We start from the raw sequence: 68,392 nt of genomic DNA on the forward strand, positions 1-68,392 counted from the left end.
ATGCCTGACTCTTGTTCTAAGCCGCTCTCTCCTTTTTGGTCTGACTCTCCTCCCAAGAGTGTCTCTCCTGTTCTGCCTGACTCTCATCAACAAGCCTCTTTCTCCTCTCCACGCTTATTTTCGTCCCAAGCCTCTCTCTACTGTGTCGCCTTATTCTCCTCCCAATTTTCCCTCTCTCTTCCTGCCTGACTCTCGTCACAAGCCTCTCTCTCTTGGCCTGAATGACTCTCATCCCAAGCCTCTCTCTCCTATCCAGCCTGACTCTCGTCCCAAGCCTCTCTCTCCTGTCCAGCCCGACTCTCTTCACAAGCCTGTCTTTACTCTCTAGCCTTATTCTCGTCACAATCCTCCCTCTCCTGTCCTTCCTGACTCTCGTTCCAAGCCTCTCTCTCCTGTCCTGCCTGATTCTCATGCCAAGCCTCTCCCTCCTATCAAGCCTGCCTCTTCTCCCAAGCATCTCTCTCCTTTCTTGCCTGAATCTCGTCCCAAGCCTCTCTCTCCTCTCCAGTCTTACTCTCGTCCCAAGCCTCTCTCTCCTCTCCTACCTGAATCTCTTCCCAAGCCTCTCTCTCCTCTTCTACCTGAGTCTCGTCACAAGCCTCTCTCTCCTGTCATGCCTGACTATCATCCCAACCCCTCTCTCCTTTTCGGCCTGACTCTCGTCCCGAGCTTCTCTCTCCTGTCCAGCCTAACTATCGTCCCAAGCCTCTATTTCCTCTCCTACCTGACTCTCGTCCTAAGCCTCTTTCTCCTGTCCAGCCTGACTCTCGTCCGAAGCCCCTCTTTCCTTCCCAGCCTGACTCTCGTCAAAGGGGTCTGCTGTCGAGCCTTATTCTCTTCCCAAACATCTCTCTCTTGTTCAGTCTGACTTTCATCCCAAGGCTCTATCTCCTCTCCTACCTGACTCTCGTCCCAAGCCTCTCTCTCCCGTCCAGCATGATACTGGTCCCAAGCCTATCTCTCATGTCCAGCCTGACTCTTGTCTCAAGCTTCTCTCTAATGTCTAGCCTGACTCTCTTCCCAATCCTCCCTCTCCTGTCCTGCCTGACTCTCGTCACAAGCCTCTCTCTCCTGTCCTGACTGACTCTCGTTCGAAGCCTCTCTCTTCTGTCCTGCATGACTCTCGTCCCAAGCCCCTCTCTCCTCTCCTAGCTGACTCTCTTCCCAAGCATCTGTCTCCTGTCCAGACTCACTTTCGTCCCAAGCTTCTCTCTCCTCTCATACCTGACTCTCGTCCCAATCCTCTCTCTCCTCTCCTACCTGACTCTCGTCCCAAGCCTCTCTCTCCTGTCCAGCCGAAACTCGTCCCAAGCCTCTCTCTACTGTCCAGCCTCACTTTCGTCGCAAGCTTCTCTCTCTTGTCCAGCGTGACTCTCATCCCAAGCCTCTCTCTCCTATCAAGCCTGACTCTCGTCCCAAGCCTCTCTCTCTTGTCCTGCCTGACTCTCACCCCAAGTCTCTAACTCTTGTCTTCCATGACTCTCATCCTGAGCCTCTCTCTTCTATCGAGCCTGACTCTCGGCTGAAGCCTCTCTCTCCACTCCTACCTGACACACCTCCAAAGCCTCTCTCTTCCTGTCCAGCCTCACTTTCGTCCCAAGCTTCTCTCTCCTGTCATTCCTGATTCTCCTCCTAAGCCTCTCCCTCCTGTCCTGCCTGACTCGCATCCCAAGCTTCTCTTTGCTATCGAGCCTGACTCGCATCCCAAGCTTCTCTCTGCTATCGAGCCTGACGTTCGTCACAAGCTTCTCTCTCCTCTCCTACCTGACTCTCGTCCCAAGCCTCTCTCTCCTGTGCAGCCTGACTCTGGTGCCAAGCCTCTCTTTAATGTCTAGCCTAACTCTCGTCCCAATCCTCCCTCTCCTGTCCTGCCTGACTATCGACCCAAGTCTCTCTCTCCCGTTCTGACTGATTTTCATTCCAAGCCTCTCCCTCCTATCCAGCCCGACTCTTCTCCCAAGCATCTCTCTCCTTTCTTACCTGACTCGTTATAAGTCCTAAGTCTGACTCTCGTTCCAAGCCTCTCTCTCCTCTCTAGCCCGAATTTCGTCCCAAGCCTCTCTCTCCTGTCCTGCCTGAGTCTCATACCAAGCCTCTCTCTCCTCTCCTATCTGACTATTGTCCCAAGCCTCTTTCTCCTGTCCAGCCTTACTCTCGTCTCAAGCCTCTCTCTCCTGTCCAGAGTCACTCTCGTCCCAAGCCTCTCTCTCCTGTCCAGCCTGACCCTCGTCCCAAGACTCTCTCCCCTCTTACTTGCTTATGGTCCAAGCCTCTTTCTCCTTTCCAGCCTGACTCTTGTCCCAAGCCTCTCTATCCTATCCAGTCTGACCCTTGTCCCAAGCCTCTCTCTTCTCTCTTACCTGACTATCGTTACAAGCCTCTTTTTTTTCTTCTAGCCTGACTCTCGTTCCAAGCCTCTCTCTCCTGTCCAGAGTCACTCTCGTCCCAAGCCTCTCTCTCCTGTCCAGCCTGAGCCTCGTCCCAAGCCTCTCTCTCCTCTCTTACCTGACTATCGTCCCAAGACTCTTTCTCCTTTCCAGACTGACTCTCGTCCCAAGCCTCTCTCTCCTATCCAGCCTGACTCTCGTCCCAAGCTTCTATTTCTAGTTTTGCCTGAATCTAGTTGCAAGCCTCTCTCTCCTGTCATGCCTGACCCACGTCCAGAGCCACTTATTCCTGTCGTGCCTGACTCTCGTCCCAAGCCTCTCTATCCTGTCCTGCCTGACTCTCGTCCAAAGCGTCTCTCTTCTGTCCAACCTCACCTTCGTCAGAAGCACATCTCTCCTATTCGGTCTGACTTTCGTCCCAAGCCTCTTTCTCCTGTCCAGCCTGACTCTATTCCCAAGCCTCTCTCTCCTCTCCTAACTGACTCTCTTGCCAAGCCTCTCTCTCCTCTCCTACCTGAGTTTCGTCACAAGCCTCTCTCTCCTGTCATGCCTGCCTATCGTCCCAACCCCTCTCTCCTTTTCGCCCTGACTCTCGTCCCGAACCTCTCTCTCCTGTCCAGCCTAACTATCGTCACAAGCTTCTTTCTCCTGTCCAGCCTGACTCTCGTCCGAAGCCCCTCTTTCCTCTCCAGCCTCATTCTCGTCAAAGGCCTCTGTCTTCTGTCCAGCCTGACTCTCTTCCAAAACATCTCTCTCTTGTTCAGTCTGACTTTCATCCCAAGCCTCTATCTCCTCTCCTGCCTGACTCTCGTCCCAAGCCTCTCTCTCTCGTCCAGCCTGATTCTGGTCCCAAGCCTATCTCTCATGTCCAGCCTGACTCTTGTCTTAAGCTTCTCTCTAATGTCTATCCTTACTCTCGTCCCAATCCTCCCTCTCCTGTCCTGCCTGACTCTCGTCACAAGCCTCTCTCTCCTGTCCTGACTGACTCTCGTTCGAAGCCTCTCTCTTCTGTCCTGCAAGACTCTCGTCCCAAGCCTATCTCCCCTCTCCTACCTGACTCTCGTCCCAAGCCTCTCTCTCCTGTTCAACCATAATCTCGTCCCAAGCTTCTCTCTCCTGTCATGCCTGACTCTTCTCCTAAGCCTCTCCCTCCTGTCTTGCCTGACTCGCATCCCAAGCTTCTCTCCGCTATCCAGCCTGACTCTCGTCCTAAGCCTCTCTCTCCTCTCCTACCTGACTCTCGTCCCAAGCCTATCTCTCCTGTCCAGCCTGATTCTCGTCCCAAGGGTCTCTCTCCTGCCCAGCCTGACTCTCGTCCCAAGCGTCTCTTTACTGTCTAGCCTTACTCTCGTCCCAATCCTCCGTCTCCTATCCTGCCTGACTCTCGTCCTAAGCCTCTCTCTCCAGTCCTGCCTGAATCTCGTCCCAAGCCTCACTCCTTTGTCTTGGTTCACTCTTGTCCCAAGCCTCTCTATCCTCTCCTACCTGACTCTCGTCCCAAGCCTCTCTCTCCCTTCCAGCAGGACACTCCTCCAAAGCCTATCTCTCCTGTCCAGCCTCATATTCGTCCCAAGCCTCTCTCTCCTGTCATACCTGAATCTCGTTCCAAGCCTCTCTATCCTGTCCTGCTTGACTCTCATCACAAGTCACTCTCTCCTGTCCTGCGTGATTCTCATCCCAAGCCTCTCTCTTCTATCTAGCCTGACTCTCGTCCGAAGCCTCTCTCTCCTCTCCTACCTGACTCTCGTCCAAGCTCTTTCTCCGTGTCGTGCCTGACTCTCGTCACAAGCCTCTCTGTTGTGTCTTGCCTGACTCGTCCCAAGCCTCTCTCTCCTTCCTACCTAACTCTCGTCTGAAGCCTTTCTCTTCTGTCCGCTGGACTCTCTCCCAAGCCTCTCTCTCCTGTCCAGCCTCACTTCGTCCCAAGCTCTCTCTCCTGTCATGCCTGACTCTTCGTCCTAATCCTCTCTCTCCTCTCTACCTGACTCCGTCCCAAGCCTCTTCTCCTGTCCTACCTACTCTCGTTCCAAGCATCTCTCTCCTGTTCCAGGCTGACTCTCATCCAAGCCTCTCTCTCCTTCCACCTGACTCTCGTCCAAGCGTCTCTATCTCTCCTGTTGCCAAGCCTCTTTGTCAGCTGTTCGTCCCAAGCCTCTCTCTCCTGTCCTACTGACTCTCGTCCAAGCCTCTTGTCCTCTGTCTGCCTGACTCTCGTCCAAGCCTTCTTTACTGTCTAGCCTTACTCTCATCCCAATCTCCCTCTCCTTCTGCCTGACTCTCGTCCCAAGCTCTCTTCCTGTCTGCCTGACTCTCGTCCCAAGCCTCTCTCTCCTGTCTGGCCTGACTCTGGACCAAGCCTCTATCTCCTGTCCTGCCTAACTCTCGTCCCAACCCACTCTCTACTGTCCTACTGATTCTCGTCCCATGCCTCTCTCTCCTCTCCTGCCTGACTCTCGTCCCAGCCTCTCTCCTGTCTGCTAAACTCGTCCAAGCCTCTTCTCCTATCCTGCCTGACTCGGTCCAAGCCTCTTCTCCTCTCTGCTCTCTCACCTCTCTCTGTCCGCCTGACTCTCGTCCCAAGCCTCTCTCTCTCTGTCCTCCTGACTCTCGTCCCAAGCCTCTCTCTCCCTTCAGCTGACTCTCGTCCCAAGCCTCTCTCTCCTGTCCTGCCTGACTCTTGTCCCAAGCCTCTCTCCTGTCTGCCTGACTCTCGTCCCAAGCTCCTCTCCGGTCCGCCTGACTCTCGTCCAAGCTCTCTTTCCTGTCCGCTCACTCTCGTCCAACCTTCTCTCTCCAGTCATGCCTGACTCTCCGTCCCAAGCCTCTCTCTCCTGTCCTGCCTGACTCTGTCCAAGCCTCTCTCTCCTGTCCTGCCTGACTCTCGTCCCAAGCCCCCTTCTTCCTGTCCTGCCTGACTCTCTTCCAAGCCTCTCTCATCCTTCCTGCCTACTCGTCCCAAGCCTCTCTCTCCTTTCCTGCCTGACTTCGTCCAAAGCCTCTCTCTCCTGTCTGCCTGACTCTCGTCCCATGCCTCTCTCTCTCGTCCTGCCTGACTCTCGTCCCAAGCCTCTCTGCTCTGTCCTGCCTGACTCTCGTCCCAAGCCTCTCTCTCCTCCCTGCTTTCTTCGTCCAGACCTCTCTCTTCCAAGCTCTCTCTCCGTATTCTGACTCTATCCAAACCTCTCTCTCTCTCCTGCCTGACTCTCGTCCCAACTCCCTCTCTCCTACCTTACCTGACTCTCGTCCGAAGCCTCTCTCCCTGTCGAGCTTGACTCTCTGTCCCAAGCCTCTCTCTTCTGTCCTGCCTGACTCTTGTCCCAAACCTCTCTCTCCTCTCCTGCCTGACTCTCGTCCCCAGCCTCTCTCTCCTGTCCTGCCTGACTCTCGTCCCCAAGCCTCTCTCTCCTGTCCTGCTTGAATCTCGTCACAAGCCTCTCTCTCCTATCCTGCGTGACTCGGTTCCAAGCCTCTCTCTCCTCTCCTGCCAGACTCTCGTAGCAAGCCTCTCTCTCTTGTCCTGCCTGACTCTCATCCTAAGCCTCTCTCGCTTCTCCTGCCTGACTCTCGTCCCAATCCTCTCTCTCCCGTCGAGCTTGACTCTCGTCCCAAGCCTCTCTCTCCTCTCCTGCCTGACTCTCGTCCCAAGCCTCTCTCTCCTGTCCTGCCTGACTCTCGTCACAAGCCTCTCTCTTCCTGTCCCTGCCTGACTCTCGTCACTAAGCCTCTCTCTCAGTCATGCCTGACTCTCGTATAACCTCTCTCTCCAGTCATGCCTGACTCTCTCGTGAAGCCTCTCTCTCCTGTCCTGCCTGACTCTCGTCTCAAGCATCTCTCTCCTGTCCTGCCTGACTCTCGTCCCAAGCCTCTCTACCTTGTCCTTCCTGACTCTCGTCCCAAGCCTCTCTACCTTGTCCTTCCTGACTCTCGTCACAAGCCTCTCTCTCCTGTCCTGCCTGACTCACATCCCATGCCTCTCTCTTCTGTCTTGCCTGACTCTCATCCCAAGCCTCTCTTGTCCTGCCTGACTCTCGTCCCAATCCTCTCTCTCCTGTCCTGCCTGACTCTCGTCCTAAGCCTCTTTCTCGTGTCGTGCCTGACTCTCGTCACAAGCCTCTCTGTTGTGTCTTGCCTGACTCGTCCCAAGCCTCTCTCTCCTCTCCTACCTAACTCTCGTCTGAAGCCTTTCTCTTCTGTCCAGCTGGACTCTCCCAAGCCTCTCTTTACTGTCTAGCCTTACTCTCGTCCCAATCCTCCCTCTCCTGTCCTGCCTGACTCTCGTCCTAAGCCTCTTTCTCGTGTCGTGCCTGACTCTCGTCACAAGCCTCTCTGTTGTGTCTTGCCTGACTCGTCCCAAGCCTCTCTCTCCTCTCCTACCTAACTCTCGTCTGAAGCCTTTCTCTTCTGTCCAGCTGGACTCTCCTCCCAAGCCTCTCTCTCCTGTCCAGCCTCACTATCGTCCCAAGCCTCTCTCTCCTGTCATGCCTGACTTTCGTCCTAATCCTCTCTCTCCTCTCCTACCTGACTCTCGTCCCAAGCCTCTTGCTCCTGTCCAACCTCACTCTCGTTCCAAGCATCTCTCTCCTGTTCAGGCTGACTCTCATCCCAAGCCTCTCTCTCCTATCCAACCTGACTGTCGTCCCAAGCGTCTCTATCCTCTCCTATGTGACTCTCGTCCCAAGCCTCTCTCTCCTGTCCAGCCTGATTCTCGTCCCAAGCCTCTCTCTCCTGTCCAGCATGACTCTCGTCCCAAGCCTCTCTCTCCTGTCTAGCCTTACTCTCGTCCAAAGCCTCCCTCTCCTGTCTTGCCTGACTCTCGTTCCAAGCCTTTTTTTACTGTCTAGCCTTACTCTCATCCCAATCCTCCCTCTCCTGTCCTGCCTGACTCTCGTCCCAAGCCTCTCTCTCCTGTCCTGCCTGACTCTCGTCCCAAGCCTCTCTCTCCTGTCTGGCCTGACTCTGGACCCAAGCCTCTATCTCCTGTCCTGCCTAACTCTCGTCCCAACCCACTCTCTACTGTCCTACCTGATTCTCGTCCCATGCTTGTCCCTCCTATCCTACCTGACTCTCGTCCCAAGCCTCTCTATCCTCTCCTGCCAGACTCTCGTCCCAAGCCTCTCTCTCCTGTCCTGCCTGACTCTGCTCCCAAGCCTCTCTCTCTCTTCCTGCCTGACTCTCCTCCCAAGTCTCTCTCTCCTATCGAGCTTGACTCTCGTCCCGTCTCTCTCTCCTGTCCTGCTTGACTCTTGTCCCAAGCGTCTCTCTCCTGTCCTGCCTGACCCTTCTCCCAAGACTCTCTCTCCGGTCCTGCCTGACTCTCGTCACAAGCCTCTCTTTCCTGTCCTGCCTGATTCTCGTCCTAACCCTCTCTCTCCTGTCCTGCCTGACTCTCTCTTTAAGCATCTCTCTCCTGTCCTGCCTGACTCTCGTACCACGACTCTCTACCTTGTCCTGCCTGACTCTCGTCCCAAGCCTCTCTCTCCTGTCCTGCCTGACTCATCCCATGCCTCTCTCTTCTGTCTTGCCTGACTCTCATCCAAAGCGCGTCTCTCCTGTCCTTCCTGACTGCCGTCACAAGCCTCTCTCTCCTGTCCTGCCTGACTCTCGTCCTAACCCTCTCTCTCCTGTCCTGTCTGATTCTCTTCCCAAGACTCTCTCTCCTACCCTGCCTGACCGTCGTCCCAAGCCTCTCTTCCCTTTCCTGCCTGACTCTCTCGTCAAGCCTCTCTCTTCTGTCCTGAGTGACTCTCGTCCCAAGCCTCTTTCCGCTGTCCTGCTTGACACTCGTCCCTAGCCTCTCTCTCCTGTCCTGCTTGACTGTCGTCCCAACTCCCTCTCTCCTACCTTACCTGACTCTCGTCCGAAGCCTCTCTCCTGTCGAGCTTGACTCTCGTCCCAAGCCTCTCTCTTCTGTCCTGCCTGACTCTTGTCCCAAGCCTCTCTCTCCTCTCCTGCCTGACTCTCGTCCCCAGCCTCTCTCTCCTCTCCTGCCTGACTCTCGTCCCCAGCCTCTCTCTCCTGTCCTGCTTGAATCTCGTCACAAGCCTCTCTCTCTTATCCTGCCTGACTCGGTTCCAAGCCTCTCTCTCCTCTCCTGCCAGACTCTCGTAGCAAGCCTCTCTCGCTTCTCCTGCCTGACTCTCGTTCCAAGCCTCTCTCTCCTGTCGAGCTTGACTCTCGTCCCAAGCCTCTTTCTCCTGTCCTGCCTGACTCTTGTCCAAAGACTCTCTCTCTTGTCCTGCCTGACTCTGTCCCAAGCCTCTCTCTCCTCTCCTGCCTGAGTCTCTCTTCAAGAATCTCTCTCCTGTCCTGCCTGACTCTCGTCCCAATCCTCTCTAACTTGTCCTCCCTGACTCTCGTCACAAGCCTCTCTCTCCTGTCCTGCCTGACTCACATCCCATGCCTCTCTCATCTGTCTTGCCTGACTCTCATCCCAAGCCTCTCTTGTTCTGCCTGACTCTCGTACGAAGCCCTTCTCTCTACCCAACCTGACTCTCGTCTCAAGCCTCTCTCTCCTAGCATGCCTGACTCTCATCCCAAGACACTATATCCTGTCCTGCCTGACTCTAGCTCCCAAGGCCTCTCTCTCTCCTTCCTGCTGACTCTCGTCCCAAGTCCTCTCTCTCCTGTCTAGCTGACTCTCGTCCAAGCTTCTCTCTCCTGTCCTGCCTTGACTCTTGTCCCAAGCGTCTCTCTCCTGTCCTGCCTGACCCTTCTCCCAAGACTCTCTCTCCGGTCCTGCCTGACTCTCGTCACAAGCCTCTCTTTCCTGTCCTGCCTGATTCTCGTCGTAACCCTCTCTCTCCTGTCCTGCCTGACTCTCTCTTTAAGCATCTCTCTCCTGTCCTGCCTGACTCTCGTACCACGACTCTCTACCTTGTCCTGCCTGACTCTCGTCCCAAGCCTCTCTCTCCTGTCCTGCCTGACTCTCATCCCATGCCTCTCTCTTCTGTCTTGCCTGACTCTCATCCAAAGCGCGTCTCTCCTGTCCTTCCTGACTGCCGTCACAAGCCTCTCTCTCCTGTCCTGCCTGACTCTCGTCCTAACCCTCTCTCTCCTGTCCTGTCTGATTCTCTTCCCAAGACTCTCTCTCCTACCCTGCCTGACCGTCGTCCCAAGCCTCTCTTCCCTTTCCTGCCTGACTCTCTCGTCAAGCCTCTCTCTTCTGTCCTGACTGACTCTCGTCCCAAGCCTCTTTCCGCTGTCCTGCTTGACACTCGTCCCTAGCCTCTCTCTCCTGTCCTGCTTGACTGTCGTCCCAACTCCCTCTCTCCTACCTTACCTGACTCTCGTCCGAAGCCTCTCTCCTGTCGAGCTTGACTCTCGTCCCAAGCCTCTCTCTTCTGTCCTGCCTGACTCTTGTCCCAAGCCTCTCTCTCCTCTCCTGCCTGACTCTCGTCCCCAGCCTCTCTCTCCTCTCCTGCCTGACTCTCGTCCCCAGCCTCTCTCTCCTGTCCTGCTTGAATCTCGTCACAAGCCTCTCTCTCCTATCCTGCGTGACTCGGTTCCAAGCCTCTCTCTCCTCTCCTGCCAGACTCTCGTAGCAAGCCTCTCTCTCTTGTCCTGCCTGACTCTCATCCTAAGCCTCTCTCGCTTCTCCTGCCTGACTCTCGTCCCAATCCTCTCTCTCCCGTCGAGCTTGACTCTCGTCCCAAGCCTCTCTCTCCTCTCCTGCCTGACCCTCGTCCCAAGACTCCCTCTCCGGTCCTGCCTGACTCTCGTCACAAGCCTCTCTTTCCTGTCCCGCCTGACTCTCGTCATAACCTTCTCTCTCCAGTCATGCCTGACTCTCTCGTGAAGCCTCTCTCTCCTGTGTTGCCTGACTCTCTCTTCAAGCATCTCTCTCCTGTCCTGGCTGACTCTCGTCCCAAGCCTCTCTACCTTGTCCTTCCTGACTCTCGTCCCAAGCCTCTCTACCTTGTCCTTCCTGACTCTCGTCACAAGCCTCTCTCTCCTGTCCTGCCTAACTCACATCCCATGCCTCTCTCTTCTGTCTTGCCTGACTCTCTTCCCAAGCCTCTCTTGTCCTGCCTGACTCTCGTCCCAAGCACCTCTCTCCTACCTAGCCTTACTCTCGTCCTAAACTCTCTCTCCAGTCCTGTCTGACTCTCATCCCAAGTTCTCTCTCTAACACTGCCTGACTCTAGTCCCAAACTCCTTCTCCTGTCCTGCCAGACTGTCCCAAGCCTTTCTCTCCTGTCTTGCCTGACTCTCGCCCCATGCCTCTCTCTCCTGTCCTGCCTGACTCTCATCCCAAGACTCTATATCCTGTCCTGCCTGACTCTAGTCCCAGGGTCTCTCTTTCTCTTCTGCATGACTCTCTTTTCAAGCCTCCCTCTCCTGTCCTACCTGACTCTCCTCCAAAGCTTCTCTCTCCTGTCCTGCCTTCTCTCGTCCCCAGCCTCTCTTCTCAAGGCTCTGGCCCTGTCCTGCGTGACTCTCGTCAAAACCTCTCTCTCCTTCCTGCTGACTCTCGTCCAACTCCTCTCCTGTCCTGCCTGACTCTCGTCCAATCTCTCTCCTGTCCTGCCTGACTTCGTCCAAACCTCTCTCTCTGTCTGACTGACTCTCTTCAGCCTCTCTCTGTTCTCCAAGTCTTTCTCTCTCCTGTCCTGCCTGACTCTCGTCCCAATCTCTCTCTCCTTGCTACTGACTCTCGTCCAGATCTCTCCTGTCTGCCTGACTCTCTCCCAAGCCTCTCTCTTCTGTCCTGCTGACTCTCTCCAACCTCTCTCTCTTGTCCTGCTGACTTCGTCCAAGCTCTCTCTCCTGTCCTGCCTGATCTCGCTCGAATCTCCTCTCTCCTCCTTCTGATCTCGTCCAAGTCTCTCTCCTGTCCTGCCTGATCTCGTCCCAAGCCTTCTCTCTTTCTGCCTGACTCTCTCCAAGCCTCTCTCTCCTGTCCTGCTCAGACTCTCGTCCCAAGCTCTCTCTCCTGCCATGACTGACTCTCCCAACCTTCTCCTCTCCTGTCCTCCTGTCTTCCTGTCCAGCCTACTCTCCAGCCTCTTCCTGTCCGTGACTCTCGTCCCAATCCTCTCTCTCCTGTCCTGCCTGACTCTCGTGCCAAGTCTCTTTCTCCTGTCCTGACTGACTCTCGTCCGAAGCCTCTCTCTCCTGTCTTTCCTGACTCTCGTCCCAAACCTTAATCTCTTGTCCTGGCTGACTCTCGTCCGCAGCCTCTTTCTCCTGTCCTGTCTGACTCTCGTCCCACGCCTCTACTGTCTTGCCTGACTCTCGTCCCAAGCCTCTCTCTCCTATCCTGCCTGACTCGGTCCCAAGCCTCTCTCTCCTCTCCTGCCAGACTCTCGTCCCAAGCCTCTCTGTCCTGTCCTGCCAGACTCTCGTTCCAAGCACCTCTCTCCTACCTAGCCTTACTCTCGTCCTAAACTCTCTCTCCAGTCCTGTCTGACTCTCATCCCAAGTCTCTCTCTCTAACACTGCCTGACTCTAGTCCCAAACCTCTCTCTCCTGTCCTGCCAGACTGTCCCAAGCCTTTCTCTCCTGTCTTGCCTGACTCTCGTCCCATGCCTCTCTCTCCTGTCCTGCCTGACTCTCATCCCAAGACTCTATATCCTGTCCTGCCTGACTCTAGTCCCAGGGCTCTCTTTCTCTTCTGCATGACTCTCTTTTCAAGCCTCCCTCTCCTGTCCTACCTGACTCTCCTCCAAAGCTTCTCTCTCCTGTCCTGCCTTACTCTCGTCCCCAGCCTCTCTTTCCTGTATTGCCTGACACTCGTCCCAAGCCTCTCTCTCCTGTCCTGCATGACTCTCGTCCCAAGCTTCTCTCTCCTATCCTGCCTGACTCTGTCCCAAGCCTCTCTCTCCTGTCCTGCCTGACTCTCTCTTCAAGCATCTCTCTCCTGTCCTGCCTGACTCTCGTCCCAAGCCTCTATACCTTGTCCTCCCTGACTCTCGTCACAAGCCTCTCTCTCCTGTCTCTCTTCTGTCTTGCCTGACTCTCATCCCAAGCCTCTCTTGTCCTGCCTGACTCTCGTCCCAATCCTCTCTCTCCTGTCCTGCCTGACTCTCGTCCCAAGTCTGTCTCTCCCATCCTGACTGACTCGTCCAAGCCTCTCTCTCCTGTCTTGCCTGACTCAAGTCCCAAACCTTAATCTCTTGTCCTGGCTGACTCTCGTCCCCAGCCTCTCTCTCCTATCCTGTCTGACTCTCGTCCCAAGCCTCTCTTTCCTGTCCTACCTGACTCTCCTTTCAAACCTCTCTCTCCTGTCCTTCGTGACTCTCGTTCCAAGTCTCTCTCTACTGTACTGACTGATTCTCGTCCCAAGCCTCTCTCTCCTGTCCTGCTTGACTCTCGTCCCAAGCCTCTCTCTCCTCTCCTGCCTGACTCTCGTCCCAAGCCTCTTTCTCCTATTTGCCTGACTCTCGTCCCAAGCCCTTCTTTCCTATCCTGCCTGACTCTCATCTCCAGCCTTTCTCTCCAGTCCTTCCTGACTCTCGTCCCTAGCCTCTCTCTCCTGTCCTGCATGACTCTCATCCCAACCTCCTCTCTCATATCCAGTCTGACTCTCGTCCGAACCCTCTCTCTCCGGTCCAGCCTGATTTTAGCTCCAAGCCCCTCTCTCCTGTCCTGCCTGACTCTCGTCCCAAGTCTCTCTCTCCTGTTCTGCCTGACTCTAGTAACAGGCCTCTCTCCCCTGTCCTGTATGACTCTCGTCCCAAGCCTCTCTCTCCTGTCCTGAATGACTCTCGTCCCAAGCCTTTCTCTCCTTTTCTGTCTGACTCTCGTCCAGAGCCTCTCTATTGTCCTGCCTGACTCTCGACATAAGGCTCTGGCCCTGTCCTGCGTGACTCTCGTCAAATACCTCTCTCTCCTCTCCTGCCTGACTCTCGTCCCAAGCCTCTCTCTCCTGTCCTGCCTGACTCTCGTCATATTTGTCTCTCCCATGTCCTGCCTGACTCTCGTCCAAAGCCTCTCTCTTCTGTCCTGAATGACTCTCATTCGAAGGCTCTCTCTCTTGTTCTGCCTGATTGTCGTCCCAGGCCTCTCTCTCCTGTCCTGCCTGAATCTCGCCCGAATCCCCTCTCTCTTACCCTGTATGATTCTTGTCCCAAGTCTTTCTCACCTGTCCTGCCTGACTCTCCTCCCAAGCCTCTATCTCTTGTACTGCCTGACTCTCGTCTCAATCCTCTCTCTCTTGTCCTGCATGCAGGACTCTCGTCCGAAGTCTCCCTCTCCTGTCCTGCTTGACTCTCGTCCGAAGTCTCTCTCTCCTGTCCTTCCTGAGTCTCGTCCCAAGCCTCTCTCTCCTGCCCTCCTTGAATCTCGTCGCAAGCCTCTCTCTCCTACCCTGCCTGGCTCTCGTCTCAAGCCTCTCTCTCCAGTCCTGCCTGACTCTCTCCTCAAGCCTCTATCTCCTGAATTGTCTGACTCTCGTCCCAAGCCTCTCTCTCCTCTCCTGTCTGACTCTCATCCCATGTCTGTCTCTTCTGTCTTGCCTGACTCTCATCCCAAGCCTCTCTTGTCCAGCCTGACTTTAGTCCCAATACTCTCTCTCCTGTCCTGCCTGACTCTCGTGCCAAGTCTCTCTCTCCTGTCCTGAATGACTCTCGTCCGAAGTCTCTCTCTCCTGTCTTTCCTGACTCTCGTCCCAAACCTTAATCTCTTGTCCTGGCTGACTCTCGTCTCCAGCCTCTTTCTCCTGTCCTGTCTGACTCTCGTCCCACGCCTCTCTTTACTGTCTTGCCTGACTCTCGTCCCAAGCCTCTCTCTCCTATCCTGCCTGACTCAGTCCCAAGCCTCTCTCTCCTCTCCTGCCAGACTCTCGTCCCAAGCCTCTCTGTCCTGTCCTGCCAGACTCTCGTTCCAAGCACCTCTCTCCTACCCAGCCTTACTCTCGTCCTAAGCTCTCTCTCCAGTCCTGTCTGACTCTCATCCCAAGCCTCTCTAACACTGCCTGACTCTAGTCCCAAACCTCTCTCTGCTGTCTTGCCAGACTCTCGTCCCAAGCCTTTCTCTCCTGTCTTGCCTGACTCTCATCCCATGCCTCTCTCTCCTGTCCTGCCTGACTCTCATCCCAAGACTCTATATCCTGTCCTGCCTTACTCTCGTCCCCAGCCTCTCTTTCCTGGATTGCCTAACACTCGTCCCAAGCCCCTCTTTCCTGTCCTGCATGACTCTCGTCCCAAGCTTCTCTCTCCTGTCCTGCCTTACTCTCGTCCCCAGCCTCTCTTTCCTGTATTGTCTAACACTCGTCCCAAGCCCCTCTTTCCTGTCCTGCCTGACTCTCTCTTCAAGCATCTCTCTCCTGTCCTGCCTGACTCTCGTCCTAAGCCTCTCTACCTTGTCCTCCCTGGCTCTCGTCATAAGCCTCTCTCTCCTGTCCTGCCTGACTCACATCCCATGCCTCTCTCTTCTGTCTTGCCTGACTCTCATCCCAAGCCTCTCTTGTCCTGCCTGACTCTCGTCTCAATCCTCTCTCTCCTGTCCTGCCTGACTCTCGTCCCAAGTCTCTCTCTCCTATCTTGACTGACTCTCGTCCCAAGCCTCTCTCTCCTGTCTAGCCTGACTCTCGTCCCAAACCTTAATCTCTTGTCCTGGCTGACTCTCGTCCCCAGCCTCTCTCTCCTATCCTGTCTGACTCTCGTCCCAAGCCTCTCTTTCCTGTCCTGCCTGACTCTCCTTCCAAGCCTCTCTCTCTTGTACTGCCTGACTCTCGTCCCAATCCTCTCTCTCCTGTCCTTCCTGGCTCTCATTCCAAGTCTCTCTCTCCTGTCCTGACTGATTCTCGTCCCAAGTCTCTCTCTCCTGTCCTGCTTGACTCTCGTCCCAAGCCTCTCTCTCCTGTCCTGAATGACTCTCGTCCCAAGCCTTTCTCTCCTTTTCTGTCTGACTCTCGTCCCAAGCCTCTTTCTCCTATTTGCCTGACTCTCGTCCCAAGCCCTTCTCTCCTATCATGCCTGACTCTCATCCCCAGCCTTTCTCTCCAGTCCTTCCTGACTCTCGTCCCAAGCTTCTCTCTCCTGTCCTGCATGACACTCAACCCAACCTCCTCTCTTATATCCAGTCTGACTGTCGTCCCAACCCTCTCTCTCCGGTCCAGCCTGATTCTAGCTCCAAGCCCCTCTCTCCTGTCCTGCCTGACTCGTCCTAAGCCTCTCTCTCCTGTCCTGCATGACTCTCGTCCCAAGCTTCTCTCTCCTATCCTGCCTGACTCTGTCCCAAGTTTCTCTCTCCTGTCCTGAATGACTCTCGTCCCAAGCCTTTCTCTCCTTTTCTGTCTGACTTTCGTCCAGAGCCTCTCTTGTCCTGCCTGACTCTCGTCCTAAGTCTCTGGCCCTGTCTTGCGTGACTCTCGTCTAATACCTCTCTCTCCTCTCCTGCCTGACTCTCGTCCCAAGCCTCTCTCTCCTGTCCTGCCTGACTCTCGTCCAAAGCCTCTCTCCTGTCCTGCCTGACTTTCGTCCAAAGCCTCTCTCTTCTACCTTCCTTGAATCTCGTCCCAAGTCTTTCTCTCCGGTCCTGCCTGACTCTCGTCCCAAGCCTCTCTCTCCTGTCCTGCCTCATTGTCGTCCCAAGTCTCTCTCTCCTGTGCTACCTGACCTTCGTCCGAAGAATATCTCTCCTGTCCTGCCTGACTCTCGTCCCATGCCTCTCTCTTCTATCCTGAATGACTCTCACCCGAAGCCTCTCTCTCTTGTCATGCCTGATTGTCGTCCCAAGCCTCTCTCTCCTGTCCTGCCTGAATCTCGCTCGAATCCCCTCTCTCCTACCCTGTATGATTCTTGTCCCAAGTCTTTCTTACCTGTCCTGCCTGACTCTCCTCCAAACCCTTTCTCTCTTGTACTGCCTGACTCTCGTCCCAATCCTCTCTCTCTTGTGCTGCCTGACTCTCGTTCCAATCCTCTCTCTCCTGTCCTGCATGTAGGACTCTCGTCCCAAGAGTCTCTCTCCTGCCATGACGGACTCTAGCCCCAAACCTCCCTCTCCTGTCCTGCTTGACTCTCGTCCGAAGCCTCTCTCTCCTGCCCTTCCTGAGTCTCGTCCCAAGCCTCTTTCTCCTGCCCTCCTTGAATCTCGTCGCAAGCCTCTCTCTCCTACGCTGCCTGACTCTCGTCTCAAGCCTCTCTCTCCAGTCCTGTCTGACTCTCGCCTCAAGCCTCTATCTCCTGAATTGTCTGACTCTCGTCACAAGCCTCTCTCTCCTGTCCTGCCTGACTCTCATCCCATGTCTGTCTCTTCTGTCTTGCCCGACTCTCATCCCAAGCCTCTCTTCTCCAGCCTGACCCTCGTCCCAATCCTCTCTCTCCTGTCCTGCCTGACTCTCGTCCCCAGCCTCTTTCTCCTGTCCTGTCTGACTCTTGTCCCACGCCTCTCTTTACTGACTTGCCTGACTCTCGTCCCAAGCCTCTCTCTCCTATCCTGCCTGACTCGGTCCCAAGCCTCCCTCGCCTCTCCTGCCAGACTCTCGTCCCAAGCCTCTCTCTTCTGTTCTGCCAGACTCTCGTTCCAAGCCCCTCTCTCTTACCCAGCCTTACTCTCGTCCTAAGCTCTCTCTCCTGCCATGACTGACCCTCTCCCCAAGCCTCCCTCTCCTGTCCTGCTTGACTCTCGTCCGAAGCCTCTCTCTCCTGTCCTTCCTGAGTCTCGTCCCAAGCCTCTCTCTCCTGCCCTCTTTGAATCTCGTCGCAAGCCTCTCTCTTCTACCCTGCCTGACTCTCGTCTCAAGCCTCTCTCTACAGTCCTGCCTGACTCTCTCCTCAAGCCTCTATCTCCTGAATTGTCTGACTCTCGTCCCAAGCCTCTCTCTCCTGTCCTGCCTGTGTCTCCTCCAAAGCCTCTCTCTCTTGTCCTGCCTGACTCTCGTCCCCAGACTCTCTGTTCTGTCCTGCCTAACTCTCGTCCCAATCCTCTCTCTCCTGCCCTGCTTGTCTTTCGTTCCAGGCCCCTCTCTCCTACCCAACCTTACTCTCGTCCTAAGCTCTCTCTCCAATCTTGTCTGACTCTCATCCTAAACCTAAACGTTTCTTTCCTGTCCTGCCTGACTTTCGTCCCATGCCTCTCTCTCCTGTCCTACCTGACTCTCATCACAAGCCTCTCTCTCCTGTCCTGCCTTTCTTCCGTCCCTCTCTCCTACCCAATCTTACTCTCGTCTCAAGCTCTCTCTCCAGTCTTGTCTGACTCTCATCCCAAGCCTCTCTCTCTCACACTGCCTGACTCTCGTACCAAGCCCCTCTCTCCTGTCCTGCCTGACTCTCGTCCCAAGACTCTCCTGTCCTGCCTGACTCTCGTCCCATGCCTCTCTCTCCCGTCCTGCCTGACTCTCACTACAAGCCTCTCTCTCCTGTCCGTCCAGACCGTCGTCCCAAGCCTCTCTCTCCTGTCCTGCCTGACTCTCGTCCTAAGCCCCTCTCTCCTACCCAACTTGACTCTCGTCCCAAGCCTCTCTCTCCTACCCTGCCTGACTCTCATCCCAAGACTCTATATCCTGTCCTGCCTGACTCTAGTCCCAGGGCTCTCTCTCCTTTCCTGTATGACTCTCGTTCCAGGCCTCTCTCTCCTGTCCTACCTCACCCTCGTCCAAAGCTTCTCTCTCCTGTCCTGCCTGACTCTCGTCACCAGCCTCTCTCTCCTGTATTGCCTGACACTCGCCCCAAGCCTCTCTCTCCTCTCCTGCCTGACTGTCATCCCATGTCTGTCTCTTCTGTCTTGCCTGACTCTCATGCCAAGCCTCTCTTGTCCTGCCTGACTCTCGTCCTAATCCTCTCTCTCCTGTCCTGCCTGACTTTCGTCCCAAGTCTCTCTCTCCTGTCCCGACTGATTCTCGTCCAAGCCTCTCTCTCCTGTTTTTCTTGACTCTCGTCCCAAACCTTAATCTCTTGTCTTGCCTGACTCTCGTCCCAAGCCTCTCTCTCCTACCCTGTCTGACTCGGTCCCAAGCCTCTCTCTCTCCTCTCCTGCCAGACTCTCGTCCCAAGCCTCTCTCTCCTGTCCTGCCAGACTCACGTCCCAAGCCCCTCTCTCCTACCCAGCCATACTCTCGTCCTAAGCTCTCTCTCCAGTCCTGTCTGACTCTCATCCGATGCCTCTCTCTCCTGTCATGCCAGACTCTGGTCCCAAGCCTTTCTCTCCTGTCTTGCCTGACTCTCGTCCCATGCCTCTCTCTCTTGTCCTGCCTGACTCTCATCACAAGCCTCTATCTCCTGTCCTGCCTGACTGACGTAACAAGCCTCTCTCTCCTGTCCTGCCTGACTCTCGTCCTAACCCTCTCTCTCCTGTCCTGCCTGACTCTCTTCCCAACACTCTCTCTCCTACCCTGCCTGACCGTCGTCCCAAGCCACTCTCTCATGTCCTTGCTGACTCTCTCGTCAAGCCTCTCTTTTCTGTCATGCCTGACTCTCGTCCCAAGCCTCTCTCCGCTGTCCTGCTTGACACTCGTCCCAAGCCTCTCTCTCCTGTCCTGCCTGACTGTCGTCCCAACTCCCTCTCTCCTACCCTACCTGACTCAAGTCCGAAGCCTCTATCCTGTCCAGTTTGACTCTCGTCCCAAGCCTCTCTCTCCTGTCCTGCATGACTCTCGTCCTAAGCCTCTCTCTCCTGTTCTGCCTGACTCTCGTCCCAAGCCTCTCTCTCCTATACTGCCTGACTCGGTTCTAAGCCTCTCTCTCCTTTCCTGCCAGACTCTCGTCCCAAGCCTGTCTCTCCTATTCCTGCCTGACTCTCGTCCCAAGCCTCTCTCTCCTGTCGAGCTTGACTTTCGTCCTAAGCCTCTCTCTCCTGACCTGCCTGTCTCTTTTCCTAAGCCTCTCTCTTCTGTCCTGACTGACCCTCGTCCGAAGACTCTCTCGCCGGTCCTGCCTGACTCTCGTCACAAGACTCTCTTTCCTGTCTTGCCTGACTCTCGTCCTAACCCTCTCTCTCCTGTCATGCCTGACTCTCTCGTCAAGCCTCTCCCCCCTGTCCTGCCTGACTCTCGTCCCAAGCCTCTCTCCCCTGTCCTTCCTGACTCTCGTCCCACCCCTCTCTCTTCTGCCATGCCTGACTCACATCCAAAGCCTTTCTCTCCTTTCCTGCATGACTATCGTCCCAAGACTCTCTCTCCTGTCCTCCCTGACTCTCGTCCCAAGCCTATCTCTCCCGTCCTTCCTGACTCTCGTGCAAAGCCTCTCTGTTCTGCCCTGCCTGACTCTCGTCCCAAGCCTCTCTCTCCTGCCCTTCCTTTCTTCCGTCCCAAGCCCCTGTCTGCTACCCACCCTTACTCTCGTCTTAAGCTCTCTCTCCACTCTTGTCTGACTCTCATCCCACGCCTCTCTCTCTCACACTGCCTGACTCTCGTACCAAGCCTCTCTCTCCTGTCCTGCCTGACTCTCGTCCCAAGACTCTCTCTCCTGTCCTGCTTGACTCTCGTCCCATGCCTCTCTCTCCCGTCCTGCCTGACTCTCACCACAAGCCTCTCTCTCCTGTCCTGCCTGACTGTCGTCCCAAGCCCCTCTCTCCTCTCCTGCCTGACTCTCGTCCCAAACCTCTCTCTCGTGTCCTGGCTGACTCTCACTTCAAACCTCTCTCTCCTCTCATACCTGACTCTCGTACCAACCCTCTCTCTCCTGACCTACCTGACTCTCGTCCCAGACCTCTTTCTCCTGTCCTGCCTGACTCTCGTCCCAAGCCTCTCTCTCCTGTCCTGCCTGACTCTCGTCCCAAGCCTCTCTCTCCTGTCCTGCCTGACTGTCGTCCCATGCCTCTCTCTCCTGGCCTGCCTGACTCTCGTCCCAACCTTTCTCCTCCTGTTGACTCTCGTTCCAAGCCTCTCTCCATTTCTCTCGTCCCAAGCCCTCTCTCCTGTCCTGCTGACTCTCGTCAAACTCTCTCTCCTGTTCTGCCTGACTCTCGTCCAAGCCTCTCTCTCCTATACTGCCTGACTCGGTCTCAGCCTCTCTCTCCTTTCCTGCCAACTCTCTCCAAGCCTGTCTCTCCTTCTGCCTGACTCTCGTCCAAGCCTCTCTCTCCTGTCACTGACTTTCGTCCTAAGCCTCTCTCTCCTGACCTGCTGCTCTTTTCTAAGCCTCTCTCTCGTCCTGCTGACCCTCGTCCGAAGACTCTCTCCCCTTTGCCTGACTCTCGTCACAAGACTCTCTTTCCTGTCTGCCTGACTCTCGTCCTAACCTCTCTCACCTGTCTGCTGACTCTCGTCAAGCCTTCCCCCTGTCCTGCCTGACTCTCGTCCAAGCCTCTCTCCCTGTCCTCTGACTCTCGTCCACCCTCTCTCTCTGTCATGCCTGACTCACATCCAAGCCTTCTCTCTTTCTGCATGACATCCGTCCAAGCTCTCTCTCCTGTCCTCCTGACTCTCGTCCCAGCCTATCTCTCCGTCCTTCCTGACTCTCGTGCAAAGTCTCTCGTTCTGCCCTGCCTGACTCTCGTCCAAGCTCTCTCCTGCTCTTCTCGTCCACCCTGTCTCTACACCTACTCTCGTCTTAAGTCTCTTCTCTTTCCTGCTGACTTGTCCCACCCTCTTCTCTATCACTGCCTGACTCTCGTACCAAGCCTCTGTCTCCTGTCCTGCCTGACTCTCGTCCCAAGACTCTCTACTCCTGTCCTGCTTGACTCTCGTCCCAGCCTCTCTCTCCCTCTGCCTGATTTCTCGTCCACAGCTCTCTCTCTCCTGTCCGCCCCTGACTGTCGTCCCAAGCCTCTCTTTCCTCTCCTGCCTGACTCTCGTCCCAAACCTCTCCTCATGTCCTGACTGACTCTCACCTTCAAACCTCTCTCTCCTCTCATACCTGACTCTCGTACCAACCCCCTGACTCCGTCCAAGCCTTCTCTCCTGTCCTGCTGACTATCGTCCCAAGCTCTCTCTCCCTGTCCTCCAACTCTCTCGTCCACTGCCTATCATCTTCCCTCCTTCATGACTCTCGTCCAAAGCCTCTCTTCTGCCCTGCCTGACTCTCGTCCAGCCTCTCTCTCCTGCCCTTCCATTCTTCCGTCCCAAGCCCTGTCTGCTACCCAACCTACTCTCGTCTTAGCTCTCTCTCCACTCTTGTCGGGACTCTCATCCCACGCCTCTCTCTCTCCCTGCTGACTCTCGTCCCAAGCCTCTCTCTCCTGTCCTGCCTGCTTTCGTCCAAGCTCTCTCTCCTGTCCTGCTGACTCTCGTCCATGCCTCTCCTCCCTCTGCCTGATCTCTCCAAGCTCTCTCTCCTGTCCTGCCTGACTGTCGTCCAAGCCCTCTCTCCTCTCCTGCCTGACTCTCGTCCCAAACCTCTTCTCGTGTCCTGACTGACTCTCACTCAAACCTCTCTTCCTCTCATACCTGACTCTCGTCCCAAGCCTCTCTCTCCTGTCCTGCCTGACTTCGTCCCAAGCCCTCTCTCCTTCTGCTGACTCTCGTCCCAAGGCCTCTCTCTCCTGTCCTGCCTGACTCTCGTCCAAGCTCTTCTTCTCCTGTCCTGCCTGTCTCGTCCAAGCCTCTCTCCCTCTCCTGCCTGACTCTCGTCCCAGGCTCTCCCTCCTGTCTGCCTGACTGTCGTCCCAAGCTCTCTCTCTGTCCGCCTGACTTCGTCCAAGCCTCCTCTCCTGTCCTCTGTACTCTGTCCCAAAACCTTCTCCTGACCTGCCTACTCTCGTCGTCCCAACCTCTCTCTCTCCTCCTGCCTGACTCTCGTCCCAAGACCTCCCGTCCTTCTGACTCCGTCCCACATTTCCCCTCCTGGTTGACTCTCGTCAAATCCTCTCTCTCCTGTCCTGCCTGACCTCGTCCTAAGCTCCTTCCTCCCTCCTGACTCTCGTCCTAGCCTTCTCCTGTCCTGCCTGACCTCGTCCCAAGCCTCTTTCTCCTTCCTCTGATCTCGTCCAAACTCTCTCTCCTGTCCTTCCTGACTCTCGTCCCCAACCTTTCCCCCCTCCTGTGACTCCGTCCACCTCTCTCTCCTTCCTGCCTGACCTCGTCCAAGCCTCTCTCTCCTGTCCACCTGACTCTCGTCCCAAGCCCTCTCTCCTCTCCTCCTGATCTCGTCCAACTCTCTCCTGCCATGCTCTCTCCTCAACCTCTCTTCCTCCCTGACTTCGTCCAACCTCTCTCTCCTGCCTCCTGACTCTCCCAGCCTTCTTTCTCCTGCTACTCTCGTCCCACCTCTCTCTCCTCTCCTGCCTGACTCTCTCCCAAGCCTCTCTCTCCTGTCTGCCTAACTGTCGTCCAAGCTCTCTCTCCTGTCCTGCTGACTCTCATCCTCACCTCTTTCTCCTCTCCTGGTTGACTCTCGTCCAAGCCTCTATCTCCTGTCCTGCCTGTTCTCGTTCAAGCCTCTCTCTCCTCTCCTGCCTGACTCTCGTCGCAGGGCTCTCCCTCCTGTTATCCTGTGTCCTGCCTGATTTCGTCCCACACCTCTTTCTCCTCTCTGTTGACTCTCGTCCAAGCTCTCTCTCCTGTCCTGCCTGTGTCTCGTCCTAAGCCTCTCTCTCCTCTCTTGCTGACTCTCGTCCAGGCTCTTCCTGCTTCATTCCTGACTGTTCCCAAGCCTCTCTCTCCTGTCCAGCCTGACTATCGTCCCAGGCCCCTCTCTCTTCTCCTGCCTGACTCTCGTCCGAAACCTCTCTCTCATGTCCTGACTGACTCACCTCAAACCTCTCTCTCCCCTCATACCTGACTCTCGTACCAACCCTCTCTCTCCTGACATACCTGATTCTCGTCCAAGACCTCTTTCTCCTGTGTTGCCTGAGTCTCGTCCCAAGCCCCTTTCTCCTGTCCTGCCTGACTCTCGTCCTAAGTCTCTCTCTCCTGTCCTGCCTGACAGTCGTTCCAAGCCTCTCTCTCATGTCCTGCCTGACTCTCGTCCACAACCTCTTTCTCCTGTCCTTGTTGACTCTCGTCCCAATCCTCTCTCTCCTCTCCTGCCTGACTCTCGTCCCAAGCATCTCTCACATCCAACGCCTCTCTCCCTCACACTGCCTGACTCTCGTACGAAGCTCTCTCTCCTGTCCTGCCTGACTCTCGTCCCAAGACTCTCTCTCCTGTCCTGCCTGTCTTTCGTCCCAAGCCCCTCTTTCCTGTCGTGCCTGACTCTCGTCCCAAGTCTCTCTCTCCTGTCCTGCTGACTCTCGTCCCAAGCATCTCTCTCCTGTCCTGCCTGAATCTCGTCCTCACCTCTTTCTCCTCTCCTGGTTGACTCTCGTCCAAAGCCTCTCTCTCCTGTCCTGCCTGTTTGTCGTCCTAAGCCTTTGTCTCTCCTCTCCTGCCTGACTCTCGTCCAAGGGCTCTCCCTCCTGTCCTGCCTGACTGTTGTCCCAAGCCTCTCTCTCCTGTCCATCCTGACTCTCGTACCAAGCCCCTCTCTCCTCTCCTGCCTGACTCTCGTACCAAACCTGTCTCTCATGTCCTGACTAACTCTCACGTCAAACCTCTCTCTGATCTCATACCTGACTCTCGTACCAACCCTCTCTCTCCTGACCTACCTGACTCTCGTCCCAGACCTCTATCTCCTGTCCTGCCTGACTCTCGTACCAAGCCTCTCTCCTCCTGTCCTGCCTGACTCTCGTCCCAAGCCTCTCTCTCCTGTCCTGCCTAACTGTCGTCCCAAGCCTCTCTCTTCTGTCCTGCCTGACTCTCGTCCCTCACCTCTTTCTCCTCTCCTGGTTGACTTTCGTCCAAAGACTCTCTCTCCTGTCCTGCCTGTGTCTCGTCCTAAGCCTCTCTCTCCTCTCCTGCCTGACGCTCGTCCCAGGGCTCTCCCTCCTGTCCTGCCTGACTGTCGTTCCAAGCCTCTCTCTCCCGTCCTTCCTGACTCTCGTACCAAACCTCTCTCCTTTAATGCCTGACTCTCGTCCCAAACCCTCTTCTCCTGTCCTGCTGACTCTCGTCCCAAGCTTCTCTCTCCTCCTGCCTGACTCTCGTCCAACCTCTCTCTCTCTGTCCTGCCTGACTCTCGTCCAAGCCTCTCTCTCCTGTCTGCTGACTCTCGTCCCACCTCTCTCTTGTCCTGCCTGACTCTCGTCCCAAGCCTCTCTCTCTCTCCTGCCTGACTCTCGTCCCCAAGCCTCTCTCTCCTGTCCTGCTTGATCTCGTCCAAGCCTCTCTCCCTCGTCCTGCCTGACTCTCGTCCATGCTCTCTCTCCGTGTCTTCCTGACTCTCGTCCCAAGCCTCTCTCTCTCTGTCCTGCCTGACTCTCTCCCAAGCCTCTCTTTCCTTCCCTAATTGACTCTCCTCCGAAGCTTCTCTCTCCTACCATGCCTGACTCTCGTCCCAAACCTCTCTCTCCTGTCCTGCCTGACTCTCGTCCCAAGCCTCTCTATCCTGTCCTGCCTAACTGTCGTCCCAAGCCTCTCTCTACTGTCCTGCCTGACTCTCGTTCTCACCTCTTTCTCCTCTCCTGGTTGACTCTCGTCCCAAGCCTCTCTCTCCTGTCCTGCCTGTGTCTCGTCCTAAGCCTCTCTCTCCTCTCTTGCCTGACTCTCGTCCCAGGGCTCTCCCTCCTGTCATTCCTGACTGTCGTCCCAAGCCTCTCTCTCCTGTCCAGCCTGACTTTCGTCCCAAGCCCCTCTCTCTTCTCCTGCCTGACTCTCGTCCGAAACCTCTCTCTCATGTCCTGACTGACTCTCACCTCAAACCTCTCTCTCCTCTCATACCTGACTCTCGTACCAACCCTCTCTCTACTGACCTACCTGACTCTCGTCCCAAGCCTCTTTCTCCTGTCCTGCCTGACTCTCGTCCAAAGCCTCTCTCTCCTGTCCTGCCTGACTCTCGTCCCAAGCTCTCTGTCTCCTGTCCTGCCTGACTCTCGTCCCAAGCCTTCTCTCTCCTGTCCTGCCTGACTCTCGTCCCAAGCCTCTCTCTCCTGTCCTGTTGACTCTCGTCCAATCCTCTCTCTCCTGTCCTGCCTGACATCTTAGTCTAAGCATCGTCTCTCTTCTCCAGTCTGACTCTCGGCCCATGGGCTCTCTCTCCTTGTCCTACCTGACTCGCGTCCCAAGCCTCTCTCTACTGTCCTTGCTGAGCTCTCGTCCCATGCCTCTCTCTTCGGCGTGCCTTGACTTCTCATCCGAAGCTCTTCTCTCTCCTATCCTGCTGATTCTCGTCCTAAGTCTCTCCTCTTCCTGTCCTACCTGACTGTCGGCCCAAGCCTCTCTCTCTTGTCCGCCTGACTCTCGTCCACAAGCCTCGTCTCTCTTGTCATGGGCCTGACCTCGTCCCAAGAGCCTCTCTCTCCTCTCTGCTGACTCTCGTCCCAAGCCATCTCTATCCGTCATGCATGAAATATCGTCCCACCTCTCTCTGCCTGTCGCCCTGACTCTCGTCCCACTGCCTATTCTCTCTCCTGGTTGACTCTCGTCCAAGCCTCTCTCTGTCTGTCCTGCCTGTCTCTCGTCCCAAGCCTCTCTCTCCTTCCTGCCTGACTCTCGTCCAAGCCTCTCTCTCCTGTCTGCCTGACTCTCGTCCCCAAGCCTCTCTCTCCTGTCTCTGCCTGACTCTCGTCCCAAGCATCTCTCTCCTGACCTGCCTGACTCTCGTCCAAGCCTCTCTCTCCTGTCCTGCCTAACTCTCTCCCAAGCCTCTCTCTCTGTCCTGCCTGACTCTCGTCCCAACCTCTTTCTCCTTCTCCTGTGACTCTCGTCCCAAGCCTCTCTCTCCTGTCCTGCCTGTGTCGTCCTAAGCCTCTCTCTCCTCTCTGCCTGACTCTCGTCCCAGGCCTCTCCTCCTGTCTGTCCTGACTGTCGTCCCAAGCCTCTCTCTCCTGTCCTGCCTGACTCTCGTCCCAAGCCCTCTCCCTCTCCTGCCTGACTCTCGTCCCAAACCTCTCTCTCTTCCTGCCAGACTCGTCCTCAAGACCTCTCTCTTCTCGCTCTCGTACCATCCTACTCTCCTTGTCTTGCCTGACTCTCGTCCGAAACCTCCCTCTCCTGTCCTGGCTGACTCTCGTCCTAAGGCTCTCTCTCCTGTCCCGTTTGACTCTCGTCCCAAGCCTCTCTCTCTCTTGTCCTACTTGACTCTCTTCCCAAGCCTCTCTCTCCTGTCCTGCCTGACACTCGTCCTAAGCCTCTCTCTCCTCTCCTGCCTGACTCTTGTCCCAGGGCTCTCTCTCCTTTCCTGCCTGACTCTCGTCCCAAGCCTCTCACTCCTGTCCTTGCTGAGTCTCGTCCCAAGCCTCTCTTTCCTTCCCTAATTGACTCTCCTCCGAAGCTTCTCTCTCCTACCATGCCTGACTCTCGTCCCAACCCTCTCTCTCCTGTCCTACCTGACTGTCGTCCCAAGCCCCTCTGTCTTGTCCCTCCTGACTCTCGTCCAAAGCCTCTCTCTCCTGTCATGCCTGACTGTCGTCCCAAGCCTCTCTCTCCTGTCCTGCCTGACTCTCGTCACAAGCCTCTCTATCCTGTCCTGCCTAACTGTCGTCCCAAGCCTCTCTCTCCTGTCCTGCCTGACTCTCGTCCCTCACCTCTTTATCCTCTCCTGGTTGACTCTCGTCCCAAGCCTCTCTCTCCTGTTCTGCCTGTGTCTCGTCCTAAGCCTCTCTCTCCTCTCTTGCCTGACTCTCGTCCCAGGGCTCTCCCTCCTGTCATTCCTGACTGTCGTCCCAAGCCTCTCTCTCCTGTCCAGCCTGACTCTCGTCCCAAGCCCCTCTCTCTTCTCCTGCGTGACTCTCGTCCGAAACCTCTCTCTCATGTCCTGACTGACTCTCACCTCAAACCTCTCTCTCCTCTCATACCTGACTCTGGTACCAACCCTCTCTCTACTGACCTACCTGACTCTCGTCCCGGACCTCTTTCTCCTGTGTTGCCTGAGTCTCGTCCCAAGCCTCTTTTTCCTGTCCTGCCTGACTCTCGTCCAAAGCCTCTCTCTCCTGTCCTGCCTGACTCTCGTCCCCAGCCTTTGTCTCCTGTCCTGCCTGACTCTCGTACTAAGCTTCTCTCTCCTATCCTGCCTGACTCTGTCCCAAGCCTCTCTCTCCTGTCCTGCCTGACTCTCTAGTCAAGCATCTCTCTCTTGTCCTGTCTGACTCTCGTCCCAAGCCTCTCTACCTTGTCCTACCTGACTCTCGTCCCAAGCCTCTCTCCCCTGTCCACCCTGACTCTCATCCCATGCCTCTCTCTTCTGTCTTGCCTGAATCTCATCCCAAGCCTCTCTCTCTTGTCCTGCCTGACTCTCGTCCCAATCCTCTCTCTCCTGTCCTGGCTGAATCTCGTCCTAAGTCTCTCTCTCCTGTCCTGACTGACTCTCGTCCCAAGCCTCTGTCTTCTGTCTTACATGACTGTCGTCCCAAACCTTAATCTCTTGTCCTGGCTGACTCTCGTCCACAGCCTCTCTCTCCTGTCCTGTCGGACTCTCGTCCCAAGCCTCTCTCTCCTGTCCTGCCTGACTCTCGTCCCAAGGCTCACTCTCCTATCCTGCCTGCCTCGGTCCCAAACCTCTCTCTTCTCTCCTGCCAGACTCTCGTCCCAAGACTCTCTCTCCTGTCCTGCCTGACTCTCCTCCCAAGCCTCTCTCTCTTGTCCTGTCTGACTCTCGTCCCAATCCTCTCTCTCCAGTCCTGCCTGACTCTCTTCGCAAGACTCTCTCTCATGTCCTGACTGAATTTCGTCCCAAGCTTCTCTCTCCTGTCCTGCTTGACTCTTGTCCTAAGCCTTTCTCTCCTGTCCTGCCTGAGTCTCGTTCCAAGCCTCTTTCCCCTATTTGCTTGACTCTCGTCAAATGCCCTTCTCTCCTATCCTGCTTGACTCTCGTCTCCATCCTCTCTCTCCAGTTATCCCTGACTGTCGTCCCTAGCCTCTCTCTCTGGTCCAGTCTGATTCTCGTTCCAAGCCCCTCTCTCCTGTCCTGCCTGACTCTCGTCCCAAGCCTCTCACTCCTGTCCTACCTGACTCTAGTCCTAGGCCTCTCTCCCCTGTCCTGTATGACTCTTGTCCCAAGCCTCTCTCTCCTGTCCTGAATGACTCTCGTCCGAAGCCTTTCTCTCCTTTTCTGTCTGACTCTCGTCCAGAGCATCTCTCTCTTGTCCTTCCTGACTCTCGTCCTAAGGCTCTGTCCCCTGTCCTGCATGACTCTCGGCATATACCTCTCTCTCCTGTCATGCCTAACTCTCTTCCCAAACCTCTCTCTCCTGTCCTGCCTGGCTCACGTCCTAATCCTCTCTCTCCTGTCCTGCCTGACTTTCCTCCCAAGCCTTTCTCTTCTACCGTGTCTGCCTCTAGTCAAAAGTCTTTCTCTCCGGTCCTGCCTGACTGTCGTCCCAAGCCTCTCCCCCCTGTCTTGCCTGACTCTCGTCCGAAACCTCCCTCTCCTGTCCTTGCTGACTCTCGTCCGAAACCTCCCTCTCCTGTCCTGGCTGACTCTCGTCCAAAGGCTCTCTCTCCTGTCCCGTTTGACTCTCGTCCCAAGCCTCTCTCTCTCTTGTACTGCTTGACTCTCTTCTCAAGCCTCTCTCTCCTGTCCTGCCTGACTCTCGTCCTAAGCCTCTCTCTCCTCTCCTGCCTGACTCTTGTCCCAGGGCTCTCTCTCCTGTCCTGCCTGACTCTCGTCCCAAGCCTCTCACTCCTGTCCTTGCTGAGTCTCGTCCCAAGCCTCTCTTTCCTTCCCTAATTGACTCTCCTCCAAAGCTTCTCTCTCCTACCATGCCTGACTCTCGTCCCAACCCTCTCTCTCCTGTCCTACCTGACTCTCGTCCCAAGCCCCTCTGTCTTGTCCCTCCTGACTCTCGTCCAAAGTCTCTCTCTCCTGTCATGCCTGACTGTCGTCCCAAGCCTCTCTCTCCTGTCCTGCCTGACTCTCGTCACAAGCCTCTCTATCCTGTCCTGCCTAACTGTCGTCCCAAGCCTCTTTCTCCTGTCCTGCCTGACTCTCGTCCAAAGCCTCTCTCTCCTGTCCTGCCTGACTCTCGTCCCCAGCCTTTGTCTCCAGTCCTGCCTGAATCTCGTCCCAAGCTTCTCTCTCCTATCCTGTCTGACTCTGTCCCAAGCCTCTCTCTCCTGTCCTGCCTGACTCTCTAGTCAAGCATCTCTCTCTTGTCCTGTCTGACTCTCGTCCCAAGCCTCTCTACCTTGTCCTGCCTGACTCTCGTCCCAAGCCTCTCTCCCCTGTCCTACCTGACTCTCATCCCATGCCTCTCTCTTCTGTCTTGCCTGACTCTCATCCCAAGCCTCTCTCTCTTGTCCTGCCTGACTCTCGTCCCAATCCTCTCTCTCCTGTCCTGGCTGAATCTCGTCCGAAGTCTCTCTCTCCTGTCCTGACTGACTCTCATCCCAAGCCTCTGTCTTCTGTCTTACCTGACTGTCGTCCCAAACCTTAATCTCTTGTCCTGCCTGACTCTCGTCCACAGCGTCTCTCCCCTGTCCTGTCGGACTCTCGTCCCAAGCCTCTCTCTCCTGTCCTGCCTGACTCTCGTCGCAAGGCTCACTCTCCTATCCTGCCTGACTCGGTCCCAAACCTCTCTCTTCTTTCCTGCCAGACTCTCGTCCCAAGCCTCTCTCTCCTGTCCTGCCTGACTCTCCTCCCAAGCCACTCTCTCTTGTCCTGTCTGACTCTCGTCCCAATCCTCTCTCTCCTGTCCTGCCTGACTCTCGTCCCAAGCCTCTCTCTCCTGTCCTGCTTGACTCACGTCCTAAGCCTTTCTCTCCTGTCCTGCCTGAGTCTCGTTCCAAGCCTCTTTCTCCTATTTACTTGACTCTCGTCAAATGCCCTTCTCTCCTATCCTGCCTGACTCTCGTCTCCATCCTCTCTCTACAGTTATCCCTGACTCTCGTCCCTAGCCTCTCTCTCCTGTCCTGCGTGACTCTCACCCCAACCCCATCTGTCATGTCCCTTCTGACTCTCGTCCTAACCCTCTCTCTCTGGTCCAGTCTGTTTCTCGTTCCAAGCCCCTCTCTCCTGTCCTGCCTGACTCTCGTCCCAAGCCTCTCTCTCCTGTCCTACCTGACTCTAGTCCTAGGCCTCTCTCCCCTGTCCTGTATGACTCTTGTCCCAAGCCTCTCTCTCCTGTCCTGAATGACTCTCGTCCGAAGCCTTTCTCTCCTTTTCTGTCTGACTCTCGTCCAGAGCCTGTCTCTCTTGTCCTGCCTGACTCTCGTCCTAAGGCTCTGTCCCATGTCCTGCATGACTCTCGGCATATAGCTCTCTCTCCTGTCATGCCTAATTCTCTTCCCAAACCTCTCTCTCCTGTCCTGCCTGGCTCACGTCCTAATCCTCTCTCTCCTGTCCTGCCTGACTTTCCTCCCAAGCCTCTCTCTTCTACCGTGCCTGCCTCTAGTCAAAAGTCTTTCTCTCCGGTCCTGCCTGACTGTCATCCCAAGCCTCTCCCCCCTGTCTTGCCTGACTCTCGTCCGAAACCTCCCTCTCCTGTTCTGGCTGACTCTCGTCCTAAGACTCTCTCTCCTGTCCCGTTTGACTCTCGTCCCAAGCCTCTCTCTCTCTTGTCCTGCTTCACTCTCTTCCGAAGCCTCTCTCTCCTGTCCTGCCTGATTCTCGTCCCAAGCCTGTCTTCTCTGTCCTGCCTGAAACTCTCTTCAAGCCTCTCTCTCATGTCCTGCCTGACTCTCGTCCCAAGCTTCTCTCTCTTGTCCTGCCTGAATCTCGCAAGAATCCCCTCTCTCCTACCCTGTATGATACTCGTCCCAAATCTTTCTCACCTGTCCTGCCTGACTCTCATCCGAAGTCTCTCTCTCTTGTCCTGCCTGACTCTCGTCCCAAGTCTCTATCTCATGTCATGACTGACTCGCCTCAAGCCTCCCTCTCCTGTCCTGCTTCACTCTCGTCCGAAGCCTCTCTCTCTCCTGTCCTTCCTAAGTCTCGTCCCAAATCTCTCACTCCTACACTCCTTGAATCTCGGCGCAAGCCTTTCTTTACTACCGTGCGTCACTCTCGTCCCAAGCTTCTCTCTCCAGTCCTGCCTGACTCTCTCCTCAAGCCTCTATCTCCTGTCTTGCGTGACTCTCGTCCCAAGCCTCTCTCTCCTGCCCTGCCTGACTCTCGTCACAAGCCTCTAACTCCTGTCCTGACTAACTGTCGTCCCAAGCCTCTCTCTCCTGTCCTGCCTGACTCTCGTCCTAAGCCTCTTTCTCCTACTTGCCTGACTCTCGTCCCAAGCCCTTCTCTCCTACCCTGCCTGACTCTCGTCACAAGCCTCTATCACCTGTCTTGCCTGACTCTCGTCCCAAGCCTCTCTCTCCTGTCCAGCCTGACTCTCATCCCAAGCCCCTCTCTCCTCTCCTGCCTGACTCTCGTCCCAAACCTCTCTCTCTTGTCCAGACTGACTCTCACCTCAAGCCTCTCTCTCCTCTTATACCTGACTTTCGTACCAACCCTCTCTCTCCTGACCTACCTGACTCTCGTCCCAGGCCTCTTTCTCCAGTCCTGCATAACTCTCGTCTCAAGCCTCTCTCTCCTGTCCTGCCTGACTCTCGTCCCAAGCCTCTCTCCCCTGTCCTGCCTAACTGTCGCCCCAAGCCTCTCTCTCCTGTCCTGCCTGACTCTCGTCCCACACCTCTTTCTCCTCTCCTGGTTGACTCTCGTCCCAAACCACTCTCTCCTGTCCTGCCTGACTCTCATCCCATGCCTCTCTCTTCTGTCTTGCCTGACTCTCATCCCAAGCCTCTCTCTCTTGTCCTGCCTGACTCTCGTCCAAATCCTCTCTCTCCTCTCCTGGCTGACTCTCGTCCAAAGTCTCTCTCTCCTGTCCTGACTGACTCTAGTCCCAAGCCTCTGTCTTCTGTCTTACCTGACTGTCGTCCCAAACCTTAATATCCTGTCCTGCCTGACTCTCGTCCCAACCCTCTCTCTCCTGTCCTACCTGACTGTCGTCCCAAGCCCCTCTCTCTTGTCCCTCCTGACTCTCGTCCCAAGCCTCTGTCTCCTGTCATACCTGACTGTCGTCTCAAGCCTCTCTCTCCTGTCCTGCCTGACTCTCGTCCTAAGCCTCTCTCTCCTCTCCTGCCTGACTTTTGTCCCAGGGCTCTCTCTCCTGTCCTGCCAGACTCTCGTCCCAAGCCTCTCACTCCTGTCCTTGCTGAGTCTCGTCCCAAGCCTCTCTTTCCTTCCCTAATTGACTCTCCTCCGAAGCTTCTCTCTCCTACCATGCCTGACTCTCGTCCCAACCCTCTCTCTCCTGTCCTACCTGACTGTCGTCCCAAGACCCTCTCTCTTGTCCCTCCTGACTCTCGTCCAAAGCCTCTCTCTCCTGTCATGCCTGACTGTCGTCCCAAGCCTCTCTCTCCTGTCCTGCTTGACTCTCGTCACAAGCCTCTCTATCCTGTCCTGCCTAACTGTCGTCCCAAGCCTCTCTCTCCTGTCCTGCCTGACTCTCGTCCCTCACCTCTTTCTCCTCTCCTGGTTGACTCTCGTCCCAAGCCTCTCTCTCCTGTCCTGGCTGTGTCTCGTCCTAAGCCTCTCTCTCCTCTCTTGCCTGACTCTCGTCCCAGGGCTCTCCCTCCTGTCATTCCTGACTGTCGTCCCAAGCCTCTCTCTCCTGTCCAGCCTGACTTTCGTCCCAAGCCCCTCTCTCTTCTCCTGCGTGACTCTCGTCCGAAACCTCTCTCTCATGTCCTGACTGACTCTCACCTTAAACCTCTCTCTCCTCTCATACCTGACTCTGGTACCAACCCTCTCTCTACTGACCTACCTGACTCTCGTCCCGGACCTCTTTCTCCTGTGTTGCCTGAGTCTCGTCCCAAGCCTCTTTCTCCTGTCCTGCCTGACTCTCGTCCAAATCCTCTCTCTCCTGTCCTGCCTGACTCTCGTCCCCAGCCTTTGTCTCCAGTCCTACCTGAATCTCGTCCCAAGCTTCTCTCTCCTATCCTGTCTGACTCTGTCCCAAGCCTCTCTCTCCTGTCCTGCCTGACTCTCTAGTCAAGCATCTCTCTCTTGTCCTGTCTGACTCTCGTCCCAAGCCTCTCTACCTTGTCCTACCTGACTCTCGTCCCAAGCCTCTCTCCCCTGTCCTGCCTGACTCTCATCCCATGCCTCTCTCTTCTGTCTTGCCTGACTCTCATCCCAAGCCTCTCTCTCTTGTCCTGCCTGACTCTCGTCCCAATCCTCTCTCTCCTGTCCTGGCTGAGTCTCGTCCCAAGTCTCTCTCTCCTGTCCTGACTGACTCTCGTCCCAAGTCTCTGTCTTCTGTCTTACCTGACTGTCGTCCCAAACCTTAATCTCTTGTCCTGCCTGACTCTCCTCCCAAGCCTCTCTCTCCTGTCCTGCCTGACTCTCGTCCCAAGGCTCACTCTCCTATCCTGCCTGACTCGGTCCTAAACCTCTCTCTTCTCTCCTGCCAGACTCTCGTCCCAAGCCTCTCTCTCCTGTCCTGCCTGACTCTCCTCCCAAGGCTCTCTCTCTTGTCCTGTCTGACTCTCGTCCCAATCCTCTCTCTCCTGTCCTGCCTGACTCTCGTCGTAAGACTCTCTCTCATGTCCTGACTGACTTTCGTCCCAGGCTTCTCTCTCCTGTCCTGCTTGACTCTCGTCCTAAGCCTTTCTCTCCTGTCCTTCCTGAGTCTCGTTCCAAGCCTCTTTCTCCTATTTACTTGACTCTCGTCAAATGCCCTTCTCTCCTATCCTGCCTGACTCTTTTCTCCATCCTCTCTCTACAGTTATCCCTGACTCTCGTCCCTAGCCTCTCTCTCCTGTCCTGCATGACTCTTACCTCAACCCCATCTCTCATGTCCATTCTGACTCTCGTCATAACCCTCTATCTCTGGTCCAGTCTGATTCTCGTTCCAAGCCCCTCTCTCCTGTCCTGCCTGACTCTCGTCCCAAGCCTCTCTCTCCTGTCCTACCTGACTCTAGTCCTAGGCCTCTCTCCCCTGTCCTGTATGACTCTTGTCCCAAGCCTCTCTCTCCTGTCCTGCCTGACTCTCCTCCCAAGCCTCTCTCTCTTGTCCTGTCTGACTCTCGTCCCAATCCTCTCTCTCCTGTCCTGCCTGACTCTCGTCGTAAGACTCTCTCTCATGTCCTGACTGACTTTCGTCCCAAGCTTCTCTCTCCTGTCCTGCTTGACTCTCGTCCTAAGCCTTTCTCTCCTGTCCTGCCTGAGTCTCGTTCCAAGCCTCTTTCTCCTATTTACTTGACTCTCGTCAAATGCCCTTCTCTCCTATCCTGCCTGACTCTTTTCTCCATCCTCTCTCTACAGTTATCCCTGACTCTCGTCCCTAGCCTCTCTCTCCTGTCCTGCATGACTCTTACCTCAACCCCATCTCTCATGTCCATTCTGACTCTCGTCATAACCCTCTCTCTCTGGTCCAGTCTGATTCTCGTTCCAAGCCCCTCTCTCCTGTCCTGCCTGACTCTCGTCCCAAGCCTCTCTCTCCTGTCCTACTTGACTCTAGTCCTAGGCCTCTCTCCCCTGTCCTGTATGACTCTTGTCCCAAGCCTCTCTCTCCTGTCCTGAATGACTCTCGTCCGAAGCCTTTCACTCCTTTTCTGTCTGACTCTCGTCCAGAGCCTGTCTCTCTTGTCCTGCCTGACTCTCGTCCTAAGGCTCTGTCCCCTGTCCTGCATGACTCTCGGCATGTACCTCTCTCTCCTGTCATGCCTAACTCTCTTCCCAAACCTCTCTCTCTTGTCCTGCCTGGCTCACGTCCTAATCCTCTCTCTCCTGTCCTGCCTGACTTTCCTCCCAAGCCTCTCTCTTCTACCGTGCCTGCCTCTAGTCAAAAGTCTTTCTCTCCGGTCCTGCCTGACTGTCGTCCCAAGCCTCTCCCCCCTGTCTTGCCTGACTCTCGTCCGAAACCTCCCTCTCCTGTCCTGGCTGACTCTCGTCCTAAGACTCTCTCTCCTGTCCCGTTTGACTCTCGTCCCAAGCCTCTCTCTCTCTTGTCCTGCTTCACTCTCTTCCGAAGCCTCTCTCTCCTGTCCTGCCTGATTCTCGTCCCAAGCCTGTCTTCTCTGTCCTGCCTGAAACTCTCTTCAAGCCTCTCTCTCATGTCCTGCCCGACTCTCGTCCCAAGCTTCTCTCTCTTGTCCTCCCCGAATCTCGCAAGAATCCCCTCTCTCCTACCCTGTATGATACTCGTCCCAAATCTTTCTCACCTGTCCTGCCTGACTCTCATCCCAAGTCTCTCTCTCTTGTCCTGCCTGACTCTCGTCCCAAGTCTCTATCTCCTGTCATGACTGACTCGCCTCAAGCCTCCCTCTCCTGTCCTGCTACACTCTCGTCCGAAGCCTCTCTCTCTCCTGTCCTTCCTAAGTCTCGTCCCAAGTCTCTCACTCCTACACTCCTTGAATCTCGGCGCAAGCCTTTCTTTACTACCGTGCGTCACTCTCGTCCCAAGCTTCTCTCTCCAGTCCTGCCTGACTCTCTCCTCAAGCCTCTATCTCCTGTCTTGCGTGACTCTCGTCCCAAGCCTCTCTCTCCTGCCCTGCCTGACTCTCGTCACAAGCCTCTAACTCCTGTCCTGACTAACTGTCGTCCCAAGCCTCTCTCTCCTGTCCTGCCTGACTCTCGTCCTAAGCCTATTTCTCCTACTTGCCTGACTCTCGTCCCAAGCCCTTCTCTCCTACACTGCCTGACTCTCGTCACAAGCCTCTATCACCTGTCTTGCCTGACTCTCGTCCCAAGCCTCTCTCTCCTGTCCAGCCTGACTCTCATCCCAAGCCCCTCTCTCCTCTCCTGCCTGACTCTCGTCCCAAACCTCTCTCTCTTGTCCAGACTGACTCTCACCTCAAGCCTCTCTCTCCTCTTATACCTGACTTTCGTACCAACCCTCTCTCTCCTGACCTACCTGACTCTCGTCTCAAGCCTCTCTCTCCTGCCCTGCCTGAATCTCGTCCCAAGCCTCTCTCCCCTGTCCTGCCTAACTGTCGCCCCAAACCTCTCTCTCCTGTCCTGCCTGACTCTAGTCCCACACCTCTTTCTCCTCTCCTGGTTGACTCTCGTCCCAAGCCTCTCTCCCCTGTCCTGCCTAACTGTCGCCCCAAGCCTCTCTCTCCTGTCCTGCCTGACTCTAGTCCCACACCTCTTTCTCCTCTCCTGGTTGACTCTCGTCCCAAACCACTCTCTCCTGTCCTGCCTGACTCTCATCCCATGCCTCTCTCTTCTGTCTTGCCTGACTCTCATCCCAAGCCTCTCTCTCTTGTCCTGCCTGACCCTCGTCCCAATCCTCTCTCTCCTGTCCTGGCTGACTCTCGTCCAAAGTCTCTCTCTCCTGTCCTGACTGACTCTAGTCCCAAGCCTCTGTCTTCTGTCTTACCTGACTGTCGTCCCAAACCTTAATCTCTTGTCCTGGCTGACTCTCGTCCCCAGCCTCTCTCTCCTATCCTGCCTGACTCGGTCCCAAGCCTCTCTCTTCTCTCCTGCCAAACTCTCGTCCCAAGCCTCTCTCTCCTGTCGTGCCTTACTCTCCTCCCAAGCCTTTCTCTCTTGTCCTGTCTGACTCTCGTCCCAATACTCTCTCTCCTGTCCTGCGTGACTCTCGTCGCAAGACTCTCTCTCATGTCCTGACTGACTTTCGTCCCAAGCCTCTCTCTCCTGTCCTGCTTGACTCTCGTCCTAAGCCTTTCTCTCCTGTCCTGCCTGAGTCTCGTCCCAAGCCTCTTTCTCCTATTTGCTTGTCTCTCGTCAAATGCCCTTCTCTTCTATCCTGCCTGACTCTCGTCTCCATCCTCTCTCTCCAGTTATCCCTGATTCTCGTCCCTAGCCTCTCTCTCTTGTCCTGCATGACTCTCATCCCAACCCCATCCCTCATGTCCATTCTGACTCTCGTCCCAACCCTGTCTCTCTGGTCCAGCCTGATTCTCGTTCCAAGCCCCTCTCTCCTGTCCTGCCTGACTATCGTCCCAAGCCTCTCTCTCCTGTCCTACCTGACTCTAGTCCTAGGCCTCTCTCCTCTGTCCTGCATGACTCGTGTCCCAAGCCTCTCTCTCCTGTCCTGAATCACTCTCGTCCGAAGCCTTTCTCTCCTTTTCTGTCTGACTCTCGTCCAGAGCCTGTCTCTCTTGTCCTGCCTGACTCTCGTCCTAAGGCTCAGTCCCCTGTCCTGCGTGACTCTCGTCAAATACCTCTCCCTCCTGTCCCGCCTGACTCTCTTCCCAAACGTCTCTCTCCTGTCCTGCCTGACTCTCGTCCTAATCCTCTCTCTCCTGTCCTGCCTGACTTTCCTCCCAAGCCTCTCTCTTCTACCGTGCCTGCCTCTAGTCAAAAGTCTTTCTCTCAGGTCCTGCCTGACTGTCGTCCCAAACCTCTCCCCCCTCTCTTGCTTGACTCTCGTCCTAAGGCTCTCTCTCCTGTCCCGTTTGACTCTCATCCCAAGCCTCTCTCTCTCTCTTGTCCTGCTTGACTCTCGTCCCAAGCCTCTCTCTCCTGTCCTGCCTGACTCTCGTTCCAAAACTGTCTTCTCTGTCCTGCCTGAAACTCTCGTCAAGCCTCTCTCTCATGTCTTGCCTGACTCTCGTCCCAAGCTTCTCTCTCCTGTCGTGCCTTAATCTCGCAAGAATCCCCTCTCTCCTACCTGTATGATACTCGTCCCAAATCTTTCTCACCTGTCCTGCCTGACTCTCCTCCCAAGTCTCTCTATCTTGTCCTGCCTGACTCTCGTCCCAATCCTCTCTCTCCTGTCCTGCCTGACTCTCGTCCCAAGTCTCTCGCTCCTGTCATGAATGACTCGCCTCAAAGCTCCCTCTACTGTCCTGCTTGACTCTCGTCCGAAGCCTCTCTCTCCTGTCTTTCCTAAGTCTCGTCCCAAGTGTCTCACTCCTGCACTCCTTGAATCTCGTCGCAAGCCTCTCTCTACTACTCTGCCTGACTCTCGTCCCAAGACTCTCTCTCCAGTCCTGCCTGACTCTCTCTTCAAGCCTCTATCTCCTGTCTTGCGTGACTCTCGTCCCAAGCATCTCTCTCCTGCCCTGCCTGAATCTCGTCCCAAGCCTCTAACTCCTGTCCTGACTGACTTTCGTCCCAAGCCTCTCTCTCCTGTCCTGCCTGACTCTCGTCCTAAGCCTCTTTCACCTACTTGCCTGACTCTCGTCCCAAGCCCTTCTCTCCTACCCTGCCTGACTCTCGTCACAAGCCTCTCTCACCTGTTTTGCCTGACTCTCGTCCCAAGCCTCTCTCTCCTGTCCAGCCTGACTCTCGTCCCAAGCCCCTCTCTACTCTCCTGCCTGACTCTCGTCCTAAACCTCTCTCTCTTGTCCAGACTGACTCTCACCTCAAGCCTCTCTCTCCTCTTATACCTGACTTTCGTACCAACCCTCTCTCTCCTGACCTACCTGACTCTCGTCCCAGGCCTCTTTCTCCAGTCCTGCATAACTCTCGTCTCAAGCCTCTCTCTCCTGTCCTGCCTGACTCTCGTCCCAAGCCTCTCTCCCCTGTCCTGCCTAACTGTCGCCCCAAGCCTCTCTCTCCTGCCCTGCCTGACTCTCATCCCATGCCTCTCTCTTCTGTCTTGCCTGACTCTCATCCCAAGCCTCTCTCTCTTGTCCTGCCTGACCCTCGTCCCAATCCTCTCTCTCCTGTCCTGGCTGACTCTCGTCCAAAGTCTCTCTCTCCTGTCCTGACTGACTCTAGTCCCAAGCCTCTGTCCTCTGTCTTACCTGACTGTCGTCCCAAACCTTAATCTCTTGTCCTGGCTGACTCTCGTCCTCAGCCTCTCTCTCCTATCCTGCCTGACTCGGTCCCAAGCCTCTCTCTTCTCTCCTGCCAAACTCTCGTCCCAAACCTCTCTCTCCTGTCGTGCCTGACTCTCCTCCCAAGCCTTTCTCTCTTGTCCTGTCTGACTCTCGTCCCAATACTCTCTCTCCTGTCCTGCGTGACTCTCGTCGCAAGACTCTCTCTCATGTCCTGACTGACTTTCGTCCCAAGCCTCTCTCTCCTGTCCTGCTTGACTCTCGTCCTAAGCCTTTCTCTCCTGTCCTGCCTGAGTCTCGTCCCAAGACTCTTTCTCCTATTTGCTTGTCTCTCGTCAAATTCCCTTCTCTCCTATCCTGCCTGACTCTCGTCTCCATCCTCTCTCTCCAGTTATCCCTGACTCTCGTCCCTAGCCTCTCTCTCTTGTCCTGCATGACTCTCATCCCAACCCCATCTCTCATGTCCATTCTGACTCTCGTCCCAACCCTGTCTCTCTGGTCCAGCCTGATTCTCGTTCCAAGCCCCTCTCTCCTGTCCTGCCTGACTCTAGTCCTAGGCCTCTCTCCTCTGTCCTGCATGACTCGTGTCCCAAGCCTCTCTCTCCTGTCCTGAATCACTCTCGTCCGAAGCCTTCCTCTCCTTTTCTGTCTGACTCTCGTCCAGAGCCTGTCTCTCTTGTCCTGCCTGACTCTCGTCCTAAGGCTCAGTCCCCTGTCCTGCGTGACTCTCGTCAAATACCTCTCTCTCTTGCCCTGCTTGACTCTCGTCCCAAGCCTCTCTCTCCTGTCCTGCCTGACTCTCGTTCCAAAACTGTCTTCTCTGTCCTGCCTGAAACTCTCGTCAAGCCTCTCTCTCATGTCTTGCCTGACTCTCGTCCCAAGCTTCTCTCTCCTGTCCTGCCTTAATCTCGCAAGAATCCCCTCTCTCCTACCTGTATGATACTCGTCCCAAATCTTTCTCACCTGTCCTGCCTGACTCTCCTTCCAAGTCTCTCTATCTTGTCCTGCCTGACTCTCGTCCCAATCCTCTCTCTCCTGTCCTGCCTGACTCTCGTCCCAAGTCTCTCGCTCCTGTCATGAATGACTCGCCTCAAGGCTCCCTCTCCTGTCCTGCTTGACTCTCGTCCGAAGCCTCTCTCTCCTGTCTTTCCTAAGTCTCGTCCCAAGTGTCTCACTCCTGCACTCCTTGAATCTCGTCGCAAGCCTCTCTCTACTACTCTGCCTGACTCTCGTCCCAAGACTCTCTCTCCAGTCCTGCCTGACTCTCTCTTCAAGCCTCTATCTCCTGTCTTGCGTGACTCTCGTCCCAAGCATCTCTCTCCTGCCCTGCCTGACTCTCGTCCCAAGCCTCTAACTCCTGTCCTGACTGACTTTCGTCCCAAGCCTCTCTCTCCTGTCCTGCCTGACTCTCGTCCTAAGCCTCTTTCACCTACTTGCCTGACTCTCGTCCCAAGCCCTTCTCTCCTACCCTGCCTGACTCTCGTCACAAGCCTCTATCACCTGTTTTGCCTGACTCTCGTCCCAAGCCTCTCTCTCCTGTCCAGCCTGACTCTCGTCCCAAGCCCCTCTCTCCTCTCCTACCTGACTCTCGTCCCAAGCCTCTCTTTCATGTCCTGACTGACTCTCACTTCAAACGTCTTTCTCCTCTCATACCTGACTCTCGTACCAACCCTCTCTCTCCTGACCTACCTGACTCTCGTCGCAGACCTCTTTTTCATGTCCTGCCTGACTCTCGTCCCAAGCCTCTCTCTACTGTCCTGCCTGACTTTCGTCCCAAGCCTCTCTCTCCTGTCCTGCGTGGCTCTCGTCCCAAGCTTCTCTCTCCTGTCCTGCCTGACTCTCGTCCACAACCTCTTTCTCCTCTCCTGGTTGACTCTCGTCCCAATCCTCTCTCTCCTGTACTGCCTGACTCTCGTCCTAAGCCTCTCTCTCCTATCCTGCCTGACTCTCCTCCCAGGGCTCTCTCTCCTGTCCTGCCTAACTCTCGTCCCAAGCCTCTTCCTCCTGTCCTTGCTGAGTCTCGTCCAAAGCCTGTCTCTCCTTCCCTAATTGACTCTACTCCCAAGCCTCTCTCTTCTACCCTGCCTGACGCTCGTCTCAAGCCTCTCTCTCCTGTCCTGCCTGACTCTCTCGTCAATCCTCTCTCTCCTATCCTGCCTGACTATCGTCCCAAGTCTCTCTCTCCTCTCCAGTCTGACTCTCGTCCCAAGCCCGTCTCTCCTCTCCAGCCTGACTGACGTCCCAAGCCTCTCTCTCCTGTCCTGACCGACTCTCACCTCAAGCCTCTCTCTCGTCTCATGCCTGACTCTCGTACCAACCCTCTCTCTCCTGTCCTGCCTGACTCTCGTCCCAGGCCTCTCTCTCCTGTCCTGCATAACTTTCGTCCCAAGCCTCTCTCTCCTGTCCAGCCTGACTCTCTCGTCAATCCTCTCCCTCCTGTCCTGCCTGACTCTCGTCGGAAGCCCTTCTCTCCTATCCTACCTGACTCTCGTCTAAAGCCTTTCTCCTGTCGACCCTGAATCTCGTCCCAAGCCTCTCTCTCCTGTCTTGACTGACTCTTGTCCCAAAGCTCTTTCTCCTGACCTGCCTGACTCTCGTCCCCAAAGTCTTTCTCCTCTCCTGGTTGACTCTCGTCCCAATACTCTCTCTCCTCTCCTGACTGACTATCGTCCTAAGCCTCTCTTTCCTCTCCTGCCTGACTCTCGTCCCAGAGTTATCTCTCCTGTCCTGCCTGACTCTCGTCCCAAGCCTCTCTCTCCTGTCCTTCCTGAGGCTCGTTCCAAGCGTCTCTCTCCTTCCCTAATCGACTCTCCTCCCAAGCTTGTCTCTCCTGTCCTGCCTGACTGTCGTCCCAAGCCCCTCTCTCCTCTCCTGCCTGAATCTCGTCCCAAACCTCTCTCTCTTGTCCAGACTGACTCTCACCTCAAGCCTCTGTCTCCTCTCATACCTGACTCTCGTACCAACCCTCTCTCTCCTGACCTGCCTGACTCTCGTCCCAGGCCTCTTTCTCCAGTCCTGCATAACTCTCGTCCCAAGCCTCTCTCTCCTGTCCTGCCTGACTCTCGTCCCAAGCCTCTCTCCCCTGTCCTGCCTAACTGTCGTCCCAAAACTCTCTTTCCAGTCCTGCCAGACTCTCGTCCCACACCTCTTTCTCCTCTCCTGGTTGACTCTCGTCCCAAGACTCTCTCTCTCCTGTCCTGCCTGTGTCTAGACCTAAGCCTCTCTCTCCTCTCCTGCCTGACTCTCGTCCCAGGGCTCTCCCTCCTGTCCTGCCTGACTGTCGTCCCAAGCCTTTCTCTCCTGTCCAGCCTGACTCTCGTCCCAATCCCCTCTCTCCTCTCTTGCCTGTCTCTCGTCCCAAGCCTCTCTCTCTTGTCCAGACTGACTGTCACATCAAGCCTCTTTCTCCTCTCATACCTGACTCTCGTACCAACCCTCTCTCTCCTTACCTACCTGACTCTCGTCCCAGGCCTCTTGCTCCAGTCCTGCATAACTCTCGTTTCATGCCTCTCTCTCATGTCCTGCCTGACTCTCGTCCCAAGCCTCTCTCCCCTGTCCTGCCTAACTGTCGTCCTAAGCCTCTCTCTCCTGTCCTGCCTGTGTCTAATCCTAAGTCTCTCTCTCCTCTCCTGCCTGACTCTCGTCCCAGGGCTCTCCCTCCTGTTCTTCCTGACTGTCGTCCCAAGCCTCTCTCCCCTGTCCAGCCTGACTCTCGTCCCAAGCCCCTCTCTCCTCCCCTGCCTAAAACTCGTTCCAAATCTATCTCTCATGTCCTGACTGACCCTCACTTCAAACCTCTCTCTCCTCTCATACCTGACTCTCGTACCAACCCTCTCTCTCCTGACCTACCTGACTCTCGTCCCAAGCCTCTCTCTGTTGTCCTGCCTGACTGTCGTCCTAAGCCTCTCTCTCCTGTCCTGCCTGACTCTCGTCCCCAACCTCTTTCTCCTCTCCTGGTTGATTCTCGTCCCAATCCTCTCTCCTCTGTCCTGCATGATTCTTGTCCTAAGCCTCTCTCCCCTCTCCTGCCTGACTCTCCTGCCAGGGCTCTCTCTCCTCTCCTTGCTGACTGTCGTCCCAAGCCTCTCTCTCCTGTCCTTGCTGAGTCTCGTCCTAAGCCTCTCTCTCCTTCCCTAATTGACTCTCCTCCCAAGCCTCTCTCTCCTACTCTGCCTGACTCTCGTCTCAAGCCTCACTCTCCTGCCCTGCCTGACTCTCTCGTCTATCTTCTCTCTCCTATCCTACCTGACTATCGTCCCAAGCTTCTCTCTCCAGTCCAGTCTGACTCTCGTCCCAGGCCCCTCTCTCCTCTCCTGCCTGACTGACGTCCCAAGCCTCTCTCTCCTGTCCAGACTGACTCTCGTCCCAGGGCTCTCTTTCCTGTCCTGCCTGATTCTCGTCCCAAGCTTCTCTCTCCTGTCCTTGCTGAGTCTCGTCCAAAGCTTCTCTCTCCTTCCCTAATTGACTCTCCTCCCAAGCCTCTCTCTCCTACCCTGCCTGACTCTCGTCTCAAGCCTCTCTCTCCTGTCCTGCCTGACTCTCTCGTCAATCCTCTCTCTCCTATCCTGCCTGACTATCGTCTCAAGCCTCTCTCTCCTGTCCAGTCTGACTCTCGTCCCAAGCCCCTCTCTCCTCTCCTGCCTGACTGACGTCCCAAGCCTCTCTCTCCTGTCCTGACTAACTCTCACCTCAAGCCTCTCTCTCCTCTCATGCCTGACTCTCGTAACAACACTCTCCTGTCCTGCCTGACTTTCCTCCAGGCCTCTTTCTCCTGTCCTGCATAATTCTCGTCCCAAGCCTCTCTCTCTTTTCCTGCCTGACTATCGTCCCAAGCCTCTCTCCCCTGTCCTGCCTAACTGTCGTCCCAAGCCTCTCTCTCCTATCCTGCCTGACTCTGGTCCCACATCTTCTCCTCTCCTGGTTGACTCTCGTCCCAAGCCTCTTTCTCCTGTCCTGCCTGTGTCTAGTCCTAAGCCTCTTTCTCACCTCCTGCCTGACTCTCGTCCCAGGGCTCTCCCTCCTGTCATGCCTGACTGTCGTCCCAACCGTCTCTCTCCTGTCCAGCCTGACTCTCGTCCTAAGCCCCTCTCTCCTCTCCTGCCTGACTCTCATCCCAAACCTCTCTCTCATGTCCTGACTGACTCTCACTTTAAACGTCTTTCTCCTCTCATACCTGACTCTCGTACCAACACTCTCTCTCCTGACCTACCTGACTCTCGTCCCAGATCTCTTTCTCCTGTCCTGCCTGACTCTCTTCCCAAGCTTATCTCTCCTGTCCTGCCTAACTCTCGTCCCAAGCCTCTCTCTCCTGTCCTGCCTGGCTCTCGTCCCAAGCTTCTCTCTACTGTCCTGCCTGACTCTCGTCCCCAACCTCTTTCTCCTCTCCTGGTTGATTCTCGTCCCAATCCTCTATCTCTTGTCCTGCCTGACTCTCGTCCTAAGCCTCTCTCTCCTATCCTGCCTGACTCTCCTCCCAGGGTCTCTCTCCTGTCCTGCCTAATTCTCGTCCCAAGCCTCTCTCTCCTGTCCTTTGTTAAGTCTCGTCCAAAGCCTCTCTCTCCTTCCCTAATTGACTCTACTCCCAAGCCTCTCTCTCCTACCCTACCTGACTCTCGTCTCAAGCCTCTCTCTCCTGTCCTGCCTGACTCTCTCGTCAATCCTCTCTCTCCTATCCTGCCTGACTATCGTCCCAAGCCTCTTTCTCCTGTCCAGTCTGACTCTCGTCCCAAGCCCCTCTCTCCTCTACTGCCTCACTGACGTCCCAAGCCTCTCTCTCCTGTCCTGACTGACTCTCACCTCAAGCCTCTCTCTCGTCTCATGCCTGACTCTCATATCAACCCTCTCTCTCCTGTCCTGCCTGACTCTCGTCCCAGGCCTCTTTTTCCTGTCCTGCATAACTCTCGTCGTAAGCCTCTCTCTCCTGTCCAGCCTGACTCTCGTCCCAAGACTCTCCCTCCTGTCCTGCCTGACTCTCGTCGGAAGCCCTTCTCTCCTACCCTGCCTGACTCTCTTCTAAAGCCTTTCTCCTGTCGACCCTGAATCTCGTCCTAAGCCTCTCTCTCCTGTCTTGACTGACTCTTGTCCCAAACCTCTTTCTCCTGACCTGCCTGACTCTCGTCCACAACCTATTTCTCCTCTCCTGGTTGACTCTCGTCCCAATATTCTCTCTCCTGTCCTGCCTGACTCTCGTCCTAAACCTCTCTCTCCTCTCCTGCTTGACTCTCGTCCCAGGGCTCTCTCTGCTGTCCTGCCTGACTCTCGTCCAACAACTCTTACTCGTCTACTGGTTCACTCTCGTCCCACGCCTCTCTCTCCTCTCCTGCCTGTGTCTAGTCCTAAGCCTCTCTCTCCTATCCTGCCTGACTCTCGTCCCAGGGCTCTCCCACCTGTCCTGCCCGACTGTCGTCCCAAGCCTCTCTCTTCTGTCCTACCTGACTCTCGTCTCATGCCTCTCTCTCCTCTCCTGCCTGACTCTCGTCCCAAACCTCTCTCTCTTGTCCAGACTGACTCTCACCTCCAGGCTATCTCTCCTCTCATACTTGACTCTCGTACCAACCCTCTCTCTCCTGACTTACCTAACTCTCGTCCTAGGCCTCTTGCTCCAGTCCTGCATAACTCTCGTTGCAAGCCTCTCTCTCCTGTCCTGCCTGACTCTCGTTCCAAGCCTCTCTCCCCTGTCCTGCCTAACTCTCGTTCCAAGCCTCTCTCTACTGTCCTGCCTGACTCTCGTCCCACACCTCTTTTTCCTCTCCTGGTTGACTTTCGTCGCAAGCCTCTCCCTCCTGTCCTGCCAGTGTCTAGTACTAAGCCTCTCTCTCCTCTCCTGCCTGACTCTCGTCCCAGGGCTATCCCTCCTGTCCTGCCTGACTGTCGTCCCAAGCCTCTCTCTCCTCTCCTGCCTGACTCTCGTCCCAAGCCCCTCTCTCCTCTCCTGCCTGACTGTCGTCCCAAGCCTCTCTGTCCTGTCCTGCCTGACTCTCGTCCCAAGCCCCTCTCTCCTCTCCTGCCTGACTCTCGTCCCAAACCTCTCTCTCATGTCCTGATTGACTCTCACTTCAAACCTCTCTCTCCTCTCATACCTGACTCTCGTACCAACCCTCTCTCTCCTGACCTACCTGACTCTCGTCCCAGACCTCTTTCTCCTGTCCTTCCTGACTCTCGTCCCAAGCCTCTCTCTCCTGTCCTGCCTGACTCTCGTCCCAAGCCTCTCTCTCCTGTCCTGCCTGACTGTCGTCCTAAGCCTCTCTCTCCTGTCCTGCCTGACTCTCGGCCTCAACCTCTTTCTCCTCTCCTTGTTGACTCTCGTCCCAATCCCCTCTCTCCTGTCCTGCCTGACTCTTGTCCTAAGCCTCTCTCTCCTCTCCTGCCTGACTCTCGTCCCAGGGCTCTCTCTCCTGTACTGCCTGACTCTCGTCCCAAGCCTCTCTCTCCTGTCCTTCCTGACTCTCGTCCCAAGCCTCTCATTCCTGTCTTGCTTGACTCTCGTCCCAAGCCTCTCTCTCCTGTCCTGACTGACTGTCGCCCCAAGCCTCTCTCTCCTGTCCTGCCTGACTCTCGTCCCCAAACTCTTTCTCCTCTTCTTGTTGATTCTCGTCAAAATCCTCTCTCTCCTGTCCTGCCTGTCTCTCGTCCTAAGCCTCTCTCTCCTCTCCTGCCTGACTCTCGTCCCAAGCCTCTCTCTCATGTCCTGCCTGACTCTCGTCCCAATCCCCTTTCTCCTACCCTGCCTGACTCTCGTCTAAAGCCTCTCTCCTGTCGACCCAGAATCTCGTCCCAAGCCTCTCTCTCCTGTCTTGTCTGACTCTTGTCCCAAACCTCTTTCTCCTGATCTGCCTGACTCTCGTCCACAGCCTCTTTCTCCTTTCCTGGTTGACTCTCGTCCCAATCCTCTCTCTCCTGTCCTGCCTGACTCTCGTCCTAAGCCTTTCTCTCCTCTCCTGCCTGACTCTCGTCCCAATCCTCTCTCCCCTGTCCTGCATGACTCTCGTCCTAATCCTCTCTCTCCTCTCCTGCCTGACTCTCCTCCCAGGGCTCTCTCTCCTGGCCTGCCTGACTTTCGTCCCAAGCCTCTCTCTCCTGTTTTGGCTGAGTTTCGTCCAAAGCCTCTCTCTCCTTCCCTAATTGACTCTCCTCCTAATCCTTTCTCTCCTACCCTGTCTAACTCTCGTCTCAAGCCTCTCTCTCCTGTTCTGACTGACTGTCTCGTCAATCCTCCCTCTCCTATCCTTCCTGACTATCGTCCCAAGCCTCTCTCTCCTGTCCAGTCTGACTCTCGTCCCAAGCAACTCTCTCCTCTCCTGCCTGACTGACGTCCCAAGCCTCTCTCTCCTGTCCTGACTGACTCTCACCTCAAGCCTCTCTCTCCTCTAATGCCTGACTCTCGTACCAACCCTCTCTCTCCTGTCCTGCATGACTCTCGTCCCAGACCTCTTTCTCCTGTCCTGCATAACTCTCGTCCCAAGCCTCTCTCTCCTGTCCAGACTGACTCTCGTCCCAAGACTCACCCTCCTGTCCTGCCAGACTCTCGTCGGAAGCCCTTCTCTCCTATCCTGCCTGACTCTAGTCTAAAGCCTTTCTCCTGTCGACACTGAATCTCGTCCCAAGCCTCTCTTTCCTGTCTTGACTGACTCGTGTCCCAAACCTCTTTCTCCTGGCCTGCCTGACTCTCGTCCCCAACCTCTTTCTCCTCTCCTGTTGACTCTCGTCCCAATCCTCTCTCGTTCCAGGGCTCTCTCTCCTGTCCTGCCTGACTCTCGTCCAAAGCCTCTCTCTCATGGCCTTACTGTGTCTCGTTCCAAGCGTCTTTCTCCTTCCCCAATTGACTCTCCTCCCAAGCTTGTCTCTCCTACCCTGCCTGACTCTCGTCCCAAGCCTCTCTCTCTTGTCCTGCCTGACTGTCGTTCCAAGCCCCTCTCTCCCCTCCTGCCTGAATCTCGTCCCAAACCTCTCTCTCTTGTCCAGACTGACTCTCACCTCAAGACTCTGTCTCCTCTCATACCTGACTCTCGTACCAACCCTCTCTCTCCTGACGTACCTGACTATCGTCCCAGGCTTCTTTCTCTAGTCCTGCATAACTCTCGTCCCAAGCCTCTCTCTCCTGTCCTGCCTGACTCTCGTCCCAAGCCTCTCTCCCCTGTCCTGCCTAACTGTCGTCCCAAGCCTCTCTCTCCTGTCCTGCCTGACTCTCGTCCCACACCTCTTTCTCCTCTACTGGTTGACTCTCGTCCCAAGCCTCTCTCTCCTGTCCTGCCTGTGTCTAGTCCTAAGCCTCTCTCTCCTGTGCTGCCTGACTCTCGTCCCAGGGCTCTCCCTCCTGTCCTGCCTGACTGTCGTCCCAAGCCTCTCTCTCCTCTCCTGCCTGACTCTCGCCCCAAACCTCTCTCTCTTGTCCAGATTGACTCTCACCTCAAGCCTCTCTCTCCTCTCATACCTGACTCTCGTACCAACCCTCTCTCTCCTGACCTACCGGACTCTTGTCCCAGGCCTCTTGCTCCAGTCCTGCATAACTCTCGTTCCAAGTCTCTCTCTCCTGTCCTGCATAAATCTCGTCCCAAGACTCTCTCCCCTGTCCTGTCTAACTGTCGTCCCAAGCCTCTCTCTCCTGTACTGCCTGACTCTCGTCCCACACCTCTTTTTCCTCTCCTTGTTGACTCTCGTCCCAAGCCTCTCTCTCCTGTCCTGCCTGTGTCTCATCCTAAGTCTCTCTCTCCTCTCCTGCCTGACTCTCGTCCCATGGTTCTCCCTCCTGTCCTTCCTGACTGTAGTCCCAAGCCTCTTTCTCCTGTCCAGCCTGAGTCTCGTCCTAAGCCCCTCTCTCCTCTCCTACCTGACTCTCGTCCCAAACATCTCTCATGTCCTGACTGACTCTCACTTCATACCTCTCTCTCCTCTCAAACCTGACTCTCGTAAAAACCCTCTCTCTCCTGACCTACCTGACTTTCGTCCCAGACCTCTTTTTTTCCTTTCCTGCCTGACTCTCGTCCCAAGCCTCTCTCTCCTGTCCTGCCTGACTTTCGTCCCCAACCTCTTTCTCCTCTCCTGATTGATTCTTGTTGCAATCCTCTCTCCTCTGTCCTGCATGACTCTCGTCCTATGCCTCTCTCTCCTCTCCTGCCTGACTCTCCTCCCAGGTCTGTCTCTCCTGTCCTGCCTGACCTTCGTCCCAAGCCTCTCTCTCCTGTCCTTGCTGAGTCTCGTCCCAAGCCTCTTTCTCCTTCCCTAATTGACTCTCCTCCCAAGCCTCTCTCTCCTACCTTGCCTGACTCTCGTCTCAAGCCTCTCTCTCTTGTTCTGCCTGACTCGTCAATCCTCTCTCTCCTATCCTGCCTGACTATCGTCCCAAGCTTCTCTCTCCAGTCCAGTCTGACTCTCGTCCCAGGCCCCTCTCTCCTCTCCTGCCTCACTGACGTCCCAAGCCTCTCTCTCCTGTCCTGACTGACTCTCACCTCAAGGCTCTCTCTCGTCTCATGCCTGACTATCGTGCCAACCCTCTATCTCCTGTCCTGCCTGACTCTCGTCCCAAGCCTCTCTCTCCTGTCCAGACTGACTCTCGTCCCAAGACTCTCCCTCCTGTCCTGCCAGACTCTCGTCGGAAGCCCTTCTCTCCTATCCTGCCTGACTCTAGTCTAAAGCCTTTCTCCTGTCGACACTGAATCTCGTCCCAAGCCTCTCTCTCCTGTCTTGAGTGACTCGTGTCCCAAACCTCTTTTTCCTGACCTGCCTGACTCTCGTCCCCAACCACTTTCTCCTCTCCTGGTTGACTCTTCTCCCAATCCTCTCTCGTTCCAGGGCTCTCTCTCCTGTCCTGCCTGACTCTCGTCCCAAGCCTCTCTCTCATTGACTTACTGAGTCTCGTTCCAAGCGTCTCTCTCCTTCCCCAATTGACTCTCCTCCCAAGCTTGTCTCTCCTACCCTGCCTGACTCTCGTCCCAAGCCTCTCTCTCTTGTCCTGCCTGACTATCGTTCCAAGCCCCTCTCTCCCCTCCTGCCTGAATCTCGTCCCAAACCTCTCTCTCTTGTCCAGACTGACTCTCACCTCAAGGCTCTGTCTCCTCTCATACCCGACTCTCGTACCAACCCTCTCTCTCCTGACGTACCTGACTATCGTCCCAGGCTTCTTTCTCTAGTCCTGCATAACTCTCGTCCCAAGCCTCTCTCTCCTGTCCTGCCTGACTCTCGTCCCAAGCCTCTCTCCCCTGTCCTGCCTAACTGTCGTCCCAAGCCTCTCTCTCCTGTCCTGCCTGACTCTCGTCCCACACCTCTTTCTCCTCTACTGGTTGACTCTCGTCCCAAGCCTCTCTCTCATGTCCTGCCTGTGTCTAGTCCTAAGCCTCTCTCTCCTCTGCTGCCTGACTCTTGTCCCAGGGCTCTCCCTCCTGTCCTGCCTGACTGTCGTCCCAAGCCTCTCCTCTCTTGCCTGACTCTCGTCCCAAACCTCTCTCTCTCTTGTCCAGACTGACTCTCACCTCAAGGCTCTCTCTCCTCTCATACCTGACTCTCGTACCAACCCTCTATCTCCTGACCTACCGGACTCTCGTCCCAGGCCTCTTGCTCCAGTCCTGCATAACTCTCGTTCCAAGTCTCTCTCTCCTGTCCTGCATAAATCTCGTCCCAAGACTCTCTCCCCTGTCCTGCCTAACTGTCGTCCCAAGCCTCTCTCTCCTGTACTGCCTGACTCTCGTCCCACACCTCTTTTTCCTCTCCTTGTTGACTCTCGTCCCAAGCCTCTCTCTCCTGTCCTGCCTGTGTCTCATCCTAAGTCTCTCTCTCCTCTCCTGCCTGACTCTCATCCCAGCTCTGTCTCTCCTGTCCTGCCTGACCTTCGTCCCAAGCCTCTCTCTCCTGTCCTTGCTGAGTCTCGTCCCAAACCTCTTTCTCCTTCCCTAATTGACTCTCCTCCCAAGCCTCTCTCTCCTACCTTGCCTGACTCTCGTCTCAAGCCTCTCTCTCCTGTTCTGCCTGACTCGTCAATCCTCTCTCTCCTATCCTGCCTGACTATCGTCCCAAGCTTCTCTCTCCAGTCCAGTCTGACTCTCGTCCCAGGCCCCTCTCTCCTCTCCTGCCTCACTGACGTCCCAAGCCTCTCTCTCCTGTCCTGACTGACTCTCACCTCAAGGCTCTCTCTCGTCTCATGCCTGACTATCGTGCCAACCCTCTATCTCCTGTCCTGCCTGACTCTCGTCCCAGGCCTGTTTCTCCTGTTCTGCATTAACTCTCGTCCCAAGCCTCTCTCTCCTGTCCAGACTGACTCTCGTCCCAAGACTCTCCCTCCTCTCCTGCCTGACTCTCGTCGGATGCCCCTCTCTCGTACCCTGCCTAACTCTCGTCTAAAGCCTCTCTCCTGTCGACCCAGAATCTCGTCCCAAGCCTCTCTCTCCTGTCTTGACTGACTCTTGTCCCAAACCTCTTTCTCCTGACCTGCCTGACTCTCCTCCACAAACTCTTTCTCCTCTCCTGGTTGAATCTCGTCCCAATCCTCTCTCTCCTCTCCTGCCTGACTCTCGTCCTATGCCTCTCTCTCCTCTCCTGCCTGACTCTCGTCCCAGGGCTCTCTCTGCTGTCCTGCCTTACTCTCGTCGCACAACTCTTTCTCCTCTACTGGTTGACTCTCGTCCCAAGCTTCTCTCTCCTCTCCTGCCCGTGTCTAGTCCTAAGCCTCTCTCTCCTCTCCTGCCTGACTCTCGTCATAGGGCTCTCCATCCTGTCCTGCCTGACTGTCGTCCCAAGCCTCTCTCTCCTGTCCTACCTAACTCTCGTCACAAGCCCCTCTCTCATCTCCTGCCTGACTCTCGTCCCAAACCTCTCTCTCTTGTCCAGACTGACTCTCACCTCAAGCCTCTCTCTCCTCTCATACTTGACTCTCGTACCAACCCTCTCTCTCCTGACCTAGCTGACTCTCGTCCCAGGACTCTTGCTCCAGTCCTGCATAACTCTCGTTCCAAGCCTCTCTCTCCTGTCCTGCCTAACTGTCATTCCAAGCCTCCCTCTCCTCTCCTGCCTGACTCTCGTCCCAGGGCTCTCCCTCCTGTCCTGCCTGACTGTCGTCCCAAGCCTCTCTGTCTTGTCCCGCCTGACTCTCGTCCCAAGCCCCTCTCTACTCTCCTGCATGACTCTCGTCCCAAACCTCTCTCTCATGCCCTGATTGACTCTCACTTCAAACCTTTCTCTCCTCTCATACCTGACTCTCGTACCAACCCTCTCTCTCCTGACCTACATGACTCTCGTCTCAGATCTCTTTCTCCTTTCCTTCCTGACTCTCGTCCCAAGCCTCTCTCTCCTGTCCTGCCTGAGTCTCGTCCCAAGCCTCTCTCTCCTGTCCTGCCTGACTGTCGTCCCAAGCCTCTCTCTCCTGTCCTGCCTGACTCTCGTCCCCAACCTCTTTGTCCTCTCCTGGTTGACTCTCGTTCCAATCCTCTCTATTCTGTCCTGCCTGACTCTCGTCCTAAGCCTCTCTCTCCTCTCCTGCCTGACTCTCGTCCCAGGGCTCTCTCTCCTGTCCTGCCTGACTCTCGTCCCAAGCCTCTCTCTCCTGTCCTTCCTGACTCTCGTCCCATGCCTCTCTCTCCTGTCCTGCCTGACTGTCGTCCCAAGCCTCTCCCTCCTGTCCTGCCTGACTCTCGTCCCCAAACTCTTTCTCCTCTCCTGGTTGACTCTCGTCCCAATCCTCTCTCTCCTGTCCTGCCTGACTCTCGTCCTAAGCCTCTCTCTCCTCTCATGCCTGACTCTCGTCCAAGGGCTCTCTCTCCTGTCCTGCCTGACTCTCGTCCCAAGCCCCTCTCTCCTACACTGCCTGACTCTCGTCTAATGCCTCTATCCTGTCGACCAAGAATCTCGTCCCAAGCCTCTCTTTCCTGTCTTGACTGACTCTTGTCCCAAACCTCTTTTCCTGACCTGCCTGACTCTCGTCCACAACCTCTTTCTCCTCTCCTGGTTGACTCACGTCCCAATCCTCTCTCTCCTGTCGTGCCTGACTCGCGTCCTAAGCCTCTCTCTCCTCTCCTGCCTGAATCTCGTCCCAATCCTCTCTCCCCTGTCCTGCATGACTCTCGTCCTAAGCCTCTCTCTCCTCTCCTGCCTGACTCTCCTCCCAGGGCTCTCTCTCCTGGCCTACCTGACTCTCGTCCCAAGCCTCTCTCTCCTGTTCTTGCTGAGTCTCGTCCCAAGCCTCTCTCTCCTTCCCTAATTGATTCTTCTCCCAAGCCTCTCTCTCCTACCCTGCCTGACTCTCGTCTCAAGCCTCTCTCTCCTGTCCTGCCTGACTCTCTCGTCAATCCTCTCTCTCCTATCCTTCTTGACTATCGTCCCAAGCCTCTCTCTCCTGTCCAGTCTGACTCTCGTCCCAAGCCCCTCTCTCCTCTCTTGCCTGACTGACGTCCCAAGCCTCTCTCTCTCTCCTGTCCTGACTGATTTTCGTCCCAGGCCTCTTTCTCCTGTCCTGCATAACTCTCGTCCCAATCCTCTCTCCCGTGTCCTGCATGACTCTCGTCCTAAGCCTCTCTCTCTCTTCTTCTGCCTGACTCACCTCCCTGGGCTCTCTCTCCTGGCCTGCATGACTCTCGTCCCAAGCCTCTCTCTCTTGTCCTGCCTGACTCTCGTCCCAAGCCTCTCTCTCCTGTCTTGCCTGACTCTCGTCCCAATCCTCTCTCTCCTGTTCTGCCTGACTCTCGTCCCAAGCCTCTCTCTCCTGTCTTGCCTGACTATCGTCCTAAGCCTCTTTCTACCGTCCTGCCTGACTATCGTCCCAAGCCCCTCTCTCCTCTCCTGCCTGAGTCTCGTCCCAAGCCTCTCTCTCCTGCCTTCTTTGAATCTGGTCGCAATCCTCTCTCCTCTACCCTGCCTGACTCTCGTCCCAAGCCTCTCTCTTCAGTCCTGCCTGACTCTCTCCTTAAGCCTATCTCCTGTCTTGCCTGACTCTCGTCCCAAGCCTCTCTCTCCTGCCCTGCCTGACTCTCGTCCCAAGCCTCTAACTCCTGTCCTGACTGACTTTCGTCCCAAGCCTCTCTCTTCTGTCCTGCCTGACTCTCGTCCTAAGCCTATTTCTCCTACTTGCCTGACTCTCGTCCCAAGCCCTTCTCTCCTAACCTGTCTGACTCTCGTCACAAACCTCTCTCACCTGTCTTGCCTGACTCTCGTCCCAAGCCTCTCTCTTCTGTCCGGCCTGACTCTCGTCCCAAGCCCCTCTCTCCTCTCCTGCCTCACTCTCGTCCCAAACCTCTCTCTCTTGTCCAGACTGACTCTCACCTCAAGCCTCTCTCTCCTCTCACATCTGACTCTCGTAACAACCCTCTTTCTCCTGACCTACCTGACTCTCGTGCCAGGCCTCTTTCTCCATTCCTGCATAACTCTCGTCCCAATCCTCTCTCTCCTGTCCTGCCTGACTCTCGTCCCAAACTTCTCTGTCCTGTCCTGCATAACTGTCGTCCTAAGCCTCTCTCTCCTGTCCTGCCTGACTTTCATCCCACACCTCTTTCTCCTCTCCTGGTTGACTCTCGTCCCAAGCCTCTCTCTCATGTCCTGCTTGTGTCTCGTCCTAAGTCTCTCTCTCCTCTCCTGCCTGACTCTCGTCCCAGGGCTCTCCCTCCTGTCCTGCCTGACTGTCTTCCTAAGCCTCTCTCTTCTGTCCAGCCTGATTCTCGTCCCAAGCCCCTCTCTCCTCTCCTTCCTGACTCTCGTCCCAAACCTCTCTCTCATGTCCTGACTGACTCTCACCTCAAACCTCTCTGTCCTCTCATACCTGACTCTCGTACCAACCCTCTCTCTTTTGACCTACCTGACTCTCGTCCCAAACCTCTTTTTCCTGTCCTGCCTGATTCTCGTCCTGAGTCTCTCTCTCCTGTCCTGCCTGACTGTCTTCGCAAGCCTCTTTCTCTTGTCCTGCATGATTCTCGTCCTAAGCCTCTTTTTCCTACTTGCCTAACTTTCGTCCCAAGCCCTTCTCTCCTACCCTGCCTGACTCTCGTCAAAAACCTCTCTCACCTGTCCAGACTGACTCTCACCTCAAGCCTCTCTCTCCTCTCACACCTGACTCTTGTACCAACCCTCTCTTCCCTGACCTATCTGACTCTTGTCCCAGACGTCTTTCTCCTGTCCTGCCTGACTCTCTCCTCAATCCTCTCTCTCCTATCCTGCATGATTCTCGTACAAAGTCTCTCTTTCCTGTCCTGCCTGACTCTCGTCCCAACTCCCTCTCTCCTACCCTGCCTGACTATCGTCTAAAGCCTCTCTACTGTCGACCATGACTCTCGTCCTAAGCCTCTCTCTCCTGTCCTGACTGACTCTTGTCCCAAACCTCTTACTCCTGACCAGCCTGACTCTCGTCCCCAACCTCTCTCTCCTGCCCTGCCTGACTCTCGTCCCAATCCTCTCTCTCCTGTCCTGCCTGACTCTCGTCCCAAGACTCTCTCTCCTGTCCTGCCTGACTCTCGTCCCCAACCTCTCTGTCCTCTCCTGGTTGACTCTCGTCCCAATCCTCTCTCTCCTGTCCTGCCTGACTCTCGTCCCAAGCCTCTCTGTCCTCTCCTGGTTGACTCTCGTCCCAATCCTCTCTCTCCTGTCCTGCCTGACTCTCGTCCCAAGCCTCTCTCTCCTGTCCTGCCTGACTCTCGTCGCAAGCCTCTCTCTCCTCTCCTGCCTGACTCTCGCCCCAAGCCTCTCTCTCCTGTCCTGCCTGACTGTCGTCCCAAGCCCCTCTGTCCTGTCCTGCCTGACGCTCGTACCAAGCCTCTCTCTCCTGTCCTGCGTGACTCTGGTCCCAAGCCTCTCTCTCCTGTCCTGCGTGACTCTCGTCCCAAGCCTCCTCTCCTGTCCTGCCTAACTGTCGTCCCAAGCCTCTCTCTCCTGTCCTGCCTAACTGTCGTCCCAAGCCTCTCTCTCCTGTCCTACCTGACTCTCGTACCACACCTCTTTCTCCTCTCCTAACTGACTCTCACCTCAAACCTCTCTCTCCTCTCATACCTGACTCTCGTACCAACCCTCTCTCTCTTGACCTACCTGACTCTCGTCCCAGACCTGCTTTTCCTGTCCTGCCTGACTCGAGAAAAACCTCTCTCTCCTGTCCTGTCTGACTCTTGTCGTAAGTCTCTCTCTCCGGTCCTGCCTGACTGTCGTCCCAAGCCTCTCTCTCCTGTCCTGCCTGACTCTCGTCCCCAACCTCTTTCTCCTCTCCTGGTTGACTCTCGTCACAATCCTCTCTTTCCTCTCCTGCCTGACTCTCGTCCTCAGCCTGTCTCTCCTCTCCAACCTGACTCTCGTCCCAGGGCTCTCTCTCCTGTCCCGCCTGACTCTCGTCCCAAGCCTCTCTCTCCTGTCCTTCCTGAATCTCGTCCCAAGCCTCTCTCTCCTTCCCTAATTGACTCTCCTCCCAAGCTTCTCTCTCCTACCCTGCCTGACTCTCGTCCCAGGGCTCTCTGTCCTGTCCTGCCTGACTGTCGTCCTAAGCCCCTCTCTCCTGTCCTGCATGACTCTCGTCCCAAGCCTCTCTCTCCTGTCCTGCCTGACTCTCCTCCCAAGCCTCTTTCTCCTCTCCTGCCTGACTCTCGTCCCAGGGCTCTCCCTCCTGTCCTGTCTGACTGTCGTCCCAAGCCTCTCTCTCCTGTGCAGCCTGACTCTCGTCCCAAGCCCCTCTCTCCTCTCCTGCCTGACTCTCGTCCCAAACCTCTTTCTCGTGTCCTGACTGACTCTCACCTCAAACCTCTCTCTCCTCTCATACCTGACTCTCGTACCAACCCTCTCTCTCCTGACCTATCTGACTCTCGTCCCATACTTCTTTCTCCTGTCCTGCCTGACTCTCGTCCCAAGCCTCTCTCTCCTGTCCTGCCTGAGTCTCGTCCTAAGTCTCTCTCTCCTGTCCTGTCTGACTGCCGCCCCAAGCCTCTCTCTCATGTCCTGCCTGACTCTCGTCCATAACCTCTTTCTCCTCTCCTGGTTGACTCTCGTCCCAATCCTCTCTCTCCTGTCCTGCCTGACTCCGTCCCAAGCCTCTCTCTCCTTTCGTGCATGACTATCGTCCCAAGCTTCTCTCTCTTGTACTCCCTGACTCTCGTCCCATGCCTATCTCTTCTGATTCCCTGACTCTCATCCCAAGCCTCTCTCTCTTGTCCTGCATGACTCTCGTCCTTCTTGACTCTCTTCCCAAGCCTCTCTGTTCTGCCCTGCCTGACTCTCGTCCCATGCCTCTCTCTCCTGCCCTGCCTTTCTTCCGTCCCAAGCCCCTGTCTGCTACCCACCCTTACTCTCGTCTTAAGCTCTCTCTCCTGTCCTTGCTGAGTCTCGTCCCAAGCTTCTCTCTCCTTCTCTAATTGACTCTCCTCCCAAGCCTCACTCTCCTACCGTGCCTGACATTCGTCTCAAGCCTCTCTCTCCTGTCCTGCCTGACTATCGTCCCAAGCCTCTCTCTCCTGTCCAGTCTGACTCCCGTCCCAAGCCCCTCTCTCCTCTCCTGCCTGACTGAAGTCCCAACTCTCTCTCTCCTGTCCTGACTGACTCTCACCTCAAGCCTCTCTCTCCTCTCATGCCTGACTCTCGTACCAACCCTCTCTCTCCTGTCGTGCCTGACTCTCGTCCCATGCCTCTTTCTCCTGTCCTGCATAACTCTCGTCCCAAGCCTATCTCTCCTGTCCTGCCTGACTCTCGTCCCCAACCTCTTTATCCTCTCCTGGTTGACTCTCGTCCCAATCCTCCTCTCTCCTGTCCTGCCTGACTCTCGTCCTAAGCCTCTCTCTCCTCTCCTGCCTAACTCTCGTCCCAGGGCTCTCTCTCCTGTCCTGCCTGACTCTCGTCCTAAGCCTCTCTCTCTTGTCCTTGCTGAGTCTCGTCCCAAGCCTCTCTCTCCTTCCCTAATTGACTCTCCTCCCAAGCCTCTCTCTCCTACCCTGCCTGACTCTCGTCCCAAGCCTCTCTCTCCTGTCCTTCCTGAGTCTCGTTCCTAGCGTCTCTCTCCTTCCCTAATTGACTCTCCTCCCAAGCTTCTCTCTCCTACAGTGCCTGACTCTCGTCCCAAGCCTCTCTCTCCTGTCCTGCCTGACTGTCGTCCCAAGCCCCTCTCTCCTGTCCTGCCTGACTCTCGTCCCAAGCCTCTCTCTCCTGTCCTGCCTGACTCTCGTCCCAATCCTCTCTCTCCTCTCCTACCTGACTCTCGTCCCAATCCCCTCTCTCCTCTCCTGCCTGCGTCTCGTCCCAAGCCGCTCTCTCCTGCCTTCCTTGAATCTCGTCGCAAGCCTCTCTGCCTGACTCTCGTCCCAAGCCTCTCTCTCCAGTTCTGCCTGACTCTCTCCTGAAGCCTATCTCCTGTCTTTCCTGACTCTCGTACCAAGCCTCTCTCTCCTGCCCTGCCTGACTCTCGTCCCAAGCCTCTAACTCCTGTCCTGACTGACTCTCTTCCCAAGCCTCTCTCTCCTGTCCTTCCTGACTCTCGTCCTAAGCCTCTTTCTCCTATTTGCCTGACTTTCGTTCCAAGACCTTCTCTCCTACCCTGCCTGACTCTCGTCACAAACCTCTCTCACCTGTCTTGCCTGACTCTCGTCCCAAGCCTCTCTCTCCTGTCCTTCCTGAGTCTCGTTCCTAGCGTCTCTCTCCTTCCCTAATTGACTCTCCTCCCAAGCTTCTCTCTCCTACAGTGCCTGACTCTCGTCCCAAGCCTCTCTCTCCTGTCCTGCCTGACTGTCGTCCCAAGCCCCTCTCTCCTGTCCTGCCTGACTCTCGTCCCAAGCCTCTCTCTCCTGTCCTGCCTGACTCTCGTCCCAATCCTCTCTCTCCTCTCCTGCCTGACTCTCGTCCCAATCCCCTCTCTCCTCTCCTGCCTGCGTCTCGTCCCAAGCCGCTCTCTCCTGCCTTCCTTGAATCTCGTCGCAAGCCTCTCTCCCCTACCCTGCCTGACTCTCGTCCCAAGCCTCTCTCTCCAGTTCTGCCTGACTCTCTCCTGAAGCCTATCTCCTGTCTTACCTGACTCTCGTACCAAGCCTCTCTCTCCTGCCCTGCCTGACTCTCGTCCCAAGCCTCTAACTCCTGTCCTGACTGACTCTCTTCCCAAGCCTCTCTCTCCTGTCCTTCCTGACTCTCGTCCTAAGCCTCTTTCTCCTATTTGCCTGACTTTCGTCCCAAGACCTTCTCTCCTACCCTGCCTGACTCTCGTCACAAACATCTCTCACCTGTCTTGCCTGACTCTCGTCCCAAGCCTCTCTCTCCTGTCCTGCTTGACTCTCGTCCCACCCCTCTCTCCCCTGACTCTCATCCAAGCCTCTCTCTCTTGTCCTGCATGACTCTCGTCCTTCTTGACTCTCTTCCCAAGCCTCTCTGTTCTGCCCTGCCTGACTCTCGTCCCATGCCTCTCTCTCCTGCCCTGCTTTCTTCCGTCCCAAGCCCCTGTCTGCTACCCACCTTACTCTCGTCTTAAGCTCTCTCTCCTGTCCTTGCTGAGTCTCGTCCCAAGCTTCTCTCTCCTTCTCTAATTGACTCTCCTCCCAAGCCTCACTCTCCTACCGTGCCTGACATTCGTCTCAAGCCTCTCTCTCCTGTCCTGCTGACTATCGTCCCAAGCCTCTCTCTCCTGTCCAGTCTGACTCCGTCCAAGCCCCTCTCTCCTCTCCTGCCTGACTGAAGTCCCAACTCTCTCTCTCCTGTCCTGACTGACTCTCACCTCAAGCCTCTCTCTCCTCTCATGCCTGACTCTCGTACCAACCCTCTCTCTCCTGTCCTGCCTGACTCTCGTCCCAGGCCTCTCTCTCCTGTCCAGACTGACTATTGTCCCAAACCTCTTTCTCCTGACCTGCCTGACTCTCGTTCCCAGCTTCCCTCTCCTATCCTGCCTGACTCTCGTACCAATCCTGTCTCTCCTGTCCTGACTGACTGTCGTCCCAAGTCTCTCTCTCCTCTGCTGCCTGACTCTCGTCCCCAACCTCTTTCTCCTCTCCTGGTTGACTCTCGTCCCAATCCTCTCACTCATGTCCTGCATGACTCTCGTCCTAAGCATCTCTCTCCTCTCCTGCCTGACTCTCGTCCCAGGGCTCTCTCTCCTGTCCTGCCTGACTCTCGTCCCAAGCCTCTCTCTCCTGTCCTTCCTGAGTCTCGTCACAAGCCTCTCTCTCCTTCCCTAATTGAATCTCCTCCCAAGCTTCTCTCTCCTACCCTGCCTGACTCTCGTCCCAAGGGCCTCTCTCCTGTCCTGCCTGACTCTCGTCCCAAACCTCTCTCTCCTCTCCTGCCTGACTGTCTTCCCAAGCCTCTCTCTCCTGTCCTGCCTGACTATCGTCCTAAGCCTCTTTCTACTGTCCTGCCTGACTATAGTCCCAAGCCCCTCTCTCCTCTCCTGCCTGAGTCTCGTCTCAAGCCGCTCTCTCCTGCCTTCCTTGAATCTCGTCGCAAGCCTCTCTCCCCTACCCCTGCCTGACTCTCGTCCCAAGCCTCTCTCTCCAGTTCTGCCTAACTCTCTCTTGAAGCCTATCTCCTGTCTTGACTGACTCTCGTACCAAGCATCTCTCTCCTGCCCTACCTGACTCTCGTCCCAAGCCTCTAACTCCTGTCCTTACTGACTCTCGTACCAAGCTTCTCTCTCCTGTCCTTCCTGACTCTCGTCCTAAGCCTCTTTCTCCTATTTGCCTGACTTTCGTCCCAAGACCTTCTCTCCTACCCTGCCTGACTCTCGTCACAAACCTCTCTCACCTGTCTTGCCTGACTCTCGTCCCAAGCCTCTCTCTCCTGTCCTGTCTGCCTCTCGTCCCAAGCTCCTCTCTCCTCTCCTGCCTGACTCTCTTCCCAAACCTCTCTTTCTTGTCCAGACTGACTCTTACCTCAAGCCTCTCTCTCCTCTCACACCTGACTCTCGTACTAGCCCTCTCTCTCCTGACCTACCTGACTCTCGTCCCAGGCCTCTCTCTCCTGTCCTGACTGACTATTGTCCCAAACCTCTTTCTCCTGACCTGCCTGACTCTCATCCCCAGCTTCCCTCTCCTATCCTGCCTGACTCTCGTACCAATCCTGTCTCTCCTGTTCTGACTGACTGTCGTCCCAAGCCTCTCTCTCCTGTCTTGCCTGACTCTCGTCCCCAACCTCTTTCTCCTCTCCTGGTTGACTCTCGTCCCAATCCTCTCTCTCATGTCCTGCATGACTCTCGTCCTAAGCATCTCTCTCCTCTCCTGCCTGACTCTCGTCCCAGGGCTCTCTCTCCTGTCCTGCCTGACTCTCGCCCCAAGCCTCTCTCTCCTGTCCTTCCTGAGTCTCGTCCCAAGCCTCTCTCTCCTTCCCTAATTGACTCTCCTCCCAAGGTTCTCTCTCCTACCCTGCCTGACTCTTGTCCCAAGGGTCTCTCTCCTGTCTTGCCTGACTCTCGTCCCAAACCTTTCTCTCCTCTCCTGCCTGACTGTCTTCCCAAGCCTCTCTCTCCTGCCCTCCTTGACTCTCGTCACAAGCCACTTTCTCCTACCCTGCCTGACTCTCGTCTCAAGCCTCTCTCTCCTGTCATGCCTGACTCTCTCCTCAAGCCTCTACCTCCTGTCTTGCTTGACTCTCGTCCCAAGCCCCTCTCTCCTATCCTGCTGACTCTCGTCCCAAGCCTCTCTCTCCTGTCCTGCTGACTCTCGTCCCAAGCCTCTCTCTGCTATCCTGCCTGACTCTCGTCCTAAGCCTCTTCTCCTTGTCCTAGTCACTGTCCCAAGCCCTTCTTCTTCCTCCCTGCCTACTCTCGTCCCAAGCCGGCTCTCTCCTGCCTTCCTTGAATCTCGTCGCAAGCCTCTCTCCCCTACCCCTGCCTGACTCTCGTCCCAAGCCTCTCTCTCCAGTTCTGCCTAACTCTCTCTTGAAGCCTATCTCCTGTCTTGACTGACTCTCGTACCAAGCATCTCTCTCCTGCCCTACCTGACTACGTCCCAAGCCTCTAACTCCTGTCCTTACTGACTCTCGTACCAAGCTTCTCTCTCCTGTCCTTCCTGACTCTCGTCCTAAGCCTCTTTCTCCTATTTGCCTGACTTTCGTCCCAAGACCTTCTCTCCTACCCTGCCTGACTCTCGTCACAAACCTCTCTCACCTGTCCTTGCCTGACTCTCGTCCCAAGCCTCTCTCTCCTGTCCTGTCTGCCTCTCGGTCCCAAGCTCCTCTCTCCTCTCCTGCCTGACTCTCTTCCCAAACCTCTCTTTCTTGTCCAGACTGACTCTTACCTCAAGCCTCTCTCTCCTCTCACACCTGACCTCTCGTACTAGCCCCTCTCTCCTGACCTACCTGACTCTCGTCCCGGCCTCTCTCTCCTGTCCTGACTGACTCTGTCCAAACTCTTTCTTCCTGACCTTCCTGACTCTCGTCCCAAGCCTCCTCTCCGTCCTACCTGACTCTCGTACCAACCTGTCTCTCCTGTCCTGACTGACTGTCGTCCTAAGGCCTCTTTCTCCTGTCCTCCCTGACTCTCGTCCTAACCTCTCTCTCCTCTCCTGCCTGACTCTCGTCCCAAGCTCTCTCTCTCCTGTCCTGCCTGACGTCGTCCCAAGCATCTCTCTCCTGTCCTGCCTGTCTCTCGTGCTAAGCTTTCTTCTGTCCTACCTGACTCAGTCCAAGCCTCCTCCCTGTCCTGCCTGACTTCGTCCATATGCCTCTCTCCTGTCCAGCCTGACTCTCGTCCCATGCCCTCTCTCCTGTCCTGCCTGCTCTCGTCCCAAGCTTCTCTCTCCTATTCTGACTGACTCTCGTCCCAACCCATCTCTCTTGTCTTGCTTGACTTTCGTCCAAGCCCCTCTCTCCTACCCACCTGACTCTCGTCCCAAGCTCTCTTTCCTGTCCTGAATGACTCTCGTCCCCAAGCCTCTCTCTCCTTCCTGATTTGAACACTGTTCCAAACTCTCTCCCTCCTCTCTTGCTGACTCTCGTCCTAATGCTCTCTCTCCTTCTGCCTGACTCTCCTCTCAAGCCTCTCTCTCCTTGTCCTGCCTGACTCTCTTCCCAAGCTCTCTCTCCTGTCCTGGCCTGACTCTCGTCCCAATTCTCTATCTCCTGTCCTGTCTGACTCTCGTCCAAGCCTCTCTCTCTGTCCTGCCTGACTCTGTCCCAAGCTACTCTCTTTGTCCTCCTGACCTCGTCCCAAGCCTCTCTTCTGCCTACTTGCGTCACTCTCGTCCCATAGCCTTTCCCTACCCTGCTGACTCTCGTCCCAAGCCTCTACTCCTGTCCTGACTGACTCTCGTCCCAAGCTTCTCTCTCCTGTCTTGCCTGACTCTCGTCCCAAACCTTTCTCTCCTCTCCTGCCTGACTGTCTTCCCAAGCCTCTCTCTCCTGCCCTCCTTGACTCTCGTCACAAGCCACTTTCTCCTACCCTGCCTGACTCTCGTCTCAAGCCTCTCTCTCCTGTCATGCCTGACTCTCTCCTCAAGCCTCTACCTCCTGTCTTGCTTGACTCTCGTCCCAAGCCCCTCTCTCCTATCCTGCCTGACTCTCGTCCCAAGCCTCTCTCTCCTGTCCTGCCTGACTCTCGTCCCAAGCCTCTCTCTGCTATCCTGCCTGACTCTCGTCCTAAGCCTCTTTCTCCTACTTGTCTGAGTCACTTCCCAAGCCCTTCTCTCCTACCCTGCCTAACTCTCGTCCCAAGCCTCCCTCACCTGTCTTGCCTGACTCTCGTCCCAAGCCTCTCTCTCCTGTCCAGCCTGACTCTCGTCCCAAGCCCCTCTCTGTTCTCCTGCCTGACTCTCGTCCCAAGCCTCTGTCTCCTGTCCTGATTAACTCGCACCTCAAGCCTCTCTCTCCTCTCATACCTGACTTTCGTACCAACCCTCTCTGTCCTGTCTTGCCTGACTCTCGTCTAAGGCCTCTTTCTCCTGTCCTGCATAACTCTCGTTCCAAGCCCCTCTCTCCTCTCCTGCCTAATTCTCGTCTCAAGCCTCTCTCTCCAGTCCTACCTGACTTTCTCCTCAAGCCTCTATCTCCTGTCTTGCCTGACTGTCGTCCCAAGCCACTCTCTCCTGTCCAGCCTGACTCTCGTCCCAAGCCCCTCTCTCCTCTACTGCCTGACTCTCGTCCCAAACCTCTCTCTCTTGTCCAGACTGACTCTCACCTCAAGCCTCTCTCTCCTCTCACACCTGACTCTCGTACCAACCCTCTCTCTCCTGACCTACCTGACTCTCGTCCCGGGCCTCTCTCTCCTGTCCTGACTGACTCTTGTCCCAAACCTCTTTCTTCTGACCTTCCTGACTCTCGTCCCCAACCTCCCTCTCCTGTCCTACCTGACTCTCGTACCAATCCTGTCTCTCCTGTCCTGACTGACTGTCGTCCTAGGCCTCTTTCTCCTGTCCTCCCTGACTCTCGTCCTAACCCTCTCTCTCCTCTCCTGCCTGACTCTCGTCCCAAGCATCTCTCTCTCCTGCCCTGCCTGACCGTCGTCCCAAGCATCTCTCTCCTGTCCTGCCTGTCTCTCGTGCTAAGCTTTTCTCTCCTGTCCTACCTGACTCGAGTCCCAAGCCTCCCTCTCCTGTCCTGCCTGACTTACGTCCTATGCCTCTCTCTTCTGTCCAGCCTGACTCTCGTCCCATGCCCCTCTCTCCTGTCCTGCCTGACTCTCGTCCCAAGCTTCTCTCTCCTATTCTGACTGACTCTCGTCCCACGCCCATCTCTCTTGTCTTGCTTGACTTTCGTCCCAAGCCCCTCTCTCCTACCCAGCCTGACTCTCGTCCCAAGCTCTCTTTCCTGTCCTGAATGACTCTCGTCCCCAAGCCTCTCTCTCCTATCCTGATTGACACTGTTCCAAACCTCTCTCTCCTCTCTTGTCTGACTCTCGTCCTATGCATCTCTCTCCTCTCCTGCCTGACTCTCCTCTCAAGCCTCTCTCTCTTGTCCTGCCTGACTCTCTTCCCAAGCCTCTCTCTCCTGTCCTGCCTGACTCTCGTCCCAATTCTCTATCTCCTGTCCTGTCTGACTCTCGTCCCAAGCCTCTCTCTCTTGTCCTGCCTGACTCCTGTCCCAAGCTACTCTCTGTTGTCCTCCCTGACCCTCGTCCCAAGCCTCTTTCTCCTACTTGCGTCACTCTCGTCCATAGCCCTTTCGCCTACCCTGCCTGACTCTCGTCCCAAGCCTCTAACTCCTGTCCTGACTGACTCTCGTCCCAAGCTTCTCTCTCCTGTCCTTCCTGACTCTCGTCCTAAGCCTCTTTCTCCTATTTGCCTGACTTTCGTTCCAAGACCTTCTCTCCTACCCTGCCTGACTCTCGTCACAAACCTCTCTCACCTGTCTTGCCTGACTCTCGTCCCAAGCCTCTCTCTCCTGTCCTGTCTGCCTCTCGTCCCAAGCCCCTCTCTCCTCTCCTGCCTGACTTTCGTCCCAAACCTCTCTTTCTTGTCCAGACTGACTCTCACCTCAAGCCTCTCTCTCCTCTCACACCTGACTCTCGTACCAGCCCTCTCTCTCCTGACCTACTTGACTCTCGTCCCAGGCCTCTCTCTCCTGTTCTGACTGACTATTGTCCCAAACCTCTTTCTCCTGACCTGCCTGACTCTCATCCCCAGTTTCCTCTCATATCCTGCCTGACTCTCGTACCAATCCTGTCTCTCCTGTCCTGACTGACTGTCGTCCCAAGCCTCTCTCTCCTGTCCTGCCTGACTCTCGTCCCCAATCTCTTTCTCCTCTCCTGGTTGACTCTCGTCCCAATCCTCTCTCTCCTGTCCTGCCTGACTCTCGTCCTAAGCCTCTCTCTCCTCTCCTGCCTGACTCTCGTCCCAGGGCTCTCTCTCCTGTCCTGCCTGACTCTCGTCCCAAGCCTCTCTCTCCTGTCCTTCCTGAGTCTCGTCCCAAGCCTCTCTCTCCTTCCCTAATTGACTCTCCTCCCAAGGTTCTCTCTCCTACCCTGCCTGACTCTTGTCCCAAGGGTCTCTCTCCTGTCTTGCCTGACTCTCGTCCCAAACCTTTCTCTCCTCTCCTGCCTGACTGTCTTCCCAAGCCTCTTTCTCCTGTCCTACCTGACTATCGTCCTAAGCCTCTTTCTACTGTCCTGCCTGACTCTCGTCCCAAGGCTCTCTCTCCTGTCCTTCCTGAGTCTCGTCCTAAGCCTCTCTCTCCTGCCTTCCTTGAATCTCGTCGCAAGCTTCTTTCTCCTACCCTGCCTGACTCTCGTCTCAAGCATCTCTCTCCAGTCCTGCCTGACTCTCTCCTCAAGCCTCTACCTCCTGTCTTGCTTGACTCTCGTCCCAAGCCCCTCTCTCCTATCCTGCCTGACTCTCGTCCCAAGCCTCTCTCTCCTGTCCTGCCTGACTCTCGTCCCAAGCCTCTCTACATTGTCCTACCTGACTCTCGTCCCAAGCCTGTCTCTCCTGTCCAGCCTGACTCTCATCCCATGCCTCTCTCTTCTGTCTTGCCTGACTCTTACCCCAAGCCTCTCTCTCCTGTCCTGCCTGACTCGTCCCAAGCCTCTCTCTCCTGTCCTGTCTGACTCTCATCCCAAGCCTCTCTCTCTCACACTGCCTGACTCTAGTCCCAAGCCTCTCTCTCCTGTCCTGCCTCAATCTCGTCCCAAACCTCTTTCTCCTGACCTTCCTGATTCTCGTCCCATGCCTCTCTCTCATGTCCTGCCTGACTCTCGTACCAAGCCACTCTCTACTGTCCTTCCTGAGACTCGTCTCAAGCAACTCTCTCCTGCCCTCCTTCACTCTGGTCCCAAGCCTCTTTTTCCTACCCTGCCTGACTCTCGTCCCAATCCTCTCTCTCCTGTCCTGCCTGACTCTCGTCCGAAGCCTCTCTCACGTTTCCTACCTAATTCTCGTCCCAAGCGTATATCTCCTCTCTTGCCTGACTCTCGTCCCAAGTCTCTCTCTCCTGTCCTGCCTGACTCTCGTCCCAAGCCTCTCTCTCCTGTCCTCCCTGACTCTCGTCCAAGCCTCTTTCTCCTGTCCTGCCTGACTGTCATCCCAAGCCTCTTTCTCCTGTCTTGCCTGACTCCAGTCCCAAACCTCCCTCTCCTCTCCTGCATGACTCTCGTCCCAAGACTCTCTCTCTCTCACTGTCTGACTCTCTGGTTAAGCCTCTCTCTCCTGTCCTGCCTGACTCTCGTCGCAAACCTCTCTCTCTCCTGTGCTACCTGACTCTCGTCCGAATACTCTCTCTCATGTCCTGCCTTACTCTCGTCCTAGGCCTCCCCCTTCTGTCCTGCCTGACTCTCGTCCCAGGGCTCTCTCTCCTCTCCTGCTTGACTCTCGTCCTAAGCCACTCTCTCCTGTCCTTCCTGAGTCTCGTCTCAAGCCTATCTCTCCAGTCCGTCCTGACTCTCTCCTTAAGCCTCTATCTCCAGTCGTGCCTGACTCTCGTCCCAAGCCTCTCTCTGCTATCCTGCCTGACTGTCGTCCCAAGCCTCTTTCTCCTACTTTGCCTGACTCTCGTCCCAAGCCCTTCTCTCCTGCCCTGCCTGTCTCTCGTCCTAAGCCTCTATCACCTGTACTGCCTGACTCTCGTCCCAAGCCTCTCTCTCCTGTCCAGTCTGACTCTCATCCCAAGCCCCTCTCTCCTATCCTGCCTGACTCCCGTCCAACGCCTCTCTCTCCTGTCCTGACTGACTCTCACCTCAAGCCTCTCTCTCCTTTCATACCTGACTCTCGTACCAACTCTCTCTCTCCTGTCCTGCCTGACTTTCGTCGTAGGCCTCTTTCTCCTGTCCTGCCTGACTCTCGCCCTAACCCTCTCTCTCCTGTCCTGCCTGACTCTCGTCCCAAGCCTCTCTCTCTCTCTCTCCTATCCTGCCTGACTCTTGTCCCAAGCTTTTCTCCCCTGTCCTGCCTGACTCTAGTCATAAGCCTCTCTCTCCTGTCCTGTCTGACTCTCGTCCCCAAGCCTCTCTCTCCTATCCTGATTGACACTGTCCCAAGCCTCTCTCTCCTCTCCTGTTTGACTCTCGTCCCATGCTTCTCTCTCTTGTCCTGCCTGACTCTCCTCGCAAGCCTCTCTCTCTTGTCCTGCCTGACTCTCGTTCCAAGCCTCTCTCTCCTGTCCTGCCTGACTCTCGTCCCAAGTCTTTCTCTCCTGTCCTGTCTGACTCTCCTCCCAAGCCTCTCTCTCTTGTCCTGCCTGACTCCTGTCCCAAGCTTCTCTCTCTTGTCCTGCCTGACTCTCGTCCCAAGCCTCTTTCTTCTACTTTCCTGACACTCGTCCATAGCCCTTCTCTCCTACCCCGCCTGACTCTCGTCCCAATCCTCTCTTTTCTGTACTGCCTGACTCTCGTCCCAAGCCTCTCTCCTGTCGAGCTTGACTCTCGTCCGAAGCCTCTCTCTCCTCTCCTGCCTGACTCTCGTCACAAGCTTTTCTCTCCTATCTTGCCTAACACTCGTCACAGGCTTCTATCTCCTGTCCTGCCTGACTCTCGTCCCAAGCCTCTCTCTCCTGTCCTGCCTGACTCTCGTCCCATGCCTGCCTCTCCTGTTCTGCCTGACTCTCCTCTCAAGCTTCTCTCTCTTGTCCTGTCTGACTGTCATCCCAAGCCTCTCTCTCCTGTCTTGCCTGACTCTCGTCCCAAACCTCACTCTCTTGTCCTAGCTGACTCTCGTCCCAAGCCTTTCCCTCCTGTCCTGCCTGACTTCCT

Source organism: Panulirus ornatus, chromosome 54 (genome assembly GCF_036320965.1).
Source record: "Panulirus ornatus isolate Po-2019 chromosome 54, ASM3632096v1, whole genome shotgun sequence".
NCBI classification, from domain to species: Eukaryota; Metazoa; Arthropoda; class Malacostraca; order Decapoda; family Palinuridae; genus Panulirus; species Panulirus ornatus.